Genomic DNA, 72,089 nt, shown 5'->3' on the forward strand with positions numbered 1-72,089 from the left:
CCCAGAAGTGGGATCACTGGGTCAAATGGCAATTCAATTTTTAATTTTTTTGAGGTAACATCATAGTGTTTTCCATAGTGGCTGCGCCAGTCTGGATTCCCACCAGCAGTATACTAGAGTACCCTTTTCTCCACATCGCCATAAACATCGCCAACACTTATTGTTTGATTATTTGTAGATGGCTATTCTGACAGGTGTGAGGTGATACCTCATCGTTGTTTTATTTTGCATCTCTCTGATGATTAGTGATGTTGAGCATTTCTTCATATGTCTCTTAGCCACTTGTATGTCCTGTTTGGAGAGGTGTCTATTTAGCTCCTCTGCCCATTTTTTAACTGGGTTCTTTTTCTTCCTATTGTTCTAATTGAATCTCTATTGCATTTGCTGTTTATTTAAAATGACAACATAAATTCAAATGGCCATAGTTCAATATTTTTAGAAGACCAGGACAATTTTGAGTTAGAAAATCAATCAATATTGTATCTTAGTTATTTATCAAATCAGGAAATTTTAACAGACTGAAATAGTATACTAATTGAGATAACATTTATAGTTACTCATGCTTTTTTTTTTAAGAGCTAGTTTTGTATCACAATGGTGTAAATTATTTTATATACTATATTCCCAACATGCTGCATAATGTGAATTTTCCTTTCTAAGTTATAATTTACTGATGTATAAATACATAATTTATATGTACTATATACTATGTGACGAGAGAGAACCTATAGTCCTCCTGTGTAAGGTTGAAATACTAGCAAAAGCTATATGAAAATCCTGAGTGTTTATAGAAATGAGCTGATGTTTACTGAAATAGCTATGTAGGGCAGTGACTTGAGTTTTACAGGACAGTGACTAGTTGAGAAGCATAGACATTGAAGAAGGTTGTGATAACGAACTGACTATTAAATTCAAGGTGATAGTTTTAGGAACCTTAGATACCACACTGAATGGTGTTAATGGGCACACTGTAGGCTCTTTAAAAACATACACATTTTCCTGGCAGGAGTGGCTCAGTAGTTGAGCGTCAACCCATGCACCAAGAGGTTGCCTGTTCAATTTCTGGTCAGGGTACATGCCCAGGTTGTGGGCCCAATCCCCAGTGGGTGGCAGGCAGGAGGCAAACAATTCTCTCTCATTGATGTTTCTATCTCTCTCTCCCTTCCTTTCTCTAAAATCAATAAAGAAAAAAAATAAAACATCCACATTTAAGATGAACTAGATGGAGTCACTCTACCATTGTTTAAATACCAATGTTCACATTGAAAAATATTTAAAATTATTTGCCTATTTTGTAAAGACTACATTTTTAGTCCTGATTAATGATGATAGCAAAATTTTCTTGCTGTTCTGCAATTGTCAGTATTTTGGTTTTTCTGAAGGAAGGCTTGGACACAAAGGCTGGGATCTGGGGTTGCCGAGGATGCTTTGCCTGTTCAGTTATCCCAGTTGTGTATGCAGGAGGATCATGGACTGTGTTTGGACAATGAAAACAAAAATAAAACATGGCAGGTACTTGAGCATGAAAATATAATGATGGACAACAATGAAGTCTTAATGTATTTTCTATTGAGGAAGAGGCATGGCTGTTTTAGCTAATCATGATGCCTCAGATTTCTGCAGGAGAAAGAACAGATGATATTTTCCCTTAAAACAGCTGTAGTGAATAAACCATATGCACTGAGGGGAAACCTTGTACCCTGGTGATAAAGAATCTATGCAGAGGATCAGCTATTATCTTTACCTTCATGAATGGCAATGTGGGATCTTTTCCTTCAGTCACCATTGTGTATGATGATACTATGCATGTTCTTACCACATAATAGATAAATTCCTTGAGACTTAGAAATAATTCAACTGCTGGGGCTTAAATGACAGTCTCTGGCCATACCTTTTTCTATGTCTTTAACACATGTTTCTGTTCTGCCTGTCAATGTCAGGTATAGTCACAGTGTGTGTGAGTGAGTGACTGAGTGTGTGTGTGTGTGTGTAGGGGCTCTTCCATTGATGATATTAGGTTTCCATATCTATATGGTTAGACTCTAACCATTAGAATGAATGAGTACCTAATGTGTAGTATTTTGCATCACTAACAATACATTTTTATCACCACCTGTCAAAATATATAATTATAAAAATCAAAATATTTCACCAAAAGCTTTTGCATTGCATTGGATTTGACCTTAGACTGTCCTGGTGTTGGAATCAGAAGGCTGGGCTAGAAGTAAGAAGGCTGCTGTTCTGGTTTCCAGTTGGCTTCTAAATAACTGCTGTGGCTGGGCACATTATTGCTATTGCTCTGGGCTTCAGTTTTGTTATCTTTAACAAAAGGGTTAGATTAGATTATCACTTATCTGTAAGGTCCTATTTTGTTCTGACACTCTATCAATTTTAATACTATGGTTGTAAATTCCCCCTTGATTTCAGTAAAATCTACCATGAAACTATTATTGGGATTAAAAAAATTTGATTGCTTAAAACGCGGAGTCACATTATTTTAAGGTTCATGAAATTAAATCAGTGGCCAGGTGGAAAATAGGAGGCAATAATTCATAATAGTATATTAAAAATTATGTTATTGTGGAGTTTTTCTGTACTTGGTCAAAAGCAGAGTGACTATAACTCTACTAAAGAATATAAACTTTATTGTGGAGTTAGGGTGCCCCCCTACTGTTCTCTTAATCATAACCTCTTCAAGAATAGGAAGGCTAAGTACTAGATTAAGTTTTGTGGCTGCTACATGATTTCTTCAGTACTTTCCATATTTTAACATTAGACATTCACAGGTCCAGGTGTGGTTTCCCTTATATTCATTCTGTTTTGGTCTCTCAAACTTCTTGAATTTGAAGGTTGATGTCTTTTCATCAGTATTGGAACATTCTCAGCCATTGTCTCTTCAAATATTGCTTTTGCCTTGCTCTGTTTCTCTTTTCTGGCTCTCCAATTATGTGTTCAGATGACCTTTTTATGTTTCTTACAAACTGTTCTTTTTTTTTTCCCCTTTTTCTTTTTTTTTTTAAATTTTAATATGAGCATTTTTCATTAACCTTTACCTTTGAGTTACTAATCCTGTCTTTGGCTATGTTTAGTCTGCAAGTAAATCCTTCCAATGAGTTAATTTTAGATACTGTGTTTTTCTTAATTTCATTTATTATTTTTCTAAGATGTCCATTTTATTTTTTTAAAAAACTCTTCATCTCTCATCCATTTCTTCTCTTTAAATTCTTTAACCAATTAATTAGTTATTTTTAATGTCTTATTTACTGATTCCAATAATCTGGATCATCTGAGAGTCTGCATCTATGGTCTTTCTTTCTTTTGAATATTGAATACATTTTTGCAACTTTTCTCATGTCCAATAATTTATTTTATATCAGACATGGTGTATGAAAGAATCTTACTAGTTCTAGATTACATCTTTTTCCAGATAAGATTTACTTCTTTTTCTCTGTTAGGTAAATATAGTGAGGAGCTGATCAACTTCACTCCATCAGGAATTGAGCTAAGTCAAGGCCAGGTTGCAGTTTTAGGAAGACTCAATCCAGCTATGGTTGTCCGTGTTCCTCAGGCATGGCTCTTCTGGGCTTTTGATTAAAACCCAGGGGATCTTTGTCTTCTTAGCCCTGAAAAACTTTGGAGATTAAATTTTGCCCTTTGGCGGTCTTGAATTTATCCTCTTGCCCCTTGGTTTCAAATACTTGAAGGTATTTTGAGGAGAAACCTGGTTATGTATTTGATGCAGCATTCCCACTTTAGTAACACTGTGAAAATGGAGACTTTACTATGCCCTTTAGAACCCTTCAGCCTAATATCTGTGACTCCGTTACATAGTTCCAGAAAGGAAGAAATGGGAGTATTTCCCATCTGTCACATTAACCTCTGTATGTTCACCAAAAAGCTTTGCTGGATTCTTTTCCTCACTAGAAATCCTTTCTCTTGCCAAGTGCCCAAGGGAAGAAAATCAGTGATTATCTGCTCACCTGAGAAGGACTCCCTTCCTCTAATGTTCTTGTCATTGAGTCCCTTATAGTCTAATGGAAGCTTCACACTTTTTTCCTGCATAAAACATATAAGATGAGACCTGCAATTTTATAATATGCATCCTTTTATGTCCTTATATATTATCCTCATTGAGTCTTTTGTTTCAATATTAAACACTTTTCTGCTTCATGATAAAAGTAATTTTGGTAGTAAGTACCTGCTGGCTCATTACAATAATTCCAAAGGTGGAAAATGGAAATACTTAAACAATAGGTCCTCTTCAAAATATTTTCATTGCATTTTTCTTCAGTTTTTCAATTTCGATTTGTTTAGAAAACACGTTGTAGGTAGATGTTAATGGAGGCAATTTTAGTTGGTTTAAAATTGTCTCAGATGGATTCCTTACTGGACACATTTACTTATCTTTTGTAGTAAAATGAGGCATGACTGTCAGTACAAACTCTCCTATTTGTGATGAGAATTTGCTCCAGAGAATTCTAGTACCAATAATAGGCAGCATTCATATGGTTTGCACACGTAAACAAAAAAATGAGAGAATGAGCCCCTCAAATCATTTAAATTGGAACCATTTAATTGTTAAGGAGCAGTTCTGTTGTTAATTTATCTTAAAGCTGTGTAAGACCGGGCCAGTGCTAAGAGCTCCAGGGCTGGTGGAAGCCCTGATTTCTAGTGTTGGCTCTACTTCCCACAAGCCATTTGTCCCAGCAGAGGCCTCTTTTTTCTCATTCTGAAAATGAGGGCGTTGAAATAGTTGAATTCTAATTCTTTCTCTCTCTTCCCTTTAATAATTGATCACTTAGAAATCAAGTTTGAACTTACATTTAAATAAACTATATTGCCAGGATCAATTAAAAGAATAAAACTATGCAAGTTTCTTTTCACTCAGATTTTCTGTTTGTGACACTAAATGGAAAATCTTAGACACTGTGTGCTAGAGACACAATTTTTGAAAATAGTGTTTGAGCCCTAAGTATATATACATGGATTCAAGTCCCAGGTTGGTCATTCATCTTCTTTGGGATCTTGGGCATATCAACCTCTATAAGCCTCAGTTTCCCAAAATAGAAAATAAATAGAATGGTACAGTAGCTATACCTATTTCACAGGGCTGTTTTGAGGATCAACTAAAAATATTCATGAGTGAAGGTTCTTTATAAACAATAAAGAACTGTAAAAACATCAATTATCATTAGGACTATAATGCCACCACCTTTGTCAGCATTACCCATCTGTTTGTTGTGGCTGTCACTATCAAAAATGAAATGTGAAAACAGCCCAAGGGTATTTAATTTATATTCATCTTGACTTTTATTCCCAGCTCACTTTTTTGCAGGTGGGTGTGTGGGTAGGAAAGCTGACACTATATTTAATATATAAGTTCTCTCTCTCTGTATCTACTGAAATATAGAACTGGAAAGGACAGTGAGATTATTTTAGCAAATCCCCATCTTTTAAAGATGCATTTCAGGAAGTTTAAACTAATTTACCTAAGGTAATAGCTGCTTCAAGGTAAAACCACAACTAAGATCAGTAACTGTTCTCAGTTTAAACCCTGATTTGTGCAATTACTTCTACAATTTTGGTTAAAAAACAAAGTAAATAAAGAAATATTTCTTATTTTTCTTTAAGACATTGAGATTCTTCATTTTCCTTCTTCCAAACCTTCTGACATCTTTTACTTATTTCCTACTTCACAGCTCACACTCTTATTCTGGTGGTGGTAACCTCTCTTCTATCAAAGAGGAGTGTCCTTCATCTCTTTCCCAAAGCTCCATCCTTCACCCTGACATATGCTCTTGATTCTGACTCTGCTTGCTTCTTCCATTATTTATTATAGCAATTATCCTATCTATGTCCTATATTATTTTTCTTCCCCTTTCTGCTGGCTCTTCTTGTCCTATGAAGGTGCCCAAGTTTGCTGTCAAACTTTCTTTTTACTTCATCCTACATACTACTTCTTTTAATATTTGGCTACTGGAAAGATAAATTGTAAGCAAAGTCACTGCTTTCTTAACTTCCATTCATTTCTTTTCATTTACTTCAATGTGTTTTATTGTGGTAAAATACACATAACCTAAAATTTTCCATCTTAGCTATTTTTACATGAACAGTTTAGTAGTATTAAATGCATTCACATCATTGTGCAACCATCAACTCCATCCATCTCCAGAACTCTTTTACCTTGCAAAACAATGATTCTTTATTATCCCCTCCCCTGAGCCCTTGGCAACCACTATTCTACTTTCTATCTCTGTGATTTTTCCCATGTATTCCTTATGTACAACTATATAAGCAGAGTGATGGGTGCTTGGTGTTAGCCCAGAAAATTTAGCTCTCTTTCCCCTGCCTCTCCTTCCCTTGCTCTGCCTCCTCCTCATTTGTTGCAATTTGTTGTTTGGCCTCTCTTGGAGAGAACTTGTTGCCCAGCTTTTGTCCTTTTTTTTCTTCCTTCTTTGGTCTCTATGATCCTTTCTTAAGATCTAGAATAGCTTCCTCCTCCTCTTCTAATTTTTTAAATGATGCTCTTCTGCAGTAGAATTAACCAACAACCCATAGTCACCTACCTACTCTCCTTGTATTTATGTTCACCAGTCAATGTGGGGAGGGGGCTATTTCCTCACATTCTTAACACACTATGCTGAGCCTCCATACCTTCAGCCCCTTCTCTTTTCTTCTTTAGTGAAGTCTTCTCTAGCAACTTCAGTTGCAATTCTACTGTCTCTTTAGTAACCTTGATTTATTTTATTTTTTCATCACCATTTATCTCCCCTACACACTCTTCCACCTCCACCTTCCACTTCTCCCTGCAATTACCACACTGTTGTCCGGGTCCATTAGTTCTTTCTTTTTTTATTCATCTTTGCTCAATCCCTCTAGCTCTCCTAACCCCCACACCCTCACACCAGAGCTGTCTGCCTGCTCTCTATCTGTGAGTCTGTCTCTCTTTTGTTTGATAGTTCAGTTTGTTCATTAAATTCCATATATGAGTGAAATTGTATGGTACTTGTGTTTGAGTGAATAAAACAGCTATTATACATTTACATAGTGAAATACTACTTGGCCATAAAAAAGAAGAAAAATCTTACCCTTTGCAACAGCATGGATGGACCTGGAGAATATTATGCTAAGTGAAATAAGCCAGTCAGAGGAAGACAAGCCCCGATTTCATTGTTACAAAGATTACACTTTGTCCCACCCCAGAGCTGATGAGAACTTTGAGGGCAGAGACTGAGGCTGATTTTCTTCCCTGTCAGATTTGGCCCTCACGGTAGGCTCTCAGTTAGAGCTGAATAAATGAAGGAGAGCTTTCATTCAATTATACTTCCTCTATATTAAGTACTTTTCTGATTAAGAGACTGAAAGTTGTTCAACTACAGGAAACATGAGCAGAAAATCAGTAAAGAAAGGTTGGCATTGTACTTAGTTGTGTAAATCCATGACATCGGCTAGTTTATTAAATATTGAGTTATTTTATACTAAGTACTACAGTGTGCTAGATAGAATAATGGCCCTCCAGAGATGTCTATGTCCTAATTCCTGGAACCTGTGAACATGTTAAATAGCAAAGGGGAATTAAAGTTGAAGATGGAATTAGGGTTGAGACTCAGCTGACTTTAAAATAGAGATTATCCTGGATTACAAGGGTCCTTAAAGTGGTGTGTGCTGTAGAATAGCCTTATAACTAAGTTCATGGTCTGCTGAGGATCTTAAATTGCATTGAATATTATATTTGGTTAATGCTTCACTGATAAATTCCTTCTCTAATGGATAACTATATCAGTTTTTTGTGATACTAGTCTAGTGAAGGAAAGGTACTTTTGTTGAATGCTTATCCGAGTCAGGTGTTTTACATATATTTACCATATTTAATGTTCGAAATAACCCCAGAAGTAGTTATTAAATTATTTTATGGACGAGAAAACAGGCCCAATGTTTAATTTACGCAAGGTCACACTGGTGACCCTGAGGTTTTATCGCACATAAAGAGAAAAATTTTGAGGTGTGACATTTTCACCTTTGCAAGGCACGCTCATGGTTTATACTGTCTAATGTTATATATTAAATTTGCCTTGAAATTTGAAAGTTGAAGATTAATTTATAGTTTGTATTTTATTGGAGCAACATGACTCTGTAACAGATATGTATAAAATAGAAGACAAAAATTAACCATAAGTCTAACAAAATCTTGATTATATTTTTGAATACTTTTCAGTTTCTTTTATTGCATATGTATATTGTAGTAGTTGTAATCATAGTCATATTTTTAAAATATTATTTCATTTTATTTAAATAATTTATTTTTTATATTTTTAAATGTTTTCCTTTATATTGAGTTCATTGGGGTGACACTGGTTAACAAAACTATACAGATTTCAGGTCCACAATTCCACAACACATCATCTGTACGCTGCATTGTGTGTTCACCTGAAGTCAAGTCTCCATCCATTACCATTTATCTCCCTTATACCCTCCTCCACTTTCCCCCATCCTACCTCTCCCTGACAATCACCACATTGTTGTCTGTGTCCATGAGTTGTTTTTTTTTTTTCTTTTTTGCTCAACCCTCTATCCCCATCCCCCCTCCCAGAACAGCCTGCTCTATCTATAAGTCTGTCTCTATTTTGCTTGTTAGTTCATTTTGTTCATTAGATTAGACAAATGAGTGAAATCATATGGTACTTGTCTTTCTCTGACTGGCTTTTAAAAAACAATGTGTCTTTATAATTATTATTTTTAGTAGACAACAGGTTGTTTCCAATTGTTTTATTGTTAAAAGTAATGCTGGAAGAACAGTTTCTAACTAGGACATGCTGTTCTCTCACTGGACAGAAGGAGGGCAATCCCAACCATACAACGCAGTTACCTCTGCTTGGAAGTGGATGGCATCATATCTACTTACATTTTCATTAGTGTGTCATAGGGCCAAACCCGAAGTCAAGTAAGTGAAGGCACACACTTCGCCCCGATGATGATGGACAGGATAAGTGATTCTAATATAGAGAGGGAGAAACAGTTGGGAATAATGATCTATCACCTAGAGGAGACAAAGATGATCACAGGTAGAACATAAAAATAGAAACAAATGAAGCTAGGAGATATAGACAAGTAGGTAGATTTTGAATTCACATTTTGACCTGAGTCGAGACTTTCTCTTCAGGTGCCTCCTCTTTGAAATGGAAGGGGTTAAAAAGATGTATCAAAAGCAAGCTGCACTTTGCTTGACTTGTTAAATATTAAGTCCCTTTAAGGATATAATTTTGCCATAGTACTGAATATGCTATTTCAGTGCCCTTATTTGTATGGAACTTGACTTTCTTTGATTTTAACTCAAACATACACAACAATGTAGGTTTTCTATTCATTAAAGAATATATTTAATTTCTAGATTATTCTCTTAAATTCCATAAAAAATTACATAATTACCAGGAAGCCAATTTAAAATTCCTGATTGCAAGTTCCAAGGGATGTGGTAAAGGTGAGAATCAACATTTCCCAGGTGATCATGTGTTCTTTGTTACTTAAAGGGTGATCCAAGGACCATTCAGCATTCCTCACTTGAGGAGCTTGATAGAAATGCAGCCTCTTGGTCTCTTCCTCAGACCTATTGAATCTAATTTTGCATTTCTAGAACACCCTCAGGGGATTTGTATGTACATTAAAATCTGAACAGCTCTGGTAGATGGTTCTCAAAAATGCTGTTTCAAAAAATAAGTTTTCTTGTAAAATTATTTTCCTTTCAATTTGATCACAATTAAGATCAATAATATTTAGGTAAAAAACAGTGTTAAATTATTACTGTTCTAATTATGCCTATTTTAAATACTGTATAGGCTGTTTTTTTTTTTTTCCAACTTTTAAGAAAAACAAAATTATTTTACCTCGGAGGTTTAATCTTGATTTTAAGCTGTTGGTCCCTGACAGTTTGTTTGGTTTATTTGAATTTCAGAAGTCTTAGAATTACAGATCAAACTCAAACAAAGTATTACAAATAATCTAACATGTAATGATTAAAGTCTTTTGAACAAAATAGCAATTCTTGAACTAAAGAATCTTTTGTTCTACTTGTCCCTGCTCTTTGACAGTAATTTTGTTCTTGAGTTTCCTTATTGCAGATTGTATGTCAGAGGACTCACTGGAGAGAGGATCTGGACACTAAATAAACCAGTGTTTAAAAATATTTCACGAATTCTGAGATGCTCAACCAATGTAAAGTATTTGTCTTCTTTTAGGGCAAACTGTAACCTGTGGGGCCAAATCTGTGCCTGTGTTTGTAAACAAACTTTTATTGGAACACAGCCATGCCCATTAATTTATTTTATTGTCTATGGATGATTTCATAATACAATGGAAGAATGACAGAGACCACTGTATGGTCTACAAAGCTTAAACTATTTATCTGTCTGGCCCTTTATGGAAAAAGTGTGTCAACCTCTGGTATAGATAATGAAGGATAGCTTTTTGTATGTGTGAAATTCTTTAGAAAGGTGCTTAAACAATCTTGATTTTTGTCAATAAATAGAAAAAACAGGAGTAAATCTAACATTTGCTAAGTTTTTATTTATTCATTTGTTTTGAATTGTATGTTTGTATTAGGGCCCTGACCACAGATTAAGTTAACTTTGCCACTTTTTGGACCTATTTTTTAAAGTCTTTCAACTAGTTATTTTCAAAGTACTGAAGATAATGCTGTCATCAGATGCTGACTTTATTACACAACTGCTCTAGTTCATCAATGAACTGTGTGTATTTTTATATATTTCATGGATATATGCTACTTCCCTCATTCAGCTCAAAGACTATTTTCCCTTAGAACCCTCCAACCTTAGTCACTTCCTTCCCTAGGGTGCCTCCTTGTGGTGGGCTATGGGACCTTCACTGACAAAGACTACACAGTAGTCATCTAGGAAAGTGAATCAGTCATGGGTGCCTCATCCTAAAACCTGCTCAGAGTAAGAAATTCCATCATGAACCTACTAGAGATGAATCATTAGACGGGTCAACCTGCTGATGGATATAATTCGGGAAAAAAAACACAAACTTTTCTTATTCTCAACCCTTTTCCTTGCACTAAAAATAGGTTTAGATTGAATATTTAAAAAATAATAAATTGCTCACTAGGGCTTTTTAAAAATGTAACATTAATTTACATTTTAATTAATTAAATATTCTTCAGACTTTGTTTTCTATGGTGTGTATATATTTTTAAATGATGTACATATATGTTTATATATCCACATCTTATTTGTGTGTGCATATATGTGTATAACTAAATCTCATTTTTGGTAAGCCTTAATACTGAAAGAGATTAGGAGTAGAGGCTGCAATTGTAGCCTTTATAGGCCCTTTCTATATGTGGACTCTTGCTTAAATGATAAATTTTCCTCAGGTTTGTGTTAATCCATCACTCATTTATTAGTCAAAAAACAGGAGAAACTTTATGCAAAGAATCACATCTAGCATTTTACATTCTACTTTTTTCTAGGTAAAATATGTTGACAGAGCACAGGAGTTCACCAATATTCCCTTGATTCAAATAGCTACAAGAGTAACTGCTAAGTTATTATCTAAAGACTAGAATATTCTCAAAATCCACAAGAAGGTTATAACATTTGTTTGCAACTATTTGTTAGGAAAGAAAAAACATATGTACTAAATAATCAATTGTTTAGCTATACCTGCTGGGACTTACTGCCTTCAGTTTCAAAATATAGTTATAATGAGCAATCTTTTTAAAATTTCATTTAGAAAGTATTTTATTTATTTATTTATATTTATTTATTTATTTTTGTTACAGATGTTTCTCCTTTTCCCCCCACTGATTACCCCCTACTCCTCCCTCCCCACCCTATCCCCAGCTTTGTTGTGCATATCCATTGTTCATGCATACATGCATATAAGTTCTGTGGTTTATCTCTCTGCCACTATCCCCTCTTCTGGAGATTGTCAGTCTGTTCCCCACTTCCACATCTTTGGGACTACATCATTCCTCAGACGGTTATGTTCATTATATTCCACAAATAAGTGAGATCATATGTCTTTCTCTGTTTGGCTTGTTTCGCTTAGGATTATACTTTCCAGGTCCCGCCATGTCATCTCAAAAGATAGGAGACCTTTATTTCTTAAAGCTGCATAGTACTCCATTGTGTATATGTACCACTGCTTTTTTTTATCCATTCGTCTACTGATGGACATTTGGGCTGTTTCCAGAACTTAGCTATTGTAAATAGTGCTGCTACGAACATGGGGGTACATATATTCTTTCAGATTGGTGTTTCAGGCTTCTTAGGGTATATTCCTAGAAGTGGGATCACTGGGTCAAATGGCAATTCAATTTTTAATTTTTTGAGGTAACACAATATTGTTTCCCATAGTGGCTGCACCAGTCTGTATTCTGACCAGCAGTGTACTAGAGTCCCCTTTTCTCCATACCCTCGCCAACACTTGTTGTTTAATCATTTGTTGATGGCGGCCATTCTGACGTGTGAGGTGATATCTCATTGTTGTTTTAATTTGCATCTCTCTGATGATCAGTGATGTTGAGCATTTCTTCATATGTCTCTTAGCCATTTGTATGTCCTGTTTGAAGAGGTGTCTATTTAATTCCTCTCCCATTTTTTAATTGGGTTCTTTGTCTTCCTTTGGTTGAGATGTGTGAGCACTCTATATATTTTGGAAAATAACCCCTCATCTGATGTATCATTGGCAATTATGCTCTCCCATACAGTGGGTTGCCTTTCCATTTTGGTGGTTGTTTCTTTTGCTGTGCAGAAACTTTTGAGTTTGATGTAGTCCCATGTGTTCATTTACTCCTTTGTTTCTGTAGCCTTAGTTGATGTATCAGTGAACATTCTGCTGCAAATGAGGTCTGAAATTTTGTTACCTACATTTTCTTCTAGAATTTTTATGGATTCACAAGTCACATTTAAGTCTTTTATCCATTTTGAGTTTATCTTTGTGTATGGTGTAACTTGATGGTCTAGTTTTATTTATTTTTGCTTGTAGTTGTCCAATTTTCCCAACACTATTAAAGAGTCTGTCTTTACTCCACTGTATGCTCTTGCTCCATTTGTCAAATATTAATTGAGCATATTGTCTTGGATCCAGTTCTGGGTTCTCTATTCTGTTCGATTGATCTATCTGCCTTTCTTGTGCCAGTACCAGGCTGTTTTGATTATGGTGGCTATGTAATATAACCTGAAATCTGTTATTGTGATCCCTCCAACTTTGTTCTTCTTTTTCAAGATTGCTGTGGCTATTTGAGGTCTTTTTTGGTTCCATATGAAATTTTGAAGTATTTGTTCTAGTTATATAAAGTATGTCGTTGATATTTTGATGGGAATTGCATGGAATGTAAAGATTGCTTTGGGTAGTATGGACATTTTAATGATGTTGATTCTTCCCACCCGTGAACAAGGTATGTAATTCCACTTTATTATATCTTCCTCAATTTCTTTCTCCAATGACCTGTAGTTTTCTGTGAGTAGATCCTTCATTTCTTTGGTTAAGTTTATTCCTATGTATCGTAATTTTTTTCCTGCAATGATAAATGAGATTGTTCTTTTAGTTTCTCTTTCTGTGAGTTCATCACTGGTGTCTAAGAATGCCATCAATTTCTTGATGTTAATTTTGTATCCTGCTATTTTGTCAAATTTATTTATTAAGTCTAGTAAATTTTTGATGGAGTCTTTGGGGTTTTCTACGTATACTATCATGTCATTTGCGAATAATGACAGTTTCACTTCCTCCTTTATAATTTGGATACCTTTTATTTTTTCTACCTGTCTGATTGCTGTGGCTGAGACATCAAGTACTATGTTAAATAAGAGTGGCAAAAGTGAGCATCCTTGTCTTGTTTCTATTCTTAAGGGAAATGCCTCTAGTTTTGTCCATTGAGTATGATGTTGGCTTTACGTCTTTCATATACGGCATTTACTATGTTGAGATATGATCCCTCTATTATTGAGCGTTTTTATCAGAAATGGATGCTTGATTTTGTCAAATGCTTTTTCAGCATCTATTGGATATGATCATATGATTTTTATCTTTCATTTTGTTTATGTGGTGTATCACATTTATTGATTTGCAAATATTGTACCAGCCTTGCATCCCTGGGATGAATCTCACTTGGTCATGGTGAATAATTTTTTTGATGTATTGCTGGATTCAATTTGCTACTATTTTATTCAAGGTTTTGGCATCTATGTTCATCAGGGATATTGGCCTGTAGTTTTCTTTTTTTGTAGTATCTTTTTTCTGGTTTTGGAATTAGAATTATGCTGGCCTTGCGAAACAAGTTTGGAAGTCTACCTTCTTCTTGAAATTTTTGAAAAAGTTTGAGGAGAATGGGTATTAGTTCTTTGAATATTCGGTAAAATTACCCTGTGAAGCCATCCAGTCCTGGACTTTTGTTTGCTGGGAAAGTCTTGATTACATCTTCAATTTCTTTAGTTGTTATTGGTGTTCAAGTTTACTATTTCTTTCCGGTTCACTTTTGGAAGACTGTGTGTTTCTAGGAATTGGTTCCTTTTGCTTAGATTGTCAAATTTTTTGCCATATAATTGTTCATAATATTTGTTAACAATCCTTTGTATTTCTGTGGTGTCAGTTATTACTTCTCCTCTTTCATTTCTGATTTTGTGTATTTGGGTTCTCTCTCTTTGTTTCTTGGTGAGTCTAGCTAAGGGTCCATCAGTCTTGTTTATCTTTTCAAAAAACCAGCTCTTTGTTTTATTGATCCTTTGAATTGTTTTTTTGGTCTCCATGTCATTTATTTCTTCTTGGATCTTGACTATTTTCTGCCTTCTACTTGCTCTGGGGTCTTCTTTATGTTTGCTTCATAGTTCTTTACGTTCTGAGGTTATACAGTCTATTAGAAATTTTTCTTGTTTCTTGAGGTAGGCCTGTAGTGCTATGAACTTCCCTCTCAGGACTGCTTTCGCTGCATCCCATAGATCTTGTGTTGTTGTGTGTTCATTTTCATTGTTTTTCTGGAAGTTTTTAATTTCTTCCTTGATCTACATGGTAACCCATTCATTGTTCAATAACATGCTATTTTGCCTCCATGTTTTCAAATGTCTTTGCATGTTCTTGTTGCAATTGATTTCTAGTTGCATGTCATTGTGATCTGAGAAGATGCTTGATATGATTTCAGTCTCCTTGAACTTGTAGAGACTTAGTTTGTGCCCTAACATGTGGTCTATCTTTGAGAATGTCCCATGTCCACTTGAGAAGAATGTGAATTCTGCAGTTTTGGAGTGTAATTCTCTGTAGATATCTATTAAATCCATTTGATCTAGCACTTCATTTACAGTCTGTGTTTCCTTGTTAATTTTTTGTGTAGATGATCTATCCAGTGATGTCAGTGGGGTGTTGATGTCCCCTGCTATGATGGTATTGCTGTCGATTTCTCCTTTGAAGTCCTCTTGAAGAATTTTAATATATGTTGTTGCTCCTATATTGGGTGCATATATGTTTATCAAGGTTATATCTTCCTGTTGGTTAAATCCTTTCGATATTACGTACTGGCCTCTTAGTCTCAAGTTATAGCCTTCATTTTGAAGTCTATTTTATCTGATATGAGTATTGCTACCCCAGCTTTTTTTGCCTTTTCATTTGCTTGAAAGAATTTTTTCCATTCTTTCACTTTCAACCTATGTGAGTTTTTTGTTGTGCGGTGGGTCTCTTGTAAATAACATATAGATGAGTCATGCTTTCTTTTCCAGTCAGCTACTCTGTATCTTTTTTATGGGAGCATTCACACCATTTAAATTTAAGGTGATAATTGATATGTACTTATTTATTGCCATTTTTGTTCAGTGTGGTTCTATTTTTCTTCCTATTTCTTCTACTAATTACAGCCGTCCTTTTAGCATATCTTCCAATGCTGGTTTGGTGTTAATATATATTCCCTTAGCCTTTTTTTTTTTTTTTGCCTGGAAAGCTCTTTATTTGTCCTTGTATTTTGAATGATAGCCTTGCTGGATATAGTAGTCTTGGATTCAGATCCTTGCTTTTCATCACCTTGAATATTTTATGTCACTCCCTTCTGGCCTGTAGTGTTTCTGTTGAGAAGTCAGCTGAGAGCTTCATGGGGTTTCCTATGTAGGTAACTTGTTGCTTATCTCTTGCTGCTTTTAGGATTCTCTCTTTGTATTTAATTTTTGGCATTAATTACTATGTGTCTTGGTGTGGGCCTGTTTGGGTTCTTCTTACTTGGGGCTCTCTGTGCTTCTTGAACTTGAATGCTTTCTTCCTTCACCAAGTTAGGAAAGTTTTCTGTCACTATTATTTCAAATATATTCTCTAACCTTTCCCATTTTCTTCCTCTTCGGGGACTCCTATGATGCGAATATTATGTTTCCAGTTGTCCTACAGTTCTCTTATGCTGTCTTCCTGTTTTTATTTTTTTTTTCCTTTTGGTTTTCTGATTGGTTGATTTTTTTCTACCGTGTCTTCTAATTCATTCATTTGGTTCTCAGCTTCCTCTACTCTGCTGCTCAGTCCTTCCACTGTGTTCTTTATTTCTGCTATGTCACTCTTCATTTCCACCTGGTTAGTTTTCAGTATTCCTATATCTTTACTCATGGTGCTGATGTCCTTAATCATGCTGTTGAGCTTCCTCAAGATCATGGCTCTGAACTCTACCTCTGATAATTTGCTTAACTGCATTTCATTGATCTCATCTTCGATAGAGTTCTCTTGTACTTTCATTTGGGATTTGTTTCTTTGTTTCACCATTTTGGCTATCTCAGTGGGTTTTTGAGCCTGCCAAATTTTCCCTTGGGTGTTGGTTTTCTTCTGTTCTTGGCTCCTTCTACTGGGTTTGGATGAGCCTCGGTGTGCCCACATTAAACACCACTCTCAAGTCTTACTTTCCTGGATTGATTTGCAAGCCCAGAAAATGTTCAGTTATACTCTAGCTTCTTCCTGGAGTCTAGTAATCTCAGTTACTCAGTGCCTTGGAATATAGCCCTTTTGTTCTTCATTAGAGGATTTCCAGAAGGTGGAATAGATGCTGGTTGTTAATTTGCATGTCTTTGCTTCACCTGGGAAAGGCTGACTCTCTGAGGAGGGTGGTTGCTGCTTTTCCTCATGGCTCTGGGAAGGAGCACACTGGCCTCTGTCCTTTGTGGCCACAACTCAGCAAACACTCTGAATGCTCTCCAAATCCCAGGTGTCCCAACAGAGTTCCAGCCCAGTTTGCGCTCTCTCTGCCATAGCCCCCGTGTGAGTGGCTGTGGCTATTTTAACGCTCTGTCCTGGCTCTCTGCACTGTGGACAGGGCTTGGTCTTTATTCTCCAAGGGCGCTGCTCACAGCTAAGACTGCTGCTGTCCGTGAGCTTCCAGTCCGCCACCCTCTCGCGCCTCCGCAGATCTTACCAGTATCCCTGGTTATATGGTCCTGTCCTGCTGTTTTTCTCTTGCCTTTATTTATTTATTTTTTTGAGAATTTGTCTTTATTTTAGTTGTAATTTCCTTTTGGTCCTGAGATATTCTCTGTGTAGCTTCCATTCACTCTGCCTCCATTTTCACTTCCTCTATGCCTATCTTTGGGGCAGCTGGGTTGTACAGGCCTCTCTGGTGCCCCCACAGCCTGCATGACCCGCAGGTAACTGGATCGCACAGTCACTTTGGGGACCCAGCCCTATGCCCATATTATGGGCTGCTGGGTCACACAGGCTTCTCTGGTGCTTTAGCAGCCCGCAGGTACCACAGGTCCCACGGGAAAGTGGATGGAACAGTCCCTGCTGAGTTGAACAGGCCTCTCTGGTGCTTCAGTACCCTGCGGGTCCATCCGGTAACTGGATCCACAGTCCCTGCTGGGTTGTACTGGCCTCTCTGGTGCCCCTGCACCCTGCAGGTTTCGTGGGCAGGCAGCTGGATTGTACCAGTCCCTCTTTGGCTCCGGCTTCCCACTGCTCTTGTAAGCTGCTGGACCACCCAGGCCTCTGTGGAGCCCCTGGTCCTACCACTGGTGGTTGGGGAGTGGTGCTGCTCCATGGGGCTCAACTCCTGCTCAGCTTTTGTTGTAGTTTTTGGGGATGGGTCTCAGCTGCTGGTCTGTGCTTCTGTTGCCTGCGGATGTATGTCTCAATGAGCAATCTTATGACCAGCTTTTTCTGTTATATCTTTCACTAGTCTTCCTGGATGAAAATAAAAGGAGAAGTGCTACTCTTAAAAATTGACAGATCTGGGATAGATTCAGCACCTACAGCCCTTTAGAGGCATTTGAAACTATGGCATTCAACTAAGTTTTCCCATAGTTTAAAATATATTCATTCCAGAATGTTGCTAAGGATCTGAGTGCTATGAGCACCTTGCAACCAATATTTGTGTGGTTGCTATTTGCAAAAGCCTTAGAATAAGCAAGTGGGAAATAACGTCAGGGTGGGTAAATATTACTGTAGTAACAACTTACTTTCTCTAGGAGTAATTTTGAAAATAAAAACAAGAATTCCTGGAACTTGGAGAAACATATTTTGCACAAAATGGAGGTAAAAAACACACGAAAGTCATGTTTCTGATATTGCATTTTTTTAATAATACTTTTATTTATGTTGTGGAATAATATAAAATGTTACACTTTGAGTGGCTTTCTAATGCTCTTTTTAGTTTGTATAAAACCACAAGAGAAGGCGCAAAGCCCTGAGAGAAAGCAATGTCATTCCATTTGTTTTTCTTAGCATGATAATACTACAATATGCTGTTCAAATGGTATCGTAGTATCCTAGAAAAGTTAATTATCTTTTTAAATTCCATTAGATCAAGTAACTCTCTCATTAAGTTATTTAAATACAGCCTGGATCTTTTGGTATGCCCTTCATTTTACTTTCCTTTTTTATTTTTGGTAGGGTAAAAATAGGGTCACATAATTATGAAAACATTTTCTTTTATAATGAAGTACTGACAATTATTGTCTTGATCATCTTCTGTGGTGTTCTCAACCCTAGGTGCATGTTAGAATCACCTGGAGAAGTTTTTATAAAACTTCCATGCCCTACTTCAAATTACTGATTCAGTTGATTCAAGGTGGGGTATGGGCATTTGTGTGTGTGTTACTACCTATGAAATTGTAATGTGCAGCCAGGTTGAGAATTACTGTTCTAGATCCTTAAATATCATTAACAGCTAACCACATTATACTGAGGATATGTAAAATGATTTTAAAAATGTAATTTTAGGTAGATGTAGCAGGTTATAACTAGAGTGTCTGGTGGTCTCAGAGCTCCCTTCATCTCTGAGTTTCTGGGATTCTAATCCACATATCTCAGGAGATGTTTTATTTGATTAGCCACCTTGTTTGAGACACTTACCATGGAAACATCTTTGTTATGAAGTAGACCCTATCTGGTGAGGTAGAATGGGATATCTGAGTTAAGAGGTGGCATCATAGGAGAATGATGGTCCCACCATTCTGCAGTGAAGAATTTCTATAAAACAATCCTATGAGACTGGTTTTATTCCATTTGGACAATTCAGGACACTGAGACCGGAAAAGGACACATAATTAGGAAGTGGCAGAGCCAGGATTTGCATGCAGTCTATTAGTCTCTTAGACACATTCTTTTTCCATTTTATCATGCTTTCTCACACATTGAGTGGATCTTTCATGTCCTTGCTTGTTTGTGTTATGAATGTATAGGAATAAGATGGACTAAGAGGATGAGAGAGCTCATGAGCAGTTTATGCTGCTACATGAATACCTGTGTGTTTGAACACATTTGGACTAATATGAATGATCATTATTGATAAGTAATGTATGTTCTCAGGCTGTAAAGGCTCTTTATTATTTTTATGTAAAAGTTATATTGTGGTCATCTACCATAAGTAAAAGGGGTTTTTATAATTCTTTGCAGACAAGAACTGTTGGGGTAGCCTACTACAGTCATTTACTGACTATGTTAAATGTAATTTATTGAGAGTTCTATAAAACTTGTCATCTGATAATGATTTCAAGTGAGGTAGTTTCTGGTGGTCAATTTTTATTAACTGAATGGCTAGTAATGCCTTTCTTCAAAACTTTATGTCAGTTCAAGATTGTAAAATTATTAATAAAAATGGGAAACCACCCACCTTCCAATTATAGCAAAGATAATTACAAAAACAATTTCTATGTACTGACTTTCTATTATATGACAAGATATTGCAGATATATTCTTTATAATCTTCATGAGTTAAGCTGATTTTTAAATTTTGCAGTAGAGAAAACTACTATTAGCTGAGAGAAAACTTTCCCCAAATTGCAGTGCTAATAAGTGGTGGAGCTAGGATTGAAATCCAAATTTTCTGACTCTAAAATCCATTCTTGTAGCTGTCTTGCGAGGGAGACTATTACTCTGTTAGGACTCTGTTTAAAAAAAATTTTATTAAGCATCTTCAAAGTGATTGTTCCAAATTAATTATACTTATGTCTTAAATATACGTTTACCATATGAATCTTCCCACTTTTAGTTGCTTCTTTGGGGATTTACAAAACCTTTTTATGCATGTATGAGCGTCTATGAAATGCAATATGCATACAGAAATGTGGTATTAACAGTTTGCTGCTGAAAGAAGTAATGTAAACAAACACCCATCTAACCACCACCAAGGCAAAGAAATGGAATGGTGCCAGAACCACAGAAGCCCCCTCTTTCTTTCTAATTATTATCCCTTTCTCTCAGAATGAAAACCACTAACTTGTTTTGCTTTTTAAAATTTTACTACCTAAATATTTATCCATAAATTAAATTGTTTTGCTTGTTCTTGAGCATTGTGTAAACAGATTAATGCAGTATATACTCTTGCATCTGGCTTTAATTGCTCAACAGATTCAGTAATGTCATTTCTTGCATAGTAATTTTGCACATATTTTGTTAGATTTCCCCCTATATACTTGTTATATTTTGATGTTATCATAATTGCATTTTTTTCAAAATTTTATTTCTAATAAGTGCTGATTTATAAACAATTTTAATTTTTAATTTTGTCATATTCAGCAATCTTGTTAAAAACCTCTAAAAGTATAGTAATAGTGAATCCTTTGATTTTTCTATATAATCTAATTTGTAAATGATATTGTCTTCCTTTTTTAGTCTTCTTATCTTTTTCCTGACTTACTGTTGTAGCCAAGAGCTCTAGTGCAAATGTGCAGTAGAAGAGATAATGGTGGGCATCCTGTCTTATTCTCTATTCTAAGTGAGAGTGCTTTTACTGTTTTACCATTAAGTATTATGTTTATAGGTTTTTGGTATGTGTCTTTTTAAGTATAGAAATTTTCTCTTTTTGCTTAAATTTTAAAAAATTGTCAATAGTTTTGTCTTTTTCTCTATCTGCTCAGATAAAAATATGGTTTTACTTTTTTGATTTATTAATATGGTCACTTATATTGATTGACTTCAACAAAATTTAAACTAAGTGTAGATTCTTAAATTTAGTTTCATCAGGGTGTAGTGTCCTTTTAAAAATGTGGGTTTGATATGCTAACATTTTAAGATTTTTGCATCTACGATTATAAATGACACTGACATAGAGTTTTTGGTTTTAGTTGTGTTTTTGTGTTTGCTTCAATCTAAACTCCAAGCTACAGAAAGTGCTTTTTGTTCCAGTTCTATGACAGGGTTTGTATGATTTATCTTCAAATCTTTGTGTTAAGTGTAACTGATTCCTTAAATTTTTGGTAGAATTTTTTGGTGAAGCCATCTAGCATGATGTTTATTTATTTTTTTACCATGGAAAATTTTAAAATTGTGATTACGTTTCTTGAAGCACCATTCAAGTTTTATGTTTCTGGTCACTGTTTTGAAAAGTTCTATTATTTGTGAATTTTTTAACAATTTTAAACTTTTTGGAATAAAGTTGATTGAAATATGCTCTTTAATTATCTTTATCTGAAATTATGGCTCTTTCTCTTTTAGTCAACAATCTTCATCAAAGATTTGGCATGTTTATTAAGCCTATCAAATGGACAACTCATGCCTTTGTTGACCTTCACTATTTTATACTTTTTAATTGAATTTCTGCTCTTATTAATATTTCCTTCTTTGTGTTTCTCAGGGTTTCTTTTGTTCCTAATGTCTTGAGATACATACTTTGCTTTCTTCTATTTAGTTGTTCTTATTTTCTAACATTTATTTCTTATTCTAAGTAGCTTTGGCTTCATCTTGCAAGTTTAGTATGTAGTAAATTTGTTGCTCAGTTTAAAATAGTTTCTAATTTGGATTGGTTTCTTCTTTGATCAACGAGGTACTTAGGTATCTTCTTTAATTTTTAAATGCATTGGGGTGGTATTCAGTTTTACTGGACAAACATTTCTATTTCCTTTAGTGTAGTTCTACTACACTAAAATATACATTTTTTTCTTACTTTCAAAGTGTTTTTCTAGCCTTCATTCTTGATGGGCATGTTCACTGAATTTTAGGTTGGAACTACTCTATTCATTTACTTTCCTTTAGCTCTTTGAAGATACTCGATTGCCTTCTGACTTTAGTAATTTCTTTTTGGAGGTTGTGGAGGGCTGGAGAGAAGTCAACTGTCAGTGTTATTGTTGCCCTTTTAAATGTAATCTGCCTTTTTTCTCTGTCTACACTTGTAAAATTTTATCTGCATCATTAGTTTTCTGCATTTTTACTATGATGTGGTTAAGCATAGATTTCTTTTAATTCATCCTTTTTGGGGTTATTAGGGCTTCTTGAATCTGAGAATTGTGTATTTAGTGAGTTTTGGAAAACTCTCACCATTGTATTTCTATATTTTTAGCCCATTTCTCATTCTTCTGTCTCTAATAAATATGTGTTAAATATTTTAGTGTGTATCCTTTATACATCCTTCTATTTTAGTTATCTATTATTGCACACAAACCACTCAAAAAACTCGTGGCTTAAAACATCTACCATTTCATTATTTCTCAAAATTCTGTGGGTAAACTGGGCTCAGTTGGATGGTTCTTCTGCTAATCTTGCTTGGGATCTATCATAAGGTTGCAGTTTGAAGGAATCTGGGGCTTAAACATTAAAGATGCATTCACTTACATGTCTGGTACCCTTGACAGGAAAAGCTGGAAAGCTAGTCTCAACAGGTATGACAGGACATCTTAGTCTCAGAATTCTGTCTTCCACTCTTCTGTTATCATATTCTCTCCATGTGGTCTCTCTAGAAGGGCAGTTGGATTTCTTACATGGTGATCGGGGGCTCCCAAAAGGACTTCTGAAAAGGTGGGAGCTGCCAGGCTTTCTTAAGACATAAGCCCAGAACTGGAATAGCATCGCTTTTGCAATATTCCTTTAATAGTTAAAGTTAACCATAGTTTATTTAGAGCTAACCCAGATTTAATGTGGGCCGAGACTACACAAGTTCATGAATACTGAGCAACATGGTTCATTGTGGCTTATCTTTGAGACTTAATACCATCTCTTTTATCTCTGTACTTTTGTCCTTCCTTATACTTCTTTGTAATTAATTCTGAACACCTTTCCCTCCGACTTATCTTTCAGTTCACTAATTCTTTCTTCATCCATTGAGTTTCTAATATTTTAAAAATTGTATTTTGTGGTCTAGAATTGGCTATTTCCTTTATTTTCAAATCTATATAATAAAAAGTGTTTAAAGTTCCCTCCTGGCTTTTAGCTCTTTAAATATATTAAGCTTAGTTTTTTCACAGTCCAATTTTGACAATTCTAATATTTGGAAACCTGATTTTTTTTCTCTCTTGTTTCTGCTTTTTCTTACTCATTTTTTCTTCTTTCATAAGTGGTTATCTTTTATTGTGCCTGGTATTTTGTTTGAAAAGCTAAGATAGCTTTTGCCTCTAGAGAATGATTTTGTTTTCTTATGCTTGAAGGTACTGTGTTTCTGAACTCATCTTAATCTAAATCATCTGAACCACCCAGATAACTTGAAGCTTGGCTGGAAATCCATATGATGGCTGATTACTTTTGTTAAATTTATTTTCTATTCCAAAATGAGGTGACTTACTCTTGGTGAGTCCCATCTTCTGTTTTTTCACCCCCAGAACCATCAGAAGTAACCTTCATTCTCTCAGTGTTCCTAGGGTATCAGCAAATATCCACCCATATCCCCTAGCAAAACAAGCCCCATATATAATCTCCCATCTACTTTCAGACTTGGTACTCAGTTGTTCTTCACTATTGTAAACACTTTAGTTATCTTCAGTGGGAGTCTTGGCTCCAATTATCTGGTTTATTGTTATTGAAAGTTAAAGTTGCTATAATTTTTAGCATTGATTTGCCTTTCAGTCTTTATTCCTTAGATTTTTATATAGAGAGGTAATACATATTAATGCTGATCTTGGAAGACTAATAACTTGTCATACTTCTAAGTTTAATCTCTGTTCTGGTCAGAGTTTTCTCTTGTACCTTGCCTTATCTTTAAATCATTTTAGGCCATAGAACATCATAGGGACTATCTAAGCCATTGTTTTTAATTATGCTGCTCATGTTTCTCCTACAAAAATGTATTCTTTGGAGAAGTTATTAAAATTATTTGAACCAATTACTGCATTTTTCATACAAGGAAACATAAGGACAAGAATAATTAAGTAGCTTGAATTTAATGTTGTGATTTAATTTGTTGAGTTACAGTTATATTTGGTATGATTAAATGTATAAATGCCTATCTATATGTCTGCCTATGCTACAGTATTGTAACTTGTTTGGAAATGGGGATTCACAGCTTAAGAAAATTATTTGAGTTATCTGTAATAACACTCTAGGTGACCTTTGCTTAGGCATATTACCTGAACTTTACTTTTTTCCCCATCAGCTTTCAAATTTCTAATAAGTTGTCTATTTGTATTTGAAAGAGGAAATGTATTCTTTGCTATGAAACATACCTAATCATGTTGCTAGGAAATTTTTTAAAAAGATAGAAAAATTACATCTCAGTAGTGAGGTGATCATTGGGCAACCCTACTTGTGAAAAGCCACCCTTAGGTATGCTGCATCTCTTTAAAGCCTTCTTACCACTTGACCAGCTCCAGATACCCAAACAACCTATTTTGACAACATCTCTTTCTGGTATTTAGGCAATGGATGGAATGTCTTGCAAATGAAGTTGACTTCATATTAGAATTACCTGCAAACTGCATAAATGGTAAGTGAAGTTAATAGTTTACTAGGGTTTTATGGCTTGCTTCTTACTTACTTCAGTTGTTTTCCATTTTAACTTTACTAGGAACACACTTAAGTTTGTTAATGTTTTATTGTATTTTATTTCTTGTTACCATTTAGTTTACTATTTGTTATACTTCCCTTCCCTTTATTTTTGCCATTGTGATGACAATTGAATATTATTCATTTAGCAGAAGAGAAGTGGCTAGAAAAGCATCAGGTAACCAGAGTTCTTATCTCTTTCCAACCTTTGGGAATTTAGTTTATTTCTGGGAGACTTGAGTTCCTCACTTCTGTTTTGTTTCTTCTACTTCTTCTTCTTCTTCTTCTTCTTCTTCTTCTTCTTCTTCTTCTTCTTCTTCTTCTTCTTCTTCTTCTTCTTCTTCTTCTTCTCTTCCTCCTCCTCCTCCTCCTCCTCCTTCTCCTCCTCCTCCTTCCTCCTCCTCCTCCTCCTCCTCCTCCTCCTCCTCCTCCTCCTCCTCCTCCTCCTTCTTCTTCTTCTTCTTCTTCTTCTTCTTCTTCTTCTTCTTCTTCTTCTTCTTCTTCTTCTGTATGTGCTACTAAATTTTAATATTCTTTTCCTTTTTTATATTTAAAAATATGTATATTATAGTTTACATTCAATATTATTTTGTATTAGTTTCAGGTGTATGGTATTCATTTCTAAAAGAAGGGATTGGGCCTGGCCATTGTGGCTCAGTGGTTGAGCATCGATTCATGCACCAAGAGGTCACCAGTTCGATTCCTATCAGGGCACATGCCAAGGTTGTGGGCCAAATCCCCAGTGGGGGACATGCAGGAGGCAGCCAGTTAATGTTCTCTCTCATCAATGTTTCTATCTCTCTCTCCCTTTCCCTTTCTTTCTCTCTAAAATCAATAAAGAAAAAAAAATAAAGAAAATAAAAGGAGGGATTGGATTAGACCATTTTTATACTTTGAACCATCTATTTCCTAACAAAATTATTTTGCCTATTAGACTTATGCTATGAACTAAATGTTTGTTTCATTCTAAAATTCATATGTTAAAATCCTTACTTCAAAATGATGGTATCAGGAGATGGATTCTTTGGGGGTGATAAGGTCATGAGTGCTTTGCCCTCATGAATGGGATTAATGCTTTTATAAAAGTCTCCAGAGGGCTCCCTTGCTTCTTTTTAAAAAAATATGTTTTTATTGATTTTAGAGAGAGAGGGAGTGAGAGGGGGAGAGAGAGAAACATCAATATGAGAGAGGAACATTTATCAGTTGCCTCCTGCAGCTTCCAGAACTGTGAGAAATAAATGTGTTGTTTATAAGTCATCCAGTTTATGGTGTGTTTGTTATAGCAGCCCAAATGGACTAAGATAACATCCAAGGGACAATATTGCATATTCAGTTGGATAGCTGAGCATTCAGTTTATCCATCTAAGTTAAAGCTGGACATTTGAGACCCATCAGTACATAGACGGCATTCAGAATTATAAGCGCAAATGAAGCCACCAAGGGAGGGAGTTGTAGAAGAGAATAGGAGCCAGTTAAGACTGAGCTCTGGGACAGCCTGCTATTGATAATCAAGAACATAGGATCAGTAAAAATAACTGAGCACCTGTGGCCAGGAGTGTAGGAGGAGAACCAAGAAAACCGAGTGCCTTGGGAATCAAGTATGAAAGTGTTTCAAGAATTAAAAAATGAATGTTCAGTTACATCAAATGAGGCTGAGAGTATGGATACAATAAGGAATCAAAGTTTACTGTTGGCTGTAGCAATATAGAAGTCATGGGAGATCTTGACAAAGCACTGATTTGGTGAAGGGATGGTGGGAGGAGACTTGCTTTATTGGAATGAGTTCAAGAGAGTGTGGGAAACAGAGAAATGCAGCTGTACCTGGAAGGGGACATGAAGTCAAGGTTCTCATTTTTGCTTTTTATTGTGAAAAAAATTAAGTAATTGTAATGATGTTTATATGCTGATAAAATGATCAAGTGGGGAAAGAAACATTTGTGAGACAGGACACAGTGGGGACAGTTACAGAACTGATGTCTTTGAGGAGGCAAGAAGGATCTAGTACATAAGTGGATTGACCTTACCTAGGAGTTCAATATATTCATAGGAGAAAAGTAGACTATGTGGGCACATTGGAAATCATTAGCACTAATGTGAAATAGGTTATATTCTCAGCCTTCTGGACACATGGCAGAATTGTACTTCTTGGCCCCTTTCAGTTTGGTGGGGTCATGTAACTGGTTGTAGCTAGTAAATTCTGTTAAGCAATACATGTCATTTTTGTGCTATAGTATTTAATTGTCAGCATGAAAATTCTCAAAAGTTATTTTTCTTTCCACCACAGTGACTGGTAATGATCCAGAAACTGGTTGTTCATCAACCTGCATCCCTGAGTAAGAATAATGCTCCTCTAGCTGACCATTATAAACATCTAGTGTATTTTTGTTTGTTTGTTTGTTTGTTTTAGATTATTGTTATAGCATTAGCTAGCCTATCCTGAGTGGTATAGGTACAGATGTATATGGTAGGACAGATGTGATGGTTGGGGCTTGTGAAAATCTGTTTGGGTTACATGTAGTGTTTCAGTGAAATAGCTGTGAGTGAGGATGGGTGAGGAGGCATTGGAGATTTGAAGTGAGAACAAATGGGATAAAATAGTCATTTGGGAAAATTTGAGAATACTTGAATCAGCAAAATGTGTCATAATTATCAGATAGTACCAGAGACCCCTTGAGATTGGTGGCCATGATTAAAGTGAGTGTTGGTGTGCGTGTGTTTTTCTTCTGTAGCTGTTGACTGAGTGAGCACACATATGGTGTAGTCAAATAACTGGATTTAAAGAGAAATTGGATTTTGCCAAGGGAGGATGACAAAGGGAGAAAGTGGAAAGGGCGCTGAAGATACGTACAAGAGAGTATTTAGCCTATTCTTTTAGAACTTTTAATCAGCCTGAGGGTAGTTGACATTGAAGACTGAGAGACACAGTAAAAGTCAAACTCTTGTCAGGTAGAGGGGGGTTTAAAGTTTACAAAGGCACCTTTGCACATGAAAGAATACCAGAAAGTACATAAGAACAGTCCAGATTGTTTTTTATTATTATTAAGGGATAAGAAGAAGGCCTATTGTATGCACATGTTTATCCCTTGTGGCCAGTGAAGTTACTGCCTTGGTGGTGGTGGTGGTGGTAGTGGAGGGGGGGTGCTCTTCCTTGTCTTTTCTTCCCTCCCTCCCTCCCTCCCTTCTTCCCTCCCGACCTTCCTCCCTTCCTTCCTTCCTTCTTTCCTTCTTTTCTTTTTAACTTTGTTCTTCTTATCTGTACCTGTCATCTGTGGTTTAAGCTTGGCCATGATTCTCCTTGTCCTTCTTTTGTCTTTGCTTCTTTTTTCTTTGGATCATTGTGAAGTTTGGCTTTTTCTTGGGCAGGTGGGGAGGGAAGAGAAGATGAATGAGTAGGTTACTACAATTTCGAATTAGACCCAAGGGTTGGGTATATAAGCTCAAATAACCCACCCTTATAAAGCCTGAGGTTACTTGTATTATTTACACAATAATGGGTAATCCTTATAACCATCACTTATCCTGCTCCTTTTTTGACATGACTTTTTCCTTTCTGCATAGGGAGTATTGGCTGTTAATGGTAGGAATTCTTCTAGTCAGTTTTATGTGAACATTGTGCCTCTACCAGACCACTTAGATCTAAATAATGCTCCAAAGGACACTTAATCAAAAGCTTCCATTCTTTTTTTTTTTTTTCAGCTTCTAGGTGAAATGCCAATTCTAATTCTGGAAGTTTATAAGGATACCATGTATTGGTGTCAGGTCACTAGAAAGCTAGAGAGACCAGATAATTAAATGTGTTTTTGTGTGTGAGGAGGCCCTGCTATCTGCTTTGGTGCTGAGCTTGAACCCTGCACTGAGGATCCCAGGTGCCCATTATTATGTGCCCCCCACCCACTGATTTGGGTTGGAGAGAAGCTCACAGGGTGCCTTTGTTCAGTGCCAGAGAGAAGCAGTTAATACAAGTTGGTCAAACAGCTGGTGTCAGAATTGTCCGGAGCCTAGTACTGCCCATGAGGTGGGAAGGGACAGGTCTGGCCATCAGAAAAAGTTATCTCTGGACTCCAGGACTTCCTAGTACTCTTGTCAGTGTTTTCTTATTGGTGTCATGACCATCTTTTGTACTTCCTATTAAAACATGAACATCTTTCAGAAAGTGAGAACTTCAACCCTGCTCGAACAATACCATGTAAAGGGTCCTTTATTAGCAGCTTCTATGGCTACATTTGGGGAAGATGGATGATGAGGGATGATGGAAAGAAAGAAGTGTAGGGCCAGTACTTACATAATTCAGTACTTACATAACTTTAAGCTTCTGTCTGCTTGATGGCATGTGAATTTGGGGACTTTGGAGAGTTTTCTGATTTCATCTTAAGGCCACAGATTATTGCTTGAACCATAACCTTTTACATTGCTTGGTCTCCTCTCTCCTTTGTTCCTCATATTTCCACCAGAATATGCCTGGGTATGTACCTACTTCAGCCTTTCCTAGACTAGTATCCCCACTGAGGGCTCTCCCAGGGTAAAGCCTTATAGCTTCTTTCTGATTTTTTATCTCCTTTACCTCTGGGATAGTGCTCCATGTTGGCAACAGTGGCACCAAGTACAAATTAATTGAAATGGGGCAGAAGTAAGAAAAATGAAGGTCTGCCTACATGAATTTCAGAAACTAACTTTTACTTTTTTTTTTTTTTTTTTTTTAGTAGACTACAGTTTGTGGAGGAGCATGCAATCACATAGAAGCCATGCAAATATATTTGTTATCTTGTTTGTTATTTCGCATACTTGAATAATGCTTCTAGTGAAATTCAGAGGAGGCTGTTCTGAATCATGGATCCCAAAAGTCAAAGAGTCATGAGCTATTGGGATATTAAGTTACATATACATAGTACCTGTTTTTTAGTATCGAAGGCATGTTCATTACATTTCTATTACAGGGGAAACAGTCTTGAACATTCCAACTCATTACGTCATTTTTACAGTGGAAAGTTGAAATCATAGGCTTTAGAAAATGTATAATTTCCTATGAGTTTAGCTTTTTCTGAAAGGAAGGCTGGATGAATAAAATTTTGCCCTTCCTTTTTACTGTCATCTTAAGAGTTCTTTTTTTTTTCTTACAAATGTTGTCTCCTTAGAATAACTTACATTTCAGAGGCATGGATGATGGATCGGTGCTTAGAGTAATGAGAGAGTAAAGAGAAGTTTGGTAGAGGGGGACCAATGCAGGAACCATTCAGGAAGTCCCAGTTGCTCCTAATGCTTGTATACTCCATCTCCACATGAATTATTCATTTTGTTGCCTTTGTTATAATAGCCACAGTGTTCACTCTGTAAGACTGTCTTGTGATATATTCCTTTGCTAAAAGGCTACATATCATCAGCCTCATTTGATTTAGAAGCCAATTCAGCATACCACGCATACCATTTGAGATGACTGTCAGGATCCTTCCTGCTATGAAAATGTCATGCATGCTTAAAATGACAAAGTTTGTCACAAGAGACGGTTTTAAGTACTTTTTAATTATTGTTCTTGAATTTTCAAAGCAATTTAATTTAAAGATTTTCATTTTCATTGAGAAAATTTTGCTCAAATATTTGTTTTGTTTTTTAATTTCAAAATGTTGAATTGGAGATTTAGAGTATCTGAAGCAGAGTGAAGGCAATGTTTTTATTGTTTAAAAATAATAGTTTATTAATTTTTAGAGAGAGAAGAAAGGAAAGGCAGAGGGAGAAACATCGATGTGGGTGCATAACACTGATGCACGTCCCCCACCAGGGATTGAGCCCACAGTCTAGGCATGTGCCCTGACTGGGAATCAAACCGGCAACGTTTTAGTGCATGGGATGATGCCCAACCAACTGAGCCACACCAGCCAGGGCTGATGTGTGTATTTTAATTGTGATAAATTCATAATATAAAATGTATTTTTAACCATTTTAAATGTATAGTACAGTTGTGTTAACGGTATTCACATTATTGTACAAAGATCTGTAGAATTTTTCCATCTTGCAAAACTGAAAATCTATGGCCATCTTATAATATATCAATTTCCCTCCCCACACCCCCAGCCCCTGGCAACCACCATTCTACTTTCTGTTTCTAAGAGATTGACTACTTTAGGTAACTTGTACAAATGGAATTATGGAGTATTTGTCTTTTGGTGACTGCTTTATTTAATTTAGTACAGGTCCTCAAGGTTTACCCATGTGACAGAATTTCCTTCTTTTCTTTAACGGCTGAGTAATATTCCATTGTATATACATACCATATTTTCTTTACCCATTCACCTGTGAAAGCAATGTCCTTTTGTAAAGTGCTCTTAGGTAAACTTTTTTCCTCAAGTTGTCTGTACTGCACTTGAATGTCCAGACTGTAGAGGGAAGAGATAAAGGAAATAGGGAGGGGTGGAAGGGAATTGTTATAGCATGAAAAGATGGATGACCTATGAAATGTTTAGGGTTATAGTACTAGGTTTTCTCATTGGACTCTGGATTTTTCTCATAGATCAGTTCCTGTGTGGATTACAGCTTGAACTCAGAGTTGGAGCATCTCTGGCTGAAGCAAAACCACACAAGTAATGTGCTCTGTGGTCTAGATTTAGTCTAAATGTTGCCAGAGAACCAAAAGACAAAGGTTAACTTGAAAAAAACACATGGTTTGGAAGACTGAGTTATGTAGTATTACTTTCACTTTTTTTTTACTTGGTTCTTGTTATGAGCAAAGTAATGAGGCAGATGGAGAAGCCTGATGTGGATAGTGGCTAGGTTCCCTGTCTTCATAGGTGTTGCAATGTCAGCAGTTTTTTGTCTCGGCAGATATGAGATATAAGAATGAGCCTTTCCCTCAACCTGTCTCTCTCCCTCTCTTTTTTTTTATCTTCACCCGAGGACATTTTTCCATTTTTTGTTGTTGTTGTTTAGGTAGAGTGGGAGGGACAGAGAGGAACAGAGAGGGAAAGAGAGAAATATCGATGTGAAAGGGACACATCGAGCGGCTACCAGCCGCACGACCAACCAGGGCCGGGGACAAACTGCAACCAAGGTACATGCCCTTAGCGGGAACCGAACCCAGGTCTCTCTGGACCACAGGCTGATGCTCTAACCGCTGAGCCAAACCGGCCAGGGCAACCTGTCTCTTAATATTCTTGGATAAGAGTGAGGAACAGTAGAGGGTGGGAACCCCTCTTTTTCTTCCCTACTGCAGCCTGTCGGACCTGCACATAGAGCATGTGTTCTTCACTCCATCACTGAAAATGCCTGGGCTTTGGATTGCAAGTAACTTACCTTTTCTGCCTTTTTTTCTGGGTGGGTGAAGGGAGGAGAAAAGTTTAGGGAAATGCCCAGAGGCTTTCAGAGAAACCTAAATTGCCTGGGAGAAATGCTTTGTGCTTATAATGTGGCTCCCTGGAGATCCCAGACCCTGGGACACTTCTGTGATGGAGTTCAAAAATGGGGTGAACAGAGGGCTAAGGAGCTGGTGTGTAGTTCTGCAGCAGTGATGACTGGTATGGTCCTGCTTTCCAAAACAAAATGATGGAGAGGAGGTGCACACTCAGGTCCTGACAAATGACGGGGTGGTCAGCTGATTCTTAGGTGTGAGTCAGGGGAGAGGCTTGACACAATCTGTTTCCCACAGTGAGGGATCTGCTTTAGGAGGCAGATAGAAGCCAAGGACTTTCTGCTTTGTGGATGCCAATTCGGAGACAAGAATAACTATTTTAAAATAGCCCTGGTTGGTTTGGCTTAGTGGTTAGAGCGTCGGACCGTGGAACAGAGAGTCCTGGGTTCAGTTTCCACTAAGGGCACATACCTCTGTTGCAGTTTGTCCCTGGCCCCAGTTGGGGTCGTGTGGGTGGCAACCATTCGATGTATCCCTCTCATCAATTTCTCTCTCTCTCTCTCTCTCTGTCCCTCTCCCTCTCTCCTTCTCACTCTATCTGGAGATAAATGCAAAAAATAACCTGTCTTCGGGTGAGGATAAAAGAAAAATTAAAATATTTTTTGGCAAGATGTGTGCATGGCTTTAAAAATAAGTTTACACTGTTGATTTTGCCCACTAACATCTTTTAAATGAAAATCTCCATTTTCATTTTTATAGTGAACATACATGCTTAACACCCAGATTACTAGCATTAAAAAAATACTTGCTTTATTAAATTTTTAAGCATCTAGTTGTTCATTTTGGCACCCATTAACCAATCTTCTTTGTTGATGTATTATTTAAAAAAAATAAAAACACTCCTAAATGATTCATGCATTGTAAGTTGAGAATTTGGTTTTCAATTTTTTTAGGTAAAATTTACATGCAATTAAATGCACAAACCCTAAGTGTAGAGTGCTGTATATACTATCATTTTGTCAGATTTTACAAAACCCAACATTTTTCTTTTTTTAAATCCTTACCAGAGTCTGGCTGGTGTGGCTCAGTTAATGAACATTGACCCATGCACCAAGAGGCAGGTCGACAGTTCTATTCCCGGTCACAGCACATGTCTAGGTTGTGGGCCCAATCCCCAGTGCGGGGCATGCAGGAGGTGGCCAGTCGATGTTTTCTATCATTGATGTTTCTATTTCTCTCTCCCTCTCCCTTCATCTTTCTCTAAAATCAATAAAGAAAAAGAAATAAAAATAAATAAATTCTCATTCGAGGACATTTCTTCATTTTTCTTTAGATAGAATTGGGGGGAGGGGAGGAGAGAGAGGGAGAAAGAGAGAAACATCGATGTGAGAGAGACACGTTGAGTGGCTGCCTCCAGCAAGACCCTGGCTAGGGCCAGGGACAAACGGCAACTGAGGTATGTACCCTTGACCTGAATCGAACCTGAGACTTATTGGTCTGCAGGCCGATGCTCTAACTGCTGAGTCATACCAACTAGAGCTAACTTTTTTCTTTTTCATGAAACCAAGTTTCAGATTAGCCGCAGAATTTCTAATAAATTATTTAAGAAATGCAGTTTTGCCCAGCCAGTGTGGCTTAGTGGATGGAGCTTGTTCCCATGAACTGAGAGGTCCCAGTTCGATTCCTGGTCAGGGCACATGTTTGGGTTGCAGGCTTGATCCCCAGTAAGGGCTGTATAGGAGGCAGCCAATCAATGTTTCTCTCATATTGATGTTTCTCTCTCACCCTTCTTCTGTCTCTAAAAAATCAATAAGAACATATTTAAAAAAAAAAGAAATGCAGTTTTTAAAGTAGTTAGGAATGAGAGCATATGATGAGCATATTGGAAAGATTATGTTCACTGTAAGATGGAGTTTGTTTCTTTACCACCCTGGCCCCTTCCTCCCACACACAAGAGGAGAAAAAAAAAAGTAAAACTATTGATTAGTGATTTTTTTTTAGGATCTAAAAGTAAAAGCTGAGTTGAATGAAAAGTGACTTCTAGCTTTTGCCATTTGCATGTTGGCAACCTCTTTTTTTCTAGTTTTTCTTTTTTTAAGAGATTCAAGGGGAAACAGTCTAGTCACAATATTTTATAACAAACATATACCCTCCCTCAATTCAGTATAGCAATTCTATAAAGTCCTAATAGATGATTCCATGGCAATTCATGGTGGTGTGTGTCCATGTGGAATTAAAGTCCCTATGAAGCAGCAGATTACTTGAGTATTATGAAGAGCACATTTGTCATACTCATCAGAAAAATGAGGAGATGCAGATGTTGATTTTTATGCATTGTTGTTTCACTGGGGCATCCTTACTTCCATTATCTGTTTTAATTGTTTGTACACCACCACTCTGTCGAGCTGCTTGAATAATGGAAAAGAAACCCCAAACTCAGGTAAGATAAGACTGTGCTCTGGTCCTGAGAGATGTCCTGTCTTTAAAAGGGAGGTGGAATGGAGATTTAGTTTTTCAAATATTTAGTATGTGCCCCCAAATTCCAGGTGCTGTGGGTAAAAAGAGAAACTTAAAGATAGAATCTCTATAAGGAGTATACTGTTTACTTGGGAAGAGATGAGATAGGTCATGAAGCATTAGGATAGTTCAGAAAGCAGTGACTGGCAGCTACAGTGATTAGAGGTTTCTGGAGGAGCATCTGCTTTGAGGTGGTTGGTTGGGTGTGGATCGAGAGAGGAAGAGAGGAGGAGTTTCAAGGTCCCTGTGGATTGCTCACAGCAAAGATGTGTTTTCCTTCAATCCAGCATGAATTGATGGCAGATTTGAGGTAGATTTGGCAAATAAGGTTGAAAAGATAAATTGGGGAGATTAGGTTGGGCCTTAATTGATAGACACTTTTAAAAAGCTATAGTACAGTCTGTAGTTTCCTCAATTTTTTTGCATTCCTCACTCATGATTAACAGAATTCATACCAGATTAGTAGTGCCTTTAAGTCAAAAGAAAGAACGGTATCCATTTACTAATTTATTCTTTAAAAGAATTTGTATAAACTGTTTCTAAATAGGTTTGTGAGAAATGATCAAAGAACATATGTGGAATAAAATTTTAATTTATAGGTTTAAATGCATATGTTACCTTTTCACGAGAAGGCATCTGACCAAGAAGAGTTGCACTCATTTTATTAATGGGATATGGTCACTGTTCAAACCACAAACAAACAAAAAGGCCAAACAGTATTTCTTGTGCATAGTTACTCATATTCTTAAGTGTTGCAAAATACCAAAGGGGAAAAAAAAAAAACAGAAAAGGGTGGGGGGAGTTGGTGGTTTTAAAAATATAGTGAGTAATTGACTTGTGCTGACTAATACCAGTGAACTCATAAATGAGTAACAATAGTGAATTTAGAAGGGATATAAGTAGAAGGAGAGCTATTTAAAGGTTGCTATAATACAAAAGGCAGCTGAATTGGTCACAAGTAAGGATTCTCTCTGGGAAATCTGAAGGTAGTTCAGTTCAACCCTACAAAGTTCGATTTCTCCTTTATCTAAAGGAGTCATCTTGGGAAAGTCATAGTTCTTTCAAGTATGGCTCCTTTTCCACTTGCTTCTTGGGGGGAATTCTTGGCAGATGAACTTCCTTCTGATTTTGCATTGAAGAAATGCCAGTGGTAAGAACAACCAATTGATTTTTTTAAAAAAATGTTGGTGGTGATGTTTATGGACTGGAAACACAAAAGGTTTGTTTGAATTGTTCTTAGTTTTTGTTTCTAATCATGGTATAAAAGTATAAGAACTGACCAACCATCCCTTTTTATAAACATAGATACTGTCTTCTTTTTAACTGAAAGATTACAGGATATAAATAGAGCAAAAATTCTGACCAAAATGTGAAGACAGAAAATGTGTTATGAAATTTTCAATTATGAGCTTTAATCAGAAAATTTTTTTATTCATGTTGAAAATATTTTTAAATAGTACACAATGTATTTTCCTTGAAACTCCTTTTCTCTACTATCATGTGACCCCGGGCCAGCTACAGGGATTTGCTGTCATTTTCTATCATAATATCTGTCTTATTTTTGTGGATATTGATTATTGACTGGTCTCTTATCCTTGTTAGAATTAAACTTCCTAAGGACAAAGACATCATGTTGTGGGTTATTATTGTAATACCTGCACCCACCTACCACAATGCCTAACATGTATCAGGCATTTATTATTTGATCAAAGAAATACAATCATGAACCATATATATAATCAAAAAATATGGATTATATGGATGTGTCTTGGGGATTTTGATGTCATTTATGACTTTTTTCTTTAAAAAAGATAACAAACTCAGCTAAATGTAGGACATAACAATATTTAATTTTTAGCCAAAAATCTTTAAGTGAGCCTATTGTTACTTGGGATTTCTAGGAGCTTGGGTGACTCTTAAATATATATATATATATATATATATATATATATATATATATATATAATTTTATGTGTAAAATTTATATGAAATATAAATATATTTCACATGTATGAAAGATAATCTCAAGTTCTATTTATTTGGGTAAAGTTTTGGATAATTTTCCTCTTTTTTTATTTTTAGCCTGATAAATAAGCAAGAAAATTATCTCAAAGTGCATGAATTTGAATGGCACGAATAGGAGATGCCAAGTATCACATTTTCTTGGTGAAGGTATTCTCTGAATGTCTTTGAACAATTAATTGAATGGAATGTTTATTAAATAAATTTGAAGCCATAGACAAGTTGATGAGCAATTTTGATTTTTTAAAAAGGAACCTAACAGTTTAGAAATAATGAATTTAAATTCTTATTAAAGAATATGTTTCCCTTAATTTAACTCAACATGAAAAAAAATTATATTTTTGCATTTAAAGTTGAAAATAATTTAAGTAATTTTGTCTTAAATTTAACATACTGTTTCCTCAAAACTTGTGGTACATTTAGGTGAAGTTTAGAGCACCAGAAAAACCATACTATAGAGCTTTGTGTTATATTTAAGGAAATTTTTCTCTACAAATTTTGCTTTTACAATATGAGCAAATTGTATTTTAAAAAGAATAGTTTTTAAGATCCAATTTGATTATCGTAGTCTATCCTTTATAGGTTTTGTTGGTATATGAGAATCAGATATAAATGTAGAGATTTACATGGATATTTGTTTTAAGAATTGCCTTGTGCCATTTACATGTTACTTTAATCCAAATTGAGGGTGCCTTCATTTTTGTCATCTAGTTTTGGCTAGGGCCAGTTGTTACAAATATTTCTATTTTATTTTGAATTACTATTTCCAGTTCTTCAAAAAGTATATTAAGTACTTATTCTGTAAAATTCAGAGATTAGATGTTTTCCTGTCTTATCTAAGTTTAGAACTTGGAAATAAGTTAGTAAATGGCATGACTCTATTTTCATTTTGACATATAAGCAACCCCAAACAGGCTTAATCTTAAAAAAAAAAAAAAATCACATTAGCAATGTTTGAAATGGCTTTCCTAAAATTAAACTTCAGAATGCAATGGAACTCATTGTCTTGGGTTTATTAGAGCTTTTCAGTAGAGAACTGTGGCAAGTTGAGGGGCACGGATAACAGATAACAGGAATGTTTTCCAAGGAGATTATTGAGTGGACTAGAAAATGCTGAAGGTAAATAAATTTGGAGTGTAGAAGCCAAACCATACTGGAACTGGTAGAATTAAAAATGTGGCTTTAACTTTAAAAGGAACTTAGGTTTTTAGCTTTGACATAAAAAAGAAATCTAGAAGTTATTGAATAGCTAACCCTTCATTTAAGCAGTCAAGGTCAATGAGGTGTTCAGTATCACAAGAGTCATGAAAACAAAGTGGAAAGCATTTCTTCGCTCCTTGCTCAAAGTTACTTTCTGCACCTTATGCAATTTTTGAGTGTGCAGGAGGATAGGAATATTTAATGTTGGTCACCACTAAGGAGAATGAGTCGCCTCAGATTGTAGAGATGATGTGGCACAAAGTAAGGGTTCGATAAATATGTTGAATGACAGAATTTATGAATGTTAAAATTCTGGAAAGATAATGAAACTTAAATCCTGGAAGAAGACATTTCAAGAAAATAAAGCAAACATTGTTATAAGCAATGAATCAAATCATAGAATCTATTAGAGATGGTGCTCATTGGAGCTATAAATTAAACTTAAGAAAGATTTCCATCATGTGATGGATATCAGACATGTGAAAAGAGGTGTCTGAAGAAAATAGGGTGCCATCTATAGGAATCATTTCACTAGTGGAATCAAATCATATGTATTGCACTAAACTATTTTAGAAGATTTAGGTTCTTAATAAAATGTTAAACAATTGATTTTATCGAAGTGTGGTTTTTAAACTTATTTACTTTGAACTAATTTTACATTTGTAGAAACGTTACAAAATGGTACACAAAGTTCCCATGTACCCATTCCCCAGCTTTTTCAATCTTGCATTAATTAACAGTGTTACACTTGTCAAGACCAGGAATGAACAGTGATACAAAGATATTAAATTTCAGACTTTATTTAAATTTCACCAGTTTTTCCATTTGTGTCCTTTTTCTGTTCCAGGATCCTATCCAAGATCCCATAGTGCTTTTAGTCATCATGTCACCTTTGGTCTCCAATCTAAGACAATTCCTTAGTTCAAAGAGCGTTTATTAAAAATATTTCTCTAAGGATTTTGGCTGTTGTAAAATCCATTTGATAATACAGGAGACTTAGAAAAAGTCTTATTTTAAAAATAAGAATTTTTGATCTAGAGATATTTATCCTGCTTACACATTGTATTTCCCCTCACATCTTTTAAAATAGCTTTTTAAAAAATACATTTGCAAGGTGCTTTATATGTTTTACTTGTTCTGAAAAATAGTGAGAGAGAGGAACCAATCTTTGATAATTTTCTCATTCTGCTTAAAAGGAAATTGAGCCATAGGGAAGCTATATATTTTGCCTGAACTTGAACAGCAGTCTCATGCACACTGGCAGGTAGGAAAAAAAATTGACAAGTTACACAGCAGTTGAAAAGTAAACCTCATTTTGCCAACATTTTTTTATTATGACAGCAACTGAAATTTTAAAATAAAAGACAAATCTTTTAAAATTATACTGTCTAATAAGTCAATTTTGTATTCTTTGTAAGTTGATACCTTAAATGCTTTCAAATGCTCTCAAATTGTCACATTTAAATACTATATATATCTATGTAGTTTTAAAATATATACATATATTTTTATTATTTTTATTTTTTTTAATTTTATTTATTTATTTAATTATTTTTTTGTTACAGATATTTTACCTTTTTACCCCATTGGCACCCCCCACCCCACCCCCCCTCCACCCTGTCCCCGGCTTAGTTGTCCATGTCCATTGGTCATGCATACATGCATATAAGTTCTGTGGTTTATCTCTTTCCACCCCCACCCCCCACCCCCATCCCCTCTTCTGAGGGATATCAGTCTGTGCCCTACTTCCATGTGTCTGGGTCTACTGTATTCCTCAGACTGTTATGTTCATTATATTCCGTATATAAGTGAGATCATGTGGTATTTGTCTTTTTCTGCTTGGCTTCTTTCACTTAGGATAATACTTTCCAGGTCCCTCCATGTCGTCTCAAAGGATAAGAGATCTTTCTTTCTTACCGCTGCATAGTATTCCATTGTGTATATGTACCACACTTTTTGATCCATTCGTCTACTGGTGGACACTTGGGCTGTTTCCAGATCTTAGCTATTGTAAATAGTGCTGCTATGAACATGGGGGTACATATATTCTTCCTGATTGGTGTTTCAGGCTTCTTAGGGTATATTCCCAGCAGTGGGATCACTGGGTCAAATGGAAGTTCAATTTTTAATTTTTTGAGATAGCACCATATTGTTTTCCATAGCGGCTGCACCAGTCTGCATTCCCACCAGCAGTGTATTAGAGTCCCCTTTTCTCCACACCCTCGCCAACACTTGTTGTTTGATGATTTGTTGATGGCGGCCATTCTGACAGGTGTGAGGTGATACCTCATAGTTGTTTTAATTTGCATCTCTCTGATGATTAGTGATGTTGAGCATTTCTTCATATGTCTCTTGGCCATTTGTATGTCCTGTTTGGAGAGGTGTCTATTCAGCTCCTCTGCCCATTTTTTAATTGGGTTCTTTGTCTTCCTTTTGTGGAGTTGTATGAGCACTCTGTATATATTGGAAATTAACCCCTTATCTGATACATCATTGGCAATGATGTTCTCCCATACAGTGGGTTGCCTTTCCATTTTGATGATTGTTTCTTTTGCTGTGCAGAAGCTTTTGAGTTTGATGTAGTCCCATGTGTTCATTTTCTCCTTTATTTCTGTTGCCTTAGGTGATGTATCAGTGAAAATTCTGCTCCATATGATGTCAGAAATTTTGTTGCCTACATTTTCTTCTAGAATTTTTATGGATTCACGGGTCACATTTAAGTCTTTTATCCATTTTGAGTTTATTTTTGTGTATGGTGTAAGTTGATGGTCTAGTTTCATTTTTTTGCATGTAGCTGTCCAGTTTTCCCAACACCATTTATTAAAGAGGCTGTCTTTACTCCACTGTATGCTCTTGCCACCTTTGTCAAATATTAATTGAGCGTATTGCCTTGGGTCCATTTCTGGGTTTTCAGTTCTGTTCCACTGGTCTATATGCCTGTTCTTGTGCCAGTACCAGGCTGTTTTGGTTACAGTCGCTTTGTAGTACAACCTGATATCTGGTATTGTGATCCCACCTACTTTGTTCTTCTTTTTCAAGATTGCTGTGGCTATTCGGGGTCTTTTTTGGTTCCATATGAACTTTTGAAGTATTTGTTCTAGTTCTATGAAATATGTCGTTGGTATTTTGATGGGGATTGCATTGAATCTATAGATTGCTTTGGGTAGTATGGACATTTTAATGATGTTAATTCTTCCAATCCATGAACAGGGTATGTGCTTCCACTTTTTTATATCTTCCTCTATTTCTTTTTTCAATGACCTGTAGTTTTCTGCAAATAGGTCCTTTACTTCTTTGGTTAAGTTTATTCCTAGGTATCGTAATTTTTTTGGTGCGATGGTAAACGGGATTGTTTTTTCAGTTTCTCTTTCTGTGAGTTCATCATTGATATACAAGAATGCCGTCGATTTCTTGACGTTAATTTTGTATCCTGCTACTTTGCCTAATTCATTTATTAAGTCTAATAGATTTTTGATGGAGTCTTTAGGGTTTTCTATGTACAATATCATGTCATCTGCAAATAATGACAGTTTCACTTCCTCCTTTCCAATTTGGATCCCTTTTATTTTTTCTTCATGTCTGATTGCTGTGGCTAAGACTTCCAGTACAATGTTAAATAAGAGTGGCGAAAGTGGACATCCCTGTCTTGTTCCTGTTCTTAATGGAAATGTTTTTAGTTTCTGTCCATTGAGTATGATGTTGGCTGTAGGTCTTTCATATATGGCCTTTATTATGTCGAGATATGATCCCTCTATTCCTACATTGCTGAGCGTTTTTATCAGAAATGGATGCTGGATTTTGTCGAATGCTTTTTCAGCATCTATTGATATGATCATGTGGTTTTTATTCTTCATTTTGTTTATGTGGTGTATCACGTTTATTGATTTTCGAATATTGTACCAGCCTTGCATCCCTGGAATGAATCCCACTTGGTCATGGTGAATAATTTTTTTGATGTATTTCTGGATCCGATTTGCTAGTATTTTGTTCAGGATTTTGGCGTCTATGTTCATCAGGGATATTGGCCTGTAGTTTTCTTTCTTCGTAGTGTCTTTTTCTGGTTTTGGAATTAGAATTATGCTGGCCTCATAGAACGTGTTTGGAAGTCTTCCTTCTTCTTGAATTTTTTGAAATAGTTTGAGGAGAATGGGTGTTAGTTCTTTTTTGAATGTTCGGTAAAACTCCCCCGTGAAACCATCTGGGCCTGGGCTTTTGTTTGCTGGGAGAGTCTTGATTACCTCTTCAATTTCCTTAGTTGTTATTGGTCTGTTCAAGTTTTCTATCTCTTCCGGGAATAGTTTTGGGAGACTGTGTGTTTCTAGAAATTTGTCCATTTCGCTGAGATTGTCGAATTTGTTGCCATATAGTTGTTCATAGTAGTTGTTAACGATCTTTTGTATTTCCGTGGTGTTGGTTGTTACTTCTCCTCTTTCATTTCTGATTTTGTGTATTTGGGTTCTCTCTCTTTGTTTCTTGGTGAGTCTAGCTAAGGGTCCATCAATCTTGTTTATCTTTTCGAAAAACCAGCTCTTTGTTTCATTGATCCTTTGAATTGTTTTTTTGGTCTCTATGTCATTTATTTCTGCTCTGATCTTTACTATTTCCTTCCTTCTACTTGCTCTGGGGTTTTCTTTTTGTTTGCTTTCTAATTCTTTAAGTTGTGAGGTTAGACAGTCAATTAGAAATTTTTCTTGTTTTTTGAGGTAGGCCTGTAGTGCTATGAACTTCCCTCTCAGAACTGCTTTCGCTGCATCCCATAGATTTTGTGTTGTTGTGTGTTCATTTTCGTTGGTTTCCAGGAAGTTTTTAATTTCTTCCTTGATCTCCTCGGTGACCCATTCATTGTTTAATAACATGCTATTTAGCCTCCATGTGTTGAAATGTCTTTGCATGTTCTTTGTGCAATTGATTTCTAGTTTCATGCCATTGTGATCTGAGAAGATGCTTGATATGATTTCAATCTTCTTGAACTTGTAGAGATTTAGTTTGTGTCCTATCATGTGGTCTATCTTTGAGAATGTCCCATGTGCACTTGAGAAGAATGTGTATTCTGTAGTTTTGGGGTGTAATTCTCTGTAGATATCTATTAAATCCATTTGGTCTAGTGCTTCATTTAGAGTCTCTGTTTCCTTGCTAATTTTTTGCCTAGAGGATCTATCCAGTGCTGTCAACGGGGTGTTGAAGTCCCCTGCTATGATTGTATTGTTGTCGATTTCTCCTTGGAAGTCCTCCAGAAGATTTTTAATATATTTTGGTGCTCCTATATTGGGTGCATATATGTTTATCAAGGTTATATCTTCCTGTTGGATAGATCCTTTCAATATTATGTAGTGGCCGTCTTTGTCTCTAGTTATGGTCTTCATTTTGAAATCTATTTTATCAGATATGAGAATTGCTACCCCAGCTTTTTTTTGCTTTCCATTTGCTTGGAAAATTTTTTTCCCATCCCTTCACTTTCAACCTATGTGAGTCTTTTGTTGAGAGGTGGGTCTCTTGTAAACAACATATAGATGAGTCATGCTTTCTTATCCAATCAGCTACTCTGTGTCTCTTTATGGGAGCATTCAATCCATTTACATTTAAGGTGATTATTGATATGTACTTATTTATTGCCATTTTTGTTTAGTGTGGTTCTATTTTTCTTCCCATTTCTACTGCTAATTACAGCAGTCCTTTTAACATTTCTTGCAGTGGTGGTTTGGTGCTAATGTATTCCCTTAGCCTTTTTTTGTCTGGGAAGCTCTTTATTTGATCTTCTATTTTGAATGATAGCCTTGCTGGGTAGAGTAGTCTTGGATTCAGATTCTTGTTTTTCATGACTTTGATTACTTCATGCCATTCTCTTCTGGCCTGTAGTGTTTCTTGGGAGAAGTCAGCTGAGAGCCTTATGGGGTTCCCTTTGTAGGTGACCTGTTGCTTATCTCTTGCTGCTTTTAGGATTCTCTCTTTGTCTTTAATTTGTGGCATTTTAATTACTATGTGTCTTGGTGTGGGCCTGTTTGGGTTCTTCTTACTTGGGACTCTCTGTGCTTCTTGAACTTGAATGCCTTCTTCCTTCTCCAAATTAGGAAAGTTTTCTCTCACTATTTTTTTGAATATATTCTCTATCCCTTGCTCCTTTTCTTCTTCTTCGGGGACTCCTATGATGCGAATATTATTACGTTTCCAGTTGTCCCATAGTTCTCTTAAGCTGTCTTCCTGTTTTTTAATACTTTTTTCCTTTTGTTTTTCTGATTGGTTGATTTTTTCTACCCTGTCTTCTAATTCACTGATCCGGTCCTCAGCTTCCCCTACTCTGCTTTTTAAACCTTCCAATGTGTTTTTCATTTTGGATATGTCATTTTTTATCTCTTCTTGTTGGTTTTTAATTTCCATTTGGCTTATTTTCAGTGTCTCTATGTCCTTACTCATGCTGTTCAGCTTCCTCAAGATCATGGCTCTGAATTCTAGCTCTGTTAACATGCCTAATTGCTCCACATTGATCTCATCTTCGGTGGAGGTGTCTTGCTCTTTCATTTGGCTTCTGTTTCTGTGTTTCACCATTTTAGCTATCACTGTGGGCTTTGGAGCCTGTCAAGTTCTCCCTGTGGGTGTTGGTGTTCTGCTGTTTGTGGCTCCCTCTCCTGTGTTTAGATGAGCGAGGGAGGACCCACGTTGAACACCACTGTCAAGTCTTACTTTCCTGGTTAAAGTTGCCAGCCCAGGAAACGTACTGTTATCCTCTAGCTTTTTGCCTGGAGGCTAGCAGTCTAGGTTACTTGATGAGTTTTGGGTTGTCAGTTGATTGAAAAACTCCCTCTGGTGCTCAGCCAAGGGGCTTTCACGAGGGCGGGGCAGATGCTGGTTGTTTGTGAGCCTCAATTAGCACTTCAATGGCCCACAGGCTGGGGTTGGATCTCCGAGGGAGGGGCTGCTGCCTCTCTTCAGAGCTCTGGGAAGGAGCAATGTGGCCTCCGTCCTGGGTGGCTGCACTCAGTCAAAGCTCTGAGCGCCCTCCAAACCCCGAGTGTCCCGACACAGTTCCAGTCCAGTCTGCCCTCCCTCCGCCGGAGCCCAAGGTGAGTGGCTGTGGCTGTTTCAGCCTCTGTCCCGGCTGCGCTGTGGGGCCGCCTGGGAGTGTGACCCGAGGGCGCTGCTCCCAGCTGAGGCCGCTGCCGAGGTGCCGACCGTGGACTCCCAGCCCTGTCTCGCGCCTTCGCAATCCTACCGGTATCGAATCGGTGTCCCTCGTTGTATGGTCCTCGCAAGCTGCTTTTCTGTTGGTTTTTCCCGTCGATTTGTCTGTGTTGTAGTTGTAATTCCAGTTTGGTTCTGGGAGACGGTCTGTGTAGCTCCGTTCACTCCGCCGCCATTTTTCGGTTCTATACATATATTTTTAGAGAGAGATTAAGGGAGATATAAAAACATTGATATGAGAGAGAAACATCTACCAGATGCCTCCTGCATGACCCCTACTGGGGACTGAGCCCACAACCTGGGCATATGCCCTGACCAGGAATTGAACCGGGACTTCTCAGTCCATGAGATGACGCTTAATCCATTGACCCACACCAGTTGGGCTTTATCTAGTTTTTTAAAGTAATAGTTTGACCTTCTATTCTGTGAGTCCATGACTAACATTCTGCTGCTTTGAAACAAATATTGAAACAAATATTTTTATTACAAGTTATTTTTAAAAATTGAAATGATTTTTGGTCCTTAAACAGCATCATTTTTTTGCCCCAATTAATATAATAGTTGGAAGAATATTGATTAAATTTAGAAGATGCTGTATATGAAAGATGAGAATAACGAATAGGAAAGACACAGTCTGAGGCTTATTTTATTGGTTTATGGCTTCATTACCTAGATATTGCCTTTTTCACTGTGTGGATTTATCCCCCGAGTATAATGACCACAGTGAACTCTGGTGCACCTGAAAGCAGCAGAAAGGCCTGGAATTCTGCAGAGGATATAATCTTTTCCTTTAGTGCTGCTTCACACCCATCTTCCCAAAATCAACTCCAATGTGGTGATGTTATATGAAATGAAACTGCCTTCCAAACAAAGATAAATGATGCTGTGAGGGCCTTCCTTGGCCAAAAGACACACCTTATTTGGTAAACTCATCATCGGTTGATACTGGCATGAGGGCAGTATGGATGTGCTATTGTTCCAACATGCCAGCAGTCTTGAGTGGTGGCCCATCCATAAAGTATCAAGTTGCAAAGGCTATGGTTCTTTAGAAGGCCAATGTGTCTGCTTTCCCAGAATGCTTTTCTCTTTACTAAGAGATACACATGTGTTGCTTTTCCATAAATTGTGTAGTTGGGCCTTCTACATTTTTTTCATCACATTTTAATTTCTGTCTTTACCTATGTGTATAGGTAAAGTTATCTGAGAGTTAAACATAAAATAGAACTACCTGCCTTTAAGGCAACCTGGGGAGGTCTCTCAGGTTTGTCATCTACTCTTAGGAACTCTCTTTTTAATTACCTTGACCTCAGTCAACCCAACTGCTACCAGGGCCATATGGGGGGTGTAGGGGGATAAGAGATGGGAGACAGATTAACTTTCCTCTCAACCTTTGGTTTTGTTGACAGAAATAAATTAGTGTGTAGTATTTATTCATATATTTCAGGCTGCTAGCTATCATTCCTTTCAGGTACAATACATTAAGCTTAACCAAAGCTTTGGGGAGATAACTGAAGGATAAAGACTTATTATTTTATGCCTGTGAGAATTTGAGAAAATGAGCATTTTGCTGCTGCTCACACTGTGTCTAGCCCTGCTCGTGTCTAATCACATGAGAGGTGTACAATATACATCTTATAAAAACTACTAATTATAAATGTGGTCTCCTGGAACATAGGAAGCAAGCATTTTTCAGGCCTATTAATGAAAGGAGGCTTTCCAGATGAATCCATCTACACAATGTACTAGATCATATTACATCTTGTGAATTGAAGTTAAGAGCTATGTGAATACATTCTGAAGTAAATGAGAGAACTAAATAATTTTTCTGTTCAGCTATATATATCTAGAAATTTTTATATTTGTATGTTCATTTGAGACTGGACCCTTAAGAAATAATTTTTATACTAAGAAATAATTTTTTGCAGTAATATTTAGCAAGTCTGACTATATTTCATGAACCTCCATATTTTATTTTGACAACTTAAGTTAAGCCTTTTAAATAACATTTTTGGGCTCCGTTTGCATATTTCTTTTCTTTAGTAAGTGGAAAAATTATCAGTTCTTTTCCTTGCAGTTGTTTCTAATTAATTTTTCTTTTTTGCTTTTTAGGACAATCCCTTCAAAATGGTTAGAAGTTAAACATTTTTTTGTGCATAGTGTTAAGGTCCAAAGACGTGAGTTGAAGTGAGAAAAGAGGGGTTCATGCTCCCCTTAGAAATACTGAGAGATAAAGTTTCACTTTGCAGACACTTTGTGTGTTAGTTAGTACAAATCCACTTATTGCTAATTCATTTTCTTTTACTGACTCTCAACACAGGTGCTTTGTCAACTTTTGGCTATAGTAATAGTTCTCCAGTTTTTAAAAGTTGACTTTTATCACTGCAAACCAAGAACACTTCAAGTGGTTATAGAACAAGGCTGTTGTAATGAATGAAGCTGTTAAACTGTTCCTTAGCTTGGTCATTGATATGTGCTTTTGAATTCTTACTTTCTGTTAGTGAGCAGGTTCTCTGTTTAGGTACTCTGTATATTTCTTAGTGCTTAATAAAGGTTGAATACTGTATAGCTACATTAGTGCTATAGGTCTTAGCACGGTTAGCATAATTCTTAAAGTATAGTTCTTAGTGCTTAATAAATGCTGAATATTCTATAGCTACACTGGATTCTCAGAGCATGTAGTGCTATCACATTTAAGGCCTATGAAAGTACACTATTTAATGAATACTAAGACTTTCTTTGTACTGAAATTTATGAAAGATCCATTTTTCTTCATGTACTCTAAATACCTGATACTTGTGAAATAGGCTGGTCTTGACTATACTGCTTTAATAACTTTTCCTCCATTATTATTTAAGACTGCTATAAAATAAGGCCTTTGCTGGCATGCTAACTTGATTATAATCTGTATATATCACAAAATATATGTGATTCATTCATCATCAATACTAAATCAGAGTATTCTCTTAAGCTTTGGTTTTTCTTTCTGGACATCTTGTACTTCTAGCTATGGGCTAAACAAGGGTGTTAGATTAGCATGCAGCACTGGGGCCTGGGTAAGCTATTGACTCAATATTGTGATCATCTTATGTGATTATAACAACCACATACTTAGGAAGAGAGTTCCCAGCTTGTCTTAAGACAGGCCTTGCTAATAAGAGAGGTTTTTGGCATCTGGGAGATGGAGTTTCAGAAATTTTATTTTAAAAAGGAGGGGAAATGTGATCTGTCCTGTTTTTGGGTGAACAAGGTATGTAGGCAATTTCACTTTAAGTCTGCATTAAGTCACTGTGTTATTTTTTAAACCTTGGTCCCTCTTACTCTTCTCAGGTATTACATATTAAAAGATAATACATATTTGTCAATAAAACACTTAGCCTAGAGGGAACTAACAATGATTTCTGTTCTCAGAAGCATAGTGTTTTCACTAGGTCCTTTCCTTTCTGATTTTTCTAAACAGATGGAGAAACTGAGTCCTGAAAGGTTACAACATCCAGAAGGTAAAGATGAGAACAACTTCTCTTGACTGGTGCCCTCTTAAAGAAAAATACTTTTGCTCAGCTTAGCGAGTATTGACCTACAGATTACATTACTTATTATTATTTTTTAAATGTTAAACTTACATTGAAAAAATATATGTGTTGCTTTTTTTTTTTTTTAATCCTCACCCAAGGACACTTTTCGATATTTTGTTCGGATAGAGTTGGAGGGAGGGAGAGAGAGAGAGAGAGAGAGAGAGAGAGAGAGAGAGAGAGACATCAACATGAAAAGGACACAAGTGGGTTGCCACCTACACGACCCAACCAGGGCCAGGGTTGTACTGCAACCGAAGTACATGCCCTTAGTGGGAACCAAACCCGGGTCTCTCTGGACCACAGGTCAACATTCTAACCGCTGAGCCAAACCAGTTAGGGCTGTGTGTTACTTTTTAAATGGAGGCTTTCAAGATTTAGATCTATCCATATGTTATGGGTTAAACCAAATTAACCAGCCAATTTCAGATCTGTTTTTTGAAGAGCTTAGGTTTGTATAGGGTGTCTCAAAAATAAAAAAATGTGTACACAACTTTGAATAATTATAAATATTACATTCCATTTTCAAAATGTAATAGAATCCACAGACATCCTATATAAATGTATTTGGGACACCCTGTATTCACTTGAAGTTGCTGTCAAATCACAACTTGTAAGAGTTATTTCAAAATGGTCTTTCACTTACTGGTTAGATTAAGGATGTTTCTCTGAGGAAGAGGTCCTGTACTCTTAATTTGTGCTGGCCATTCTTTCCTGTATTTTCTGTGTTGTGCCCATCTTTCATCTGCTTCTGAAGCATCTTGCTCCTTGTGTTCTGACTGCTTCCTTTTTGGTGCCCCTCTGTTCCCAAGTACCTGGGCTCCTAGAGGGAACAGGGTTGCAGGGCTCAAGGCCAGTTAGAGGACCCCACCAGGCAGCTTTGTCTCTGCACAACCACCACTGGAGAGTCACAATGAACAGGTCTTTTTCTAGAAAGCTCTCTTAGGGTTCCAATCTGTAGCCAGGGTATAGAATTCTTGCTGTATGTAATGAGTAAAGGACTAGTTTCTTTTGGGAGAAACTTAGAAAGTGACATGGATGACTTAAACCTCTATTCTGAATCCAAGTTTGAGGTTAAAGGAGAATATGAAAGGTTTTCTCATACTCTCTCATTGGTCTGCATTTGTTCAACACCTGTTGTGCTCCAGGCTCCAAGACAATATGACCCCATTTAACCCTTACATGAAACTGTGGAAGAGATTATTGGCTTTATTTTATTTTATTCATTTATTTATTTATCCTCATCGGATGACTTTTTTTTGCATTTATCTTCAGATAGAGCAGGAGGGAGAGAAAGGAGAAGAGAGAGAGAGAGAGAGAGAGAGAGAGAGAGAGAGAGAGAGAGAGAAACATCGACATGAGAGACACATCAACTGGCTACCACACAACCCCAACTGAGACCGGGGACAAACTGCAACTGAGGTACGTGCCCTTAGCGGGAACCAATCCTGGGACTCTCCAGTCCTTGGGCCGATACTCTAATCACTGAGCCAAACCGGCCAGGGCTTATTTTATTTTATTTTTTGTATTAATTAGTTTATTTTTGTTGCAGATGTTGCTTCTTTTTACTCCCTAGACATCCTGCTCCTGATCCCGACCTCCCTCGCAGCATTGTTGTCTATGTCCAATGGTTATGCATATATGCATATAAGTTATTTGGTTTATCTCTTCCCTACCTTTTGTCCCCCTCCTCTAAGGTTTGTCAGTTTGAACCCTACTCCTTTCCATGTCTCTAGGTCTGTTTTCTTCATCACCTTACTTTGTTCATTATATTCCACAAATAACTGAGATCATGTGGTATTTGTCTTTCTCTGATTGGCTTATTTCGCTTAGCATAATACTCTACAGGTCCCTCATGTTGTCAAAGGATAAGAGATCTTTCTTACAGCTGCATAGTACTCCATTGTGTATATGTACCACAGCTTTTTTATCCATTCATCTACTGATGGTCACTTGGGTTGTTTTTAGATCTTAGCAATTGTAAATAGTGCTTCTGTGAATATAGGGGTACATATATTCTTTCTGATTTGTGTTTCAGGCTTCTTAGGATATATTCCTAGAAGTGGGATCACTGGGTTAAATGGCAGTTCAATTTTTAATTTTTTGATGAAACATCATATTGCTTTCCACAGTGGCTGCACCAGTCTGCATTCCCACCAGCAGTGTCCTAGAGTCCCCTTTTCTCCACACCCTCTCCAACACTTGTTGTTTGATGATTTGTTGATGGCGGTGATTCTGACAGGTGTGAAGTAATACCTCATTGTTGTTTTAATTTGCATCTTTCTGATGATTAGTGATGTTGAGCATGTTTTCATATATCCCTTGGCCATTCGTATGTCCTGTTTGGAGAGGTGTCTCTTTATATCCTCTGCCCATTTCTTAATTGGGTTGTTTGTCTTCTTTTTGTTGAGTTGTATGAGTACTCTATATATTTTGGAAATTAACCCCTTATCTGATGTATCATTGACAATTATGCTCTCTCATAGAGTGGATTCCCTTTCCATTTTGATTGTTTGGTTGTTTCTTTTGCTGTACAGAAGCTTTTTAGTTTGATGTAGTCCCATGTGTTCATTTTTTCCTTTGTTTCTCTTGCCTTAGGAGTTGGCATCAGTGAAAATTCTGTTGTGTATGTTGTTTGAAATTTTGTTACCTACATTTTCTTCTAGAATTTTTATGGATTCACGAGTCACATTTAAATCTTTTATCCATTTTGAGTTTTTTCTTATGTATCTTGAAAGTTGGCGGTCTGCTTCATTTTTTTTTAAATTTTTTTTTGCATGTAGCTGTCCAATTTTCATTCACTGAAGAGGCTGTCTTGTCTCCACTGTATGCTCTTGCCACTTTTGTCAAATATTAATTGAGCATAATGTCTTGGGTCAATATATGGGTTCTCTGTTCTGTTCTATTAATCTATGTGACTGTTTTTGTTCCAGTACCAGGCTGTTTTGATTACAATGGCTTTGAAGTATAACCTGATATCTGGTATTGTGATCCCTCCTACTTTGTCCTTCTTTTTCAAGATTTCTCTGGCTATTCAATGTCTTTTCTTGGTTCCATATAAACTTTGGGGGTATTTGTTCTCGTTCTGTGAAATATGTCATTGGTATTTGAATGGGGATTGCATTTAATCTATAGATTGCTTTGGGTAGTATGGACATTTTAATGATGTTAATTCTTCCAATCCATGAACAAGATGCATGCTTCCACTTTTTTTATATCTTTCTCTAATTCTCTTTTTTAATGTCCTGTAGTTTTCTGTGAATAGGTCCTTTACTTCTTTGATAAAGTTTATTACTGGGTATCTTAATTTTTTTTCCCAAAATGGTAAATGGGATATTTTTTTCGTTTCTCTTTCTGTGAGTTCATTATTGGTGTATAAGAATGCTTTCGATTTCTTGATGTTAATTTTGTATCCTGCTACTTTGCCAAATTCATTTATTAAATCTAGTAGACTTTTGATGGAGTCTTCAGGGTTTTCAATGTGCAATATCATGTCATCTGCAGATAATGACAGTTTCCCTTTCTCCTTTCCAATTTGGATTCCTTTTATTTTTCTTTACATCTAATTGCTGTGGCTAAGACTTCCAGTATGATGTTAAATAAGAGTGGCAAAAGTGGGCATCCTTGTCTTGTTCCTGTTCTTAAGGGAAATGCTTTCTGTTTTTGCCTATTGAGTATAATGTTGGCTGTAAGTTTTTCATATATGCCTTTATTATGTCATGATACAATCCCTCTATTCCCAGATTGCTGAGCATTTTTATCAGAAATGGGTGCTGGACTTTGTTGAATGCTTTTTCAGCATCTACTGATATAATCACATGATATATTCTTTCATTTATTTATGTGGTGTATCACATTTACTGATTTGTGAATATTGTACCAGCCTTGTATCCCTGGGATGAATCCACCTGGTCATGGTGAATATATTTTTTAATATATTGCTGGTTCTAATTTGCTAGTATTTTGTTAAGGATTTTGGCATCTATGTTAATGAGGGATCTTAACCTGTAGTTTTCTTTCTTTGTAGTCTCTTTATCTGGTTTTGGAATTAGAATTATGCTGGCCTCATAAAACAAGTTTGGAAGTCTTCCTTCTTCTTGAGTTTTTTGGAATAGTTTGAGGAGAATGGATGTTAGTTCTTTGAATGTTTGGTAAAACTCCCATCTGGGCCCGGGCTTTTGTTTTCTGGGAGTTTCGTGATTACATCTTCAATTTCCTTAGTTGTTATTGGTCTTTGAAGTTTTCAGTCTCTTCGCAGTCCAGTTTTGGGAGACTGAGTGATTCTAGAAATTTGTCTATTTCACTTAGGTTTCAAATTTGTTGGCATATAACTGTTCATAGTATTTTGTAACTATCCTTTTTATTTTTGTGTTGTCAGGTGTTACTTCTCCTCTTTGGTTTTTGATTTTGTTTATTTTGGTCCTCTCTTTTTGCTTCTTGATGAGTCTGGCTAAGTGAATCCATCTTGTTTATCTTTGTAAAGGACACACACTTTGTTTCATCAATATTTTAAATTGATTTTTTAATCACTATGTCATTTATTTCTGCTCCAACCTTTACTACTTTTTTCCTTCTACTTCTCTGGGTTTTTCTTTTTGTTTACTTCCTAGTTTTTTAAATTGTAGGGTTAGATAGTCAATTAAAAATATTATTTTTTGAGGTAGGTGTGTAGTGCTGTGAACTTCCCTGTCAGGGCTGCTTTCACTGTGTCCCATAGATTTTTTGTTGTGTGTTCATTTTCCTTGGTTTCCAGGAAGTTTTTAATTTCTTCATTTACGTTCTTGTTAACCTATTCATTGTTTGGTACATGCTATTTATCCTCCATATGTTTCAATTATTTGAGTGTTTTTGTTTTAATTTATTTCTAGTTTCATGCCATTGTGATCTGAGAAGAAGCTTGATATGATTTCAATCTTTTTGAACTTGTAGACTCAGTTTGTGTCCTACCATGTGGTCTGTCTTTGAGAAAGTCTTATGTGCAGTTGAGAAGAATGTGAATTCTGCAGTTTTGTGGTGTAATTCTCTATAGATATGTATTAAATCCATTTGATCTAATACATCATTTAGACTCTGTTTCCTTGTTAATTTTTTTGTCTAGAGGATCTATACAGTGATGTCAGTGGGCTGTTGAAGTCTCCTGCTATGATTGTACTGCTGTTGATTTCTCCTTTGAAGGCCTCCAGATATTTTTTAATGCATTTTGTTGTTTCTATATTGAGTGCAAATATGTTTACCAAGGTTATATCTTTCTATGTGGTAGATCCTTTCAATATTATGTAGTGGTCTTCTTTGTCGCTAGCTATGGCCTTTATTTTGAAGTGTATTTTATTGAACATGAGCATTGCCTCCCCAGTTCTTTTTTCCTTTACATTTGCTTGGAAAAGTTTTTTCCATCCGTTCACTTTCAACCTATGCGAGTCTTTTGTTGTGAGGTGCGTGTCTTGTAAGTAACATATATGAGTCATGCTTTCTCATTCATTCAGGTACTCTGTGTCTTTTTATTTGAGCATTTAATCCATTTACATTTATTGCTATTTTTGTTATATTTTTCTTCCTATTTCTTCTGCTAAGTACAGCAGTCCTTTTAACATTTCTTGCAGTGCTGATTTGGTGCTGATATATTCCCTGAGACTTTTTGTTGTTGTTGTTTGGGAAGCTCTTTATTTCACCATCTATTTTGAATGACAGCCTTACTGGTTAGAGTAGTCTTGGATTCAGATCCTTGTTTTGCATTTACCTTGATGACATCATGCCATTCGCTTCTCACCTCTAGTGTTTCTGTTGAGAAGTCAACTGATAGCCTTATGGAGGTTCCTTTGTAGGTAACCTGTTGTTTATCTCTTGCTGCCTTTATGAATCTCTCTTTGTCTTCCATTTTTGGCATTTTAATTATTATATGATTTTGTGTGGGCCTCTTTGGGTTCTTTTTACTTGAGTCTCTCTGTGCTTCTTGAATTTGTATGCCTTTTTCTTTCATCAAGTGAGGGAAGTTTTCTGTCAGTATTTCTTCAAATATATTCTCTAACCCTTGCTCATTTTCTACTTCTGGAATTCCTGTGATGTGAATGTTGTTACCTTTGATGTTGTTCCACAGTTCTCTTAAACTGCTTTACTGTTTTTAAATTTTTTTTTTTTTTGCTCTCTGATTGGGTGATTTTTTTTTTTCTGTCTTCTAATTCACTGATGGAATCCTTGGGTTCCTCTACTCTGGTGGTTATTCCCTCAAATGTGTTCTTTATTTCTACTATGTCATTCTTTATTTCTGCTTCATGGTTTTTTATTTCCAATTAGTTGATTTTGAATGTTTCTATATCTTTACTTAGGCTGTTGAGCTCTTTACTCATGCTGTTAAGCTTCCTCATTATTATTAGTCTGAACTCTCCCTCTGATAACTTGCTTAATTTCATTTCATTTATCTCTTCTGTAGAATTCTCATGTTCTTTCATTTGGGAATTGTTTGTTTGTTTCTCCTATTTTGGCTGTCTCAGTGGTTTTGGAGCCTGCCAAATTTTCCTTGTGGGTGTTGGTGTTCTGCTGATTATTTCTCTCTCTACAGGGCTGGGATGATTGTAGGAGGACCCACATTAACCACCACTGTCAGGTCTTACTTTTCTGGGTAGATTTGTAAGCCCAGGAAAGGTTTAGTTATTCTCTACCTTTTTGCCTTGAGACTATTATTCTCAGTTATGTGATGAGTCTTGGGTTGTAGCCCTCAGCTGAATGAAAAAAATCCCTCAAGTGTTCAGAGTAAGAGGATTTCCAACAGGTGGGGCAGATGCTTGCTGGTACTCTCTAGCTATTACTGAGCTCAATTTTCATTTCTGTGACCAGGCTGGGTGATGTTTAATTCCTGAGGGAGGGGCTGTTGATTCTCCCCAGGATCTGGGAAGGAGCTTTTGCATAATATGGCTACTGTCCTATGAGGGTGTGATTCAGGGTACGTCTCCCAGTGCCCTCCCAGCTCTCCAAACTCCCTAGTGTCGCCACACAGTTCCAGTCCAGTCCACCCTCCCTCTGCCGGAGCCCAAGGTGACTTGCTGTAGCTAATTTATTGCTCTGCTACTTATTTCCCTTGTGCCTCTCCTTGCCTGTCAAAACCTCAGCTGTGGTTATCACAGCCAGGTGTTATGTGGGCACCTTTCCCTGTTCTGGCATTCTGCACTGTGGAGCTGGCTTGAGGTTTTAACCCGGAGGGAATTTCTCACAGCTAAAACAGCCCTCAGCTGCTGTCTGTTGGCTCCCAGCCTGCCCTCTCGTGCCTCCACAATTTTGATTTGCTGTCCCCTTTCCATCCCTCATTACACGGGTTCTTTCCAGCTGTTTTTCTGTTGGATTTTCCCTGATGATTTGTCTTTATTTTAGTTGTAATTCCAGTTCTGTCCTGGGAGATGGTCCATTCACTCCACCGCCATTATGCAGCAGTTCTAGAGACTCAGAGTACAGAATCAAGATGGTGACAGATTCCGTGACCTGTGAGGTCCTGCTTTCTGGTTCACAGACTGGCCATCTTCTCACTCTGTTCTCACAGGGTAAAAGGGCTATTGGCCTTATTTTACATATGAGGCCATAGATACTCAAGAGTGCCAATTAAGTCACCAAAACATTCTAAGAGAAAAATAACAAAATGGATGTTTGATTTTATACATTCACTTTTACTTGCAAATCAATATAAATAACAACATACTGATTTTTCAGGGCATGTATTTTTAGTTTTGAAGAAGATTTGCCTAATAATGAGATTTTGTATTTATTTAAAAGATAATTTTTAAAGGACCCACTATATGCCAGAGTCTGTAGTACATGTTATGAATGAAACAATGAAAATATATAGAAACAAGTATTATTTTGATCAAGTCCTAAGAAAAAAACAGAAACTGTGAATCTGTGCATATTTCATTTTCTCCCTTCTTCACTATCAAGACATTGAAACAGAGAGCTAAGATTAATCATTGTCATTTTCCCATTGACTAGCAAATTTACTGAACTAATAGGATACTTCTGAGGTGACTTAGCCAGCTCCTGAGGGTCTTGGGGAAATGTGAACTATATACCATTGTATTATTAATACATTTCAAGATGGTAGATTTCATTAAGCCTTTGTGGTAGCCTCTGATTTAGCCTGTTAGAACCTGTTGTGATGATGATCAATTATTTCTGCCCCATAGGAGTAAACTGGTATACATGTCAGTTTTTAAGCTGAATACATAAAATAATTTTTTTTTGTATTTAGAGGTTTTGAAATGATGAGCAGGGAGCCCTGGCAAGTAGTCAGACACCATTTTGGTATCAGTGTAGCCTGAATCCTAACCACTGTGGTGACAATGTCTGACTGCTAATTCTGTTTTTCTGTTGCAAACTATTTGTTCAGTTTACCTCACTTTGAAATGTAGTTTAGAAGCTTCTGGAACATTTTTATAATAGTTATCTGAGCCACATCATAAGTGACTTAACTTTTTATTTCTCCCAGAAGGCTCTATGCTTCATACAGAATTGTACACTATTTTACATTTGTTTAAATTTTTTTATTGCTAACACTATTACAAATGTCTCCCATTCCTCTTTCCCTTTGCCCACCTTCTACCTCCCCTGGACTTCACCACACTGTTGTCTGTTTCTATTGCCTATACATATGTGTTCTTTGGCTAACCTCTTCACCTTTTTTTATCCAGTCCCCTCATCCCTGTATTTTTTTTTGTTGTTGTTGATTGTAATATTTAAGAGCCTGACTTCCTATTATAATAGAATTATCAGTTCCTGGGCATCAGACTTGAGAAATGGTTTATTAAACTCTCCCATGTAGTAATTTACTACCTGCAAAGTTTAAATATTAACCAATTGCACCCCAAGTCTCAGATTTCATGTCTGTGTTTATCCCTTAAAAGTGCAGTGAAAATTAGACATTTTAAATGCTTCCACCATGAGAGTACTAGTTGTGGGGGAAATATCTCGCAAAGAATAACTTGTCAAATTTTCCTAGAAGTTTTCCCATTGAAAGTGTAGTATTTGTCAGATTCTGAGATAAAAATGAGAAGTTTTATCTGTGCATGTTCCATCATGTACTTTTGAAACATAGATGCCTAGATGCATTCATTCCCTGTTCTGCAAAACTACCTAGTTTACGCATCAGAGAGTTCCTGCTCTCCGGAGTCTGTCATTCTGGTTGCTGGAGCCTGTTTCAGGGCCTTTGTGGCTCCAGGGCTACCTCCCCTACAGTATGTGGTCATACTTGGCTTGACTTACTTCACAATGTCTCCTTTATCATGGTTCAACAAAGTAAAGTGCCCATGACTAGAATCATGACTTTAAATGCCCATCTTTTTAAAAAATTAATTAATTAATTAATTTAATTTTGTTCAGAAATTTCTTCTTTTCCCCCATAGACACCCTCCTCACCCTCTCTCCCCACCTGTCCCCTGCTTTGTTGTCCATGACCATTGATTATGCGTACATGCATATAAGATCTGTGGTTTATCTCCCTCCCACACCCTCTTCTGGGGATAGTCAGTCTGCATCCTACTTTCACGTCTCTGGGACTACCCTATTCTTCAGACTGTTATGTTCATTATACTCAACAAATGAGTGAGATCATATGATACTTGTCTTTCTCTGCTTGGCTTGTTTCACTTAAGATAATACTCTCCAGGTCCCTCCATGTCATCGCAAGAGATAAGAGATCTTTCTTTCTTACAGCTGCATAGTACTCTATTGTGTATATGTACAACAACATTTTATCCATTCGTCTACTGATGGACATTGGGCTATTTCCAGATCTTAACTATTGTAAATAGTGCTGCTATGAACATGGGAGTACATATATTCTTTCTGATTGGTGTTTCAGGCTCCTTAGGCTATATTCCTAAAACTGGGATCACTGGGTCAAATGACAATTCAATTTTCAATTTTTCTAGGAAACATCATATTGTTTTCCATAGTGGCTGCACCAGTGTGCATTCTCACCAGCAGTGTACTAGAGTCCCCTTTTCTCCACACCCTCGCCAACACTTGTTGTTTGATGATTTGTTGATGGCGGCCATTCTGACAGGTATAAGGTGATACTTCATTGTTGTTTTAATTTGCATCTCTCTGATGATTAGTGATGTTGAGCATTTTTGCATATGTCACTTGGCCATTTGTATGTTCTGTTTGGAGAGGTGTCTATTTAGTTCCTCTGCCCATTTTTTAATTGGGTTCTTTGTCTTCCTTTGGTTGAGTTATATGAGCACTTTATATATTTTGGAAATTAACCCCTTATCTGATGTATCATCAGCAAATATGCTCCCCCATACAGTGGGTTGCATTTGCATTTTGATGGTTGTTTCTTTTGCTGTGCAGAACCTATTTAGTTTGACGTAGTTTCATGTGTTCAATTTTTTCTTTGTTTCTGTTGCTTTAGGTAATGTTCCAGTGAAAATTCTGTTGCTTGTGATGTCTGAAATTTTGTTGCCTACATTTTCTTCTAGGATTTTTATGGATTCACGAGTCACATTTAAGTCTTTTATCCATTTTGAGTTTATTCTTGTGTAGGGTGTAAGTTGATGGTCTAGTTTTATTTATTTATTTTTTGCATGTAGCTGTCCAATTTTTGAACACCATTTATTAAAGAGGCTGTCTTTATTCCACTGTATGCTCCTGCAATCTTTGTCAAATATTAATTGAGCATAATGTTTTGGTCAATTTCTGTGATCTCTGTTCTATTCCACTGATCTCTGTGCCTGTTCTTGTGCCAGTACCAGGCTGTTTTGATTACACTTGCTTTGTAGTATAACCTGATATCTGGTATTGTAATCCAGCCTACTTTGTCCTCCTTTTTCAAGATTGCTTTGGCTATCCGAGGTCTCTTTTGGTTTCATATGAACTTTTGAAGTATTTGTTCTAGTTCTGTGAAGTATGTCATTGGTATTTTGATGGAGATTGCATTGAATCTACAGATTGCTTTGGGTAGTATGGACATTTTAATGATGTTAATTCTTCCAATCTATGAACAAGATATGTGCTTTCACTTTTTTATATCTTTCTTTATTTCTTTATTCAGTGTCCTGTAGTTTTCTGCAAATAGGCCTTTACTTCTTTAGCTACCTCTATTACTAGGTATCTTAACTTTTTTTTTTTTTTTTCTGCAATGGTAAATGAGATTGTTTTTTGTTTCTCTTTCTGTGAGTTCATCATTGGTGTATAAGAATGTCGTTGATTTCTTGACGTTAATTTTGTATCCTGCTACTTTACCAAATTCATGTATTAAGTCTAATAAATTTTTTATGGAGTTTTTTGGGTTTTCTATGTATAGTATTATGTCACCTGCGAATAATGACAGTTTTACTTCCTCCTTTTTAATATGGATCCCTTTTATTTTTTCTTCTTGTCTGATTGCTGTGGCTAAAATTTCCTGTAATATATTAAATAAGAGTGGCCAAAGTGGGCATCCTTGTCTTCTTCCTGTTCTTAAGGGAATTGCTTTCAAGTTTTGCCCATTGAGTATGATGTTGGCTGTAGGTCTTTCATATATGGCCTTTATTATGTCGAGATATGATCTCTATATCCAGATTGCTGAGCATTTTTATCAGAAATGGGTGCTGGATTTTGTCAAATGCTTTTTCAGCATCTATTGGATATGATCATATGATTTTTATCTTTCATTTTGTTTATGTGGCGTATGACATTTATTGATTTGCAAATATTGTAACAGCCTTGCAACCCTGAGATGAATCCCACTGGGTCATGGTGAATAATTTTTTTGATGTATTGCTGGATTCGATTTGCTAGTATTTTGTTCAGGAATTTGGCATCTATGTTCATCAGGAATATTGGCCTGTAGTTTTCTTTGTAGTGTCTTTTTCTTGTTTTGGAATTAGAATTATGCTGGCCTCATAAATTGAGTTTTAAAGCCTTCCTTCTTCTTACATTTTTAGGAATAGTTTGAGGAGAATGGGTGTTAGTTCTTCTTTGAATGGTCTGTAAAACTCCCCTGTGAAGCTGTCTGGGCCTGGGCTTTTGTTTGCTGGGAGAGTCTTGATTACATCTTTAATTTTCTTCATTGTTATTGGTCTGTTCAAGTTTTCTATCTCTTCCTGTTTCAGTTTTGGGAGACTATTTGTGTCTAGAAATTTGTCCATTTCACTTAGATTGTCGAATTTTTGCCATATAATTGTTTATAATACTTGTTAACAATCCTTTGTATTTCTGTGATGTCTGTTATTATTTCTCCTCTTTCATTTCTGATTTTATGTATTTGGGTTCTCTTTCTCTGTTTCTGGTGAGTCTAGCTAAGGGTCCATCAATCTTGTTTATCTTTTCAAATAACTTGCTCTTTGTTTCATTGATCCAGTGAATTTTTTTTAGTCTCCATGTTGTTTTTATTTCCTCTAATCTTTACTATTTCCTTCCTTCTAATTGCTCTGAGGTTTTCTTTTTGTTTGCTTTCCAGTTGTTTAAGGTGTGAGGTTAGGTAGTCAATTAGAAATTTTTCTTGTTTCTTGAGGTAGGCCTGTAGTGCTATGAACTTCCCTCTCAGTACTTCTTTCACTGCATCCCATAGATTTTGTGTTGTTGTGTGTTCATTCTTATTGGTTTCCAGGAAGTTTTTAATTTTTTCTTGAGCTACATGGTAACTCATTTATTGTTCAATAACATGCTATTTTGCCTCCATGTGTTGAAATGTATTTGAATATTCTTCTTGCAATTGATTTCTAGTTTCACGTCAGTGTGATCTGAGAAGATGCTTGATATGAATTTTATCTTCTTGAACGTGTAGAGACTTAGTTTGTTTCTTTTTTTTTTTTTTTATATCCTCACCCGAGGACATTTTTCCATTTTTTGTTCAGGTAGAGTGGGAGGGAGAGAGAGGAACAGAGAGAGAGAGAGAGAGAAACATCGATGTGAAAGGAACACATCCAGTGGCTGCCACCCGCACAACCCAACCAGGGCCGGGGACAAACTGCAACCGAGGTACGCGCCCTTAGCGGGAACCGAACCCGGGTCTCTCAGGACCGCAGGCCGACGCTCTAACCGCTGAGCCAAACCGGCCAGGGCTTAGTTTGTTTCTTAACATGTGGTCTATCTTTGAGAATGTCCCATGTGAATTCTGCAGTTTTGGGGTTATAATTCTCTGTAGATATCTATTAAATCCATTTGATCTAGTGCTTCATTTAAAGTCTGTGTCTCCTTGTTAATTTTTTTGTCTAGAAAATCTATCCAGTGATATGAGTGGGGTGTTGATTTCCCCTGCTATGATTGTATTGCTGTTGATTTCTCCTTTGAAGTCCTCCAAAAGATTTTCAATATATGTTGGTGCTCCTATATTGGGTGCATATATGTTTACTAAGGTTATATTTTCCTGTTGGATAGATCCTTTCAATATTATGTAGTAGCCTTCATTGTCTCTAGTTATGACCTTCATTTTGAAATCTAATTTATCAGACATAAATGCCCATTTTTTTTGTCTAGCTTCTCGGTATACTAATGTGACATTTTCCTTTATGTACCTAAGACTGTGATTCAGATATAAGACAAAAGCACTCTCTAAGTTGCACACTTAACATGAAATTTCACTTAATCACCAAAAGATCTCATATGATAATTCCCTAATTTTCCAAGATGAAACTTTTGCATTGGAATCATTATGAATGTGGTGTTGGTGGTGGTGGATTGTCTTGAACATTTTTAAGGCACTGTATTAATATTCTTCATTTATCTTAATATCTTAACACTCATTTCCATTTTAGTCATTTGTGTACTTTTTTAATGTCTATATTTCCCACTAAGATTCAAATTCCACAATGACAGAAACTGTTGTCACATTGCCTTACATATATAGTAGCTATCCAATCAATACTTGTTTTATGTGTAGTGTAGAGAGAGCACTGTGCTGAGACCCTGGAACAAGAACTCTAGTTTTATATTTGCCCCAGCAAGGTATGTGCTATTGGGCCAGTCACTTTCGTCATTTGGAGCACAGACAGTGTTCTCATCTTTGAAATAAGGGCACTGGCAGGGAGGTTCACAAGGTCCCTTACAGCTTTATGAGTCTCAGTTTGTTTCTGACTAAATGTAGGAAGAATAATATCCAGTGAGTTAGTTGCCATAACTTTGGTTCCAAATGCAGGCTGACTCCATTGAAGTTCCCTTAACTGGCCCATTGCCTTTCCAAGGAGCCCCTGCCAGTACCCGAGTCACCACCTTTGGTACATCTGTGGGTAGTATTTTCCATTTTTTTTTCCTTTAGCAGCTGAATTCTCTTCAAAATAATAAAATAATTTAAAAGACTGCTCATTATGTGTGGGCAGAAGCCATGACAGCAGTTAACCTGTGCATGAGTATTAGCTGCTTGCAAGATGGAGGAATCCCTGAAGGTGGTTCAGAGGGTGGTTGCTCTGGTGGGAGTGGGGTGGATTCCCTGTGGCCTTTTCTGGCCAGCTTTATACTTAGACCTGACCCCACTCTCCACCCTTACCTCCCACCCTTGCTGATCTGCAGCCCCACAGTTACCAGCTACTTAATAGAAAAACATTTTTAAAAACATTTTAAATCCTTTGCCCTAGCCAAGTAAAAATGGTTTGGACAAATGTAGTGACTACATTGGTATGTGACAGGCCCCTCTCAGAAGCTAGTAGCCTGAAATTTAATCCTCCCATCCCTGTAACCTCCTCTTTCCCCCATCTCTCTACCACCATCAGATTCTTATCAAGAAGATTGGAAACCTCTCTGACAATCTGGAAAATTCTAGATCAAATTGCCTGTTTCTAATTCAGGGGAAGTCAAACTTGAGAATTCAAGGACTTTTACACCAATTTCTGAAAAAACAAACAAACAAACAAACAAACAAAAAACTACAACTTACCACACCTCAAATGAAATTGATAACATGAATAATCTTATAATTATTAATAAAACTGGATTCATAGTTAAAATACTCTGAAAAAAAAAGTCTCCAGACCCAGATGGTTTGATTGGTAAATTAGAACAAACATTTAAGGAAGATATAATATCAGTCTTAGATAAACTCTTTCACAAGGAAAGGGAAAACTTCCCAACTTATTATATAAGGCAGCATTACATTAGTACTACAGATGGTAAAGAAGCAAAAACAACAATAAAACCACAGACCAATATCTCTCATGAACATAGATTTTTAAAAATCATAAAAATATTAGCAATATTAGTTGTCAATGTATGTGTATAGAGCTGTTCATAATATTCCTTTATTATTTTAATGTCAGTGAGATTTGTAATATCCCTTTTTATTCCTGATATTAGTAAAACACAATTTTCTCTTGTTGGTTTTTTTTAAAACTAGAGCTTGTCTTTATTACATTTATACATTACAGACTTTTATACTTATAAGGAATAAGACTTCGTTTTTCTTTTTTCTTTGGTTCCAGTTTGCAGGGATACTTCTTTCCTCAGCTTTGTATTAGTGACTGAAGCATGAGGTTAAGTCGTGTCCTTCTAGAATACCCTTTTATAATCCCAGTTCCTTTTTCTCAGCACAGTGGGAGTACATGTCATGCAATCCCCAGCTTTTCTGGCTTGAGTTCCGTAGCTTAAGGCTTTCACTGTCAGGTCAAACTCCTATCTGTTAGAGTTTTCAAATCTTAAAACATACCAATATCAGACAACTTTCAAGCTAAGCATGGCAAATAAGCGGCTGTTTGAAACCCTATTTCCTGGCCTAGTGTTCTTCCCCAGAGTAGCCCACAACATCCTGAAAGTACCCTTTGACTCCTGGAGAAGTAGGAAGACAGTGTTAATGCAGTGGCTTTGCCAGGAGGTAGGATCTGGGTGGTAACCAACTCTTTTCTCCACAGATTTATTGGTTACATTTCATCAAACTCAGTGGTTCCCCCCCACAACCTTCTGCTTTTAAGGAAAAATACTACACCAGAATAAGGTGCCCCCCACCCCTAAATCATAAACACCTAACCAACCCCACCTCTAAAAAGAGTAGATTGTTTTCTAAACATCATAGGCAGCTTGATTTATATGAGTATGCTACTTCTGCTGTGTTGAGTGGTAGAAATATGCCCGTCCACCATTTTAAGGCCATTGGAAGCCTCCGTGGCATTTAATTTTAGGACCTTGGAAGGAATTAGTTGTATAACAGCACTTGTCTCCTGCTAGCTAAAGTATATAGTGATCCTTTTAAAAGACTTGTCCCATAAAGCACCATAAGAAGGAACTTGGCTTTTGCTAAGGGTTCAGGGTGGGAGTCGGTAACACTGATTAGTTTCAGACAGAGCTCTCTTTTATTCAAATATTTTGTGGCTGTCTACTAGAGGCTTAACAATTTTATTGATATTTTCAAGGAATGAGTTTTGGTTTTCATTGATTTTTTTCTTTCAATTTCATTTGTTTCTGCTCTTATCTTTGACATTTTTGCCAATCTTTCTTGCTTTGAGTGTATTTTGCTCTTCATTTTCTATAGTCTACAGGTGGAATCTCAGATTATTGATTAGAGACCTTTCTTTTTTATTATAAATCTTTAATATTATAAATTTTCTTATAAGCGCAATTTTAATTGCATCACACATTTTGATAATGCTGTATTTTCATTTTGTTCAATCCAATTTTTTTTTTACTTGAGACTTTCCTTTTGACCCATACAGTATTTAGAATTATGTTGTATAATTTCCAGCTATCTGAAAATTTTCTTTTTTGTAGATCTATAGTTTAATTAAATTATTGTCAGAAGACATTCTTTGTTATTTCAATTTTTCTAAATTTGTCAGTTATCAGGGTATGGTCTATCTTACAATGTTTTGTGTGTACTTGAAAAATTCATATTATGCTTTTGTTGATTAGAATGTTTTATAAATTTGAGATGCAATTTGTTAACATTGTTTGTCTACTATTTTTATACATTACTGAGAGAGGAGTGTCAGAGCTTCCAATTTCAGATTTACTTGTTTCTACTTTGAGTTCTGTCAGTTTTTGTTTTTATGTATCTTCAAGATCTGTCGTTGGGTACAGTGCATTTAGAATTGCCATGTCTTCTTGGCAATTTGACTTTTTTTATCAGCATGCAATGTCCTTCTTTGTCCCTGACACTTCTCTTTGTTTGAAGTCTGCTTTATCTGACATAGCCACTCCAGGTTTCTTTTGAAGTGTTTGCATGGTGTACCTTTTTCCATCCTTTTACTCTTAATCTACCTACTGATATATTTCAAGGGAGTTTTTGTTAGCATGTAGTTGGTTCATATGTTTATTCATTCTCATAGTTTCTGTCTTTTAATTCACATGTTTAGACTATTTGAGTTTAATATTATTCTTTATTACATTTTGCTGAGATTTATGCTTATTGTTTCATTGTTTTCTTTTTATTCTATTTTTATTCTTCTGTTTCCTGTATTCAGGCTTCTTTTGAATTATTTGAATATTTCTTAGTGCTCTATTTTGATTGATGTCTTGTATATCTCTTTGAATCTTTTGTTTTGTTTTGTTTTAGTGCCTACTCTAGGGATTGCAATATACATACTTCACAGACAATTTAGAATCAATATTTTACTACTTTAAGGGGACTCTAGAAACCTTAGCACCATATAGGTCCTTTATTTTGTTACTTTTATCTTATCTGTTACATTTGCATACATTAAAACCCCATAGTCAATGCTAGAATTTTTGCTTTTAACAAAGAACTCAAAAGGAGCATAGTGTTTGATATTTACTCAGGTATCTACCATTTCTGTTGCTCTTTCATCATTCTTCATGTTCCTTGTGTTATCATTTCCCTTTTGACTAAAGAGCCTCCTCTAGTTACAAACTTAGATGAAGTCAGCTGCTAATGAATTTACTTCATATGAAGTTCCTTGAATTTCACTTTCATCTGGAAGGATACATTCACTGGATATAAAATTCTGTGTTGATATTTCTTTTCCCATAAGTACTTAAAAAATGCTGTGCTACTTCTTTCTCTCCTCCATGGTATTTAGTGAGAAATCTGTAGCCATTAGGATTTTTATGCCTTATGGGTAATATATCATTTTTCTTTCACAGCTTTCAAGATTGTTTTCTTTGTCTCTTGTTTTCAGCACCTTTTTCTTGGGGATTATCCTACATGTGGTTCATTCTGCTTTATGAATTGATAGATTTGTGTCTTTGAAGTTTCCAGCTATTATTTTGTTAAATTATGTATTCTTTCTCCTCTCTTTCTGGGACTCCCATAACACAAATGGCAGAACTTCTGTTATTGTTCTCTAAATTCCTAGGTCTCTCTTATTTTGTTTTAAAATCTTTTTCCTCTTGTTCATATTAGCTAATTTTATATGGATTTATCTACAAGTTCACTGACTCTTACCTCCATGCTTCATTGAGCCCATCCAGTGACTTCTTATTTCAGTTCTTTTATTTTTCAGTTCTAAAATTTGCAACAGTTCTACTTTATAGCGTTTATATCTTTGCTCAGAATTTCTGTTATTCCATAGGTGTCAAGATTGCTCAGGATTGGTTGCTTGAGCATTAAATCGCTGCTTTAAAGTTTTTGTCATATATTTCAAACATCTGTGTCATTTTGGCATTGGCATCTGTTCTTGTTTTTTTTCATGCTGAGTAATTTGGGATTTAATCCAGGATATTTTAAATATTATATTATGAAACTTTGGATCTTGTTTAAATACCATAAAGAATGTTGATATTTGCTTTAGCAAGCAGTTGACTTGGTTAGGTTCAGAGAGCAAGTTCTAACTCACCTTCTGTGAATTATAGTTCCAATGTCAATTCAGTTTTCCAAACCTTGGCAGTGCTATTTGCATGTGTCTTGTTTGTGCATCCTCAGTGACCAGTCTGGGACATCGGCAAATCTGTTTTCAAAGTCGTCTGCACTATGTTTAGGATGAGATCCACACATGCATAGCTTCTGGGTTAGCCTGGGAGTCCACAAGCACTTTATGGAGTTTCTTTCCCAAGCTCCCCTTTATCTGTGATTTCCAATACTTGTCAGTTCTGTGCATTTCTTTTTCTTGGTTATATAGCCAGATAGCTTTGGATTTCATTACTCTGTTTTACCATATAGCTCCACAAATGTGCCCATGTCCCTAGAGCCAACCAGTTGGAGGACAGAGAGAATAAAAATGGTGGGGTTTGGCCCCAACCTCTTCTAACCACAGCTCTGGTGAACCCAGAAAAAGGTTCTCCTCCCTCAGAGTTTTCATTTTATTTTAAATATTTATTTTTATTAATTAATTAATTATTTTTTGTTACAGATGTTTCTCCTTTTTCCGCAACTGATTTCCCTCTCCCCCTCTCTCCCTGCCTTGTCCCCAGCTTTGTTGTCCATGTCCATTGTTCATGTACACATTCATATAAGTTCTATGGTTTATCTCTCCCCCACCTCCCCCTCTTCTGGGAATTGTTAATCTGTACCCCACTTCCACGTCTCTGGGACTACCTCGTTCCTCAGACTGTTATGTTCATTATATTCCACAAGTAAGTGAGATCATGGGATATTTGTCTTATTGTGCTGGGCTTGTTTCGCTTAAGATAATACTTTCCAGGTCCCTCCATGTCGTCTCAAAGGATAAGAGATCTTTCTTTCTTATAGCTGCATAGTACTCCATTGTGTATATATACCACAGCTTTTTTATCCATTTGTCTACTGATGGACATTTGGGCTGTATCCACATCTTAGCTATTGTAAATAGTGCTGGTACAAACATGGGGGTAAATATATTCTTTCTGATTGGTGTTTCAGGCTTCTTAGGATATATTCCTAGAAGTGGGATCACTGGGTCAAATAGCAGCTCCATTTTTAATTTTTTGAAGAAACACCATATTGTTTTCCATAGTGGCTGCACCAGTCTGCATTCCCACCAGCAATGTACTAGAGTCCCCTTTTCTCCACACCCATGCCAGCACTTACTGTTTGATGATTTGCTGATGGCAGCCATTCTGACAGGTGTGAGGTGATACCTCATAGTCGTTTTAATTTGCATCTGTCTGATGATTAGTGATATTGAGCATTTCTTCATATGTCTCTTGGCCATTTGTATGTCCTTTATGGAGAGATGTCTATTTAGTTCCTCTTCCCCTTAGGGCATTATGCTAAGCAAACTAAGCCAATCAGAGAAAAACAAATACCACATAATCTTACTTTTGTGGAATACAATAAACAAAATAAGCTGATAACAAAATAGATCCAGAGACACACAAAGGAGTACCATTCAGACTGACAAATCTTAGAGGAGAGGGGCAGGGGGGAGGAGGATGAGATAAACCAAAAAAACGTATATGCATGTAGGCATAACCAATGGTCATAGACAACAATGCTGGTGGCATGGGCAGGATGAGGAGGAGGGTGCCTGGTGGGGGTAGGAAAGAGAAACATCTGTAACAAAAATAACTTAGTAAAAATTGCAAAAAAACCTCATTGTTGTTTTAATTTGCAACTCTCTGACGATTAATGATGTTGAGCATTTCTTGATATGTCTCTTAGCCATTTGTATGTCCAGTTTGGAGAGGTGTCCATTTAGTTCCTATGCCCATTTTTTAATTGGGTTCATTGTTTTCCTTTTGTTGAGTTTTGTGAAGCACTTTATATATATTGGAAATTAACCCCTTATCCAATATATCATTGGCAATTATGCTCTCCCATACAGTGGGTTGCCTTTCTATTTTGATGACTGTATCTTTTGCTGTACAGAAGCTTTTGAGTTTGATGTAGTCCCATGTGTTCATTTTATCCTTTGTTTCTGTTGCCTTAGGTGATGTATCAGTGAAAATTTTGCTCTGTATGATGTCTGAAATTTTGTTGCCTACAGTTTCCTCTAGGATTTTTATGGATTAATGAGTCACACTTAAGTATTTTCTCCATTTTAAGTTTATTCTTGTGTATGGTGTAAGTTGATGGTCTAGTTTCATTTTTTTTGCATGTAGCTGTCCAGTATTCCCACCACCATTTATTAAAGAGGCTGTCTTAACTCCACTGTATGCTCTTGCCACCTTTGTCAAATATTAATTGAGCATATTGCCTTGGGTTTATTTCTGGGTTCCCTGTTCTGTTCCACTGGTTTATCTGCCTGTTCTTGTGCCAGTACCAGGCTGTTTTGATTACAGTCACTTTGTAGTATAACCTGAAATCTGGTAATGTGATCCCTCCTACTTTATTCTTCTTTTTCAAGATTGCTGTGGCTCTTCGAGGTCTTTTTTGGTTCCATATGAACTTTTGAAGTATTTGTTCTAGTTTTGTGAAGTATGTTGTTGGTATTTTGATGGGGATTGCATTTAATCTATAACTTGCTTTGGATAGTATGGACATTTTCATGACGTTGATTCTTCCGATTCATGAACAAGGTATGTGCTTCCACTTTTTTATATCTTCCTCTATTTCTTTTTTCAATGACCTGTAATTTTCTGCAAATAGGTTATTTATTTCTTTTGTTAAGTTTATTTCTAGGTATCTTAATTTCTTTGCCACTATGGTAAATGGGATTGTATTTTTAGTTTCTCTTTCTGTGAGTTCATCATTGGTGTATTAGAATGCCATAGATTTCTTGATGTTAATTTTGTATCCTGCTACTTTGCCTAAATTATTTATTAAGTCTAGTAAATTTTTGATTGAGTCTTTGGGGTTTTCTCCGTATAGTATCATGTCATCTGCAAATAATGACTGTTTTACATCCTGCTTTCAAGTTTGGATCCCTGTTATTTTTTCTTCATGTCTGATTGCTGTGGCTAAGACTTCCAGTACTATGTTAAATAAGAGTGGTGAAAATGGGCATCCTTGTCTTGTTCCCATTCTTAAGGAAAATGCTTTCAATTTTTGCCCATTGAATATGATATTGGCTGTAGGTCTTTCATACATGGCCTTTATTATTTTAAGATATGATCTCTCTATTTCCACATTGCTGATCGTTCTTATCAGAAATGGGTGCTGGATTTTGTCGCATGCTTTTTGAGTGTCTATTGATATGATCATAAGACTTTTCTCTTTCATTTTGTTTATGTGGTGTATCACATTCATTGATTTTGCGAGTATTGTACCAGTCTTACATCCCTGGGATGAATCCCACTTGGTCATGGTGAATTTTTTTTTTTTTTTTTTTTTTTTATGTATTGCTGGATTCCATTTGTTAGTATTTTGTTCAGGATTTTGGCATCTATGTTCATCAGGGATATTGGTCTGTAGTTTTCTTTCTTTGTAGTGTCTTTTTCTGGTTTTGGAATTAGAATTATGCTGGCTTCATAAAACGAGTTTGAAATAGTTTGAGGAGAATGAGTATTGGTTCTTTGAATATTCTGGAAAATTCCCTGGTGAAGCCGTTCAGGCCTGGGCTTTTGTTTGCTGGGAGAGTCTTGATTACCTCTTCCATTTCCTTAGTTGTTATTGGTCTGTTCAAGTTTTCTATCTCTTCCCAATTCAGTTTTGGGAAGTATGTGTTTCTAGAAATTTGTCCATTTTGCTTAGATTGTAGAATTTGTTGCCGTATAATTGTTCATAATATTGGTTAGCAATCCTTTGTATTTCAGTGGTGCCAGTTATTATTTCTCCTCTTTCATTTCTCATTTTGTGTATTTGGTTTCTCTCTTTCCATTTCTTGGTGAATCTAGCTAAGGGTCCATCAATCTTGCTTATCTTTTCAACAAACCAGCTCTTTGTTTTTTTTTTTTTTTTTTTATTCTTTGTATTGTTTTCTTGGTCTCCATGTCATTTATTTTTGCTCTGATCTTGACTCTTTCCTTCCTTCTACTTGCTCTGGGGTTTTCTTTTTGTTAGCTTTCTAGTTCTTTAAGTAGAGGTGTTAGATATTTTATTAGAAATTTTTCTTGAATCTTGAGGTAGGCCTGTAGTGGTATGAACTTCCCTCTCAGAACTGCATTTGCTGTATCCCATAGATTTTGTGTTGTTGTGTGTTCATTTTCATTGCTTTCCAGGAAGTTTTAATTTCTTCTTTGATCTCCATGGTAACCATTTATTTGTTCAATAACATGCTATTTAGCCTCCATGTTTTCAAATTTATTTGAATGCTCTCCTTGCAATTGATTTCTAGTTTTATGCCATTGTGATCTGGGAAGATGCTTGATATGATTTCAATCTTGTTGAAGTTGTAGAGACTTAGTTTTTGCCCTAACATGTGGTCTATCTTTGAGAACGTCCCATGTGCACTTGAGAAGAATGTGAATTCTGCAGTTTT

At 36.3% G+C, this 72,089-nt stretch overlaps 1 long non-coding RNA gene across 1 annotated transcript; it reads left to right on the forward strand.

The window, feature by feature from the left end:
• Window positions 1-18,434: 18,434 nt before the first annotated feature.
• LOC118636676 lies at window positions 18,435-39,489 on the forward strand. Its single transcript, XR_004960683.1, has 4 exons — window positions 18,435-18,498; window positions 25,026-25,093; window positions 37,088-37,177; window positions 39,424-39,489. It is a non-coding gene; the product is annotated as an uncharacterized LOC118636676 (long non-coding RNA).
• Window positions 39,490-72,089: the final 32,600 nt, after the last annotated feature.

The sequence above is a fragment of the Molossus molossus genome, unplaced genomic scaffold (genome assembly GCF_014108415.1).
Source record: "Molossus molossus isolate mMolMol1 unplaced genomic scaffold, mMolMol1.p scaffold_m16_p_2, whole genome shotgun sequence".
Taxonomy (NCBI): domain Eukaryota; kingdom Metazoa; phylum Chordata; class Mammalia; order Chiroptera; family Molossidae; genus Molossus; species Molossus molossus.